Source organism: Silene latifolia, chromosome 10, assembly GCF_048544455.1.
Source record: "Silene latifolia isolate original U9 population chromosome 10, ASM4854445v1, whole genome shotgun sequence".
Lineage (NCBI taxonomy): Eukaryota > Viridiplantae > Streptophyta > Magnoliopsida > Caryophyllales > Caryophyllaceae > Silene > Silene latifolia.
In genome coordinates this window covers 107,646,758-107,718,846 of record NC_133535.1, presented here as the reverse complement: position 1 = coordinate 107,718,846, position 72,089 = coordinate 107,646,758, and the positions used below count along the sequence as shown (strand labels likewise).

The 72,089-nt window shown below is 37.8% G+C and overlaps 2 protein-coding genes across 2 annotated transcripts; one reads left to right on the top strand and one right to left on the bottom strand.

Annotated features, from left to right (window-relative positions):
* The first annotated feature begins 21,376 nt into the window (after nt 1–21,376).
* Nucleotides 21,377–24,154, top strand: LOC141608034 (uncharacterized). Its single transcript, XM_074427384.1, has 7 exons — nt 21,377–21,825; nt 21,932–22,004; nt 22,089–22,149; nt 22,330–22,671; nt 22,906–23,165; nt 23,335–23,393; nt 23,932–24,154. The coding sequence occupies exons 1-7, from the start codon at nt 21,377–21,379 to the stop codon at nt 24,152–24,154; spliced, it is 1,467 nt and encodes a 488-aa protein (XP_074283485.1).
* A 42,025-nt stretch (nt 24,155–66,179) lies between these two features.
* LOC141609116 (ethylene-responsive transcription factor ERF017-like) lies at nt 66,180–67,396 on the bottom strand. The gene has a single exon (XM_074428319.1). It carries the CDS (start codon nt 67,328–67,330, stop codon nt 66,671–66,673), a length of 660 nt encoding a protein of 219 aa, XP_074284420.1. The 5' UTR covers nt 67,331–67,396; the 3' UTR covers nt 66,180–66,670.
* Between the last annotated feature and the right edge of the window lie 4,693 nt (nt 67,397–72,089).

The window sequence follows — 72,089 nt, the reverse complement described above, 5'->3', positions numbered from 1 at the left end:
GATATGGTGGACCTTCTTCAAAAGGCCAAAGCATCATACAAAAGCTACTTGGTGGAAAAGCTCAAAAAGAAACTTGCACGTGAGGCTACTTGTGGGAATTTGGCGCCCACAATGCCAACTTCCAAGGAATTCCATCATCAAAGTTATGACAATTCTCCTTCCACCTTGGAAGAATTGAATAATCAAGGTGCTATCATCATCACCAAAATTGAAGAAGAAGTTGGTGAGTGGAAGTCTACGGATGAAAATGAACCATACTTCATGCCTAGTGTTGACAAGAATCGTGGGCTTATTGGTTTGAAGCATTGGGAAAGTTCTAGTGTCAAGGACAAGGCAAAAGAAAGAACCTATGACAAGCTTCCTTGGCCAAATTTCATGTTCAATTGGAGCAACCAATACATATGCTTATTTGGAGCTTGTTCACGAGCTTTTGATCTTTTATTAAGAGCCTTGAGCTCTATGGACAAGAATTTCTACAATTTGAATTAGTTTGGTGGAGTCCTATCTCAAACCACCATTTGTAAGATATTTCTTGAAACCTTACTTTGTATAATATTGTATATACTTGCATTTTAAATTCCTTGCATGAGAGTAGTGAGAGAGAGTTTTCTTACATTTTTATTGAGCGAAATTTCAGAAAAAGATAAGGAGGAATAACAAATCGGTGAAAGGGTATGATTGTGCAAGGAAAAGAAAGAAAAGGAAGAAAATAGCAAAAGACGCTCGTCCCGAGGGCTGGACGCTCGTCCAGAACCCTCATCGCGTTACTGTTCAGCAATGTCTCAGAATCCAAGCTGATTCACCACAAGACGCTCGTCTTCATTAAAGACGCTCGTGTTCTCCACGGGACGCCCGTCCTGAATGACACCTGAAGCAAAGTTTTGAAACTGCCAGGAAATCCGAGCGGATTTTCGAGAAACCGCTCGTCTTAAGTAAGACGCCAGTCCCGCAACAAAGACGCTCGTCTTTTGCCTACTCCAGAATTTGCTAAGGCCCTGTCATGAAATCCGAGCGGATTTTAAGGAAGACACTCGGATTGCCCTGAGCAAAGACGCCCGGGCCGCATGAAAGACGCTCGGATTGAGGTCTTTTTCTCGAATCATCCGCCCAGGCCCCGCCCTTATCCACTCGGATTCCCCTTTCTTCTATAAAATCACCCCCTTTCTCCCTCATTTCTTCACCTTATCTAACCCTAAAACACTCATCTTCATCCCCAAAAACACTCCCCTCACATCAAAAGCTAACAAAAACCCCCATTTCCTCAACTTCAAGATGATGAACCTCAAAGGCAAGGCTATGAAATTTGTTGAATCCGCCGGAAGGAAACGCAAGGGATCATCCTCTTCAACCCCGCGAGAGGTAGTGCCACCAAGGAACTTCCGTCCCATCATAAGAGGAGGAATAGAGCAACTTGAGTACTACCAAGAGGTAATCTTCGCCTCCGATGCACAACGCAAGAAGTTTGTCGAACTGCTAGGTAAGAACTATGAACCCACTCAATTCATAGAAACTAAGGTGTTGGAAGTCCTTGGGATTCGGTACCACACCGAGATGTTCTTTGATGGCTTAGGGATTGGAAAACTTTTCCATGCCCATGAGGAGACGTACCTTAGTCTCACCCTGGAATTTTTGAGTAGCCTTCGTAATGTCACGAATACTCGAACCAATGTGAGCATGGAGTTTAGGTTGTGCAACCTAGACCATAGCCTTACACTTGATCAATTTGCTCACATTTTTGTCTTATTGTGCCCACCGACTATACCGATAAACCCGGTGATTTCGAGGTGGACCTACTTTGGAAGGCTATTTCCGGGAGGGATTTTACCCATCTAAAGCAATGCTATACCTTTGCCATCCAACATCCGGTGATTGGAATCACCGAACGCTTTGTGGCCGGTACCATCAATGGGAGGTATGAGCAAGATAGGTTTACTCTCATTGATTTAAAATTTCTTGAGTCCTATTTAAATGTCCGGGGGACGAGGCGTTATAACTTCAACATCCCCCTTGAGATACATACAAGGTTTTATGATTTTGCTCAAGGGACCACCCAACTCAAGACCTTCGTAATGGGAGGTCTAGTTACTATTTTGGCCAATTTCCTTTGTCCCGGGTTCAACTCCCGTGGGATTTATGCTCCTCTTGAGGGGAGTGTTAGAAATCTATATCTCATTACTTAACATATTCATATATGTTCTAATTAATTTAGTCATAAAATTAATTACAAATCTTATGCATGCAAACAATAATTAAATTAAAGAAGAAATCATCATCTTACATTGAATGTTTCGGATTTTATGGGCACAAGTAAGATCTCCTTCTTACTTGTTCTTGAGCACTCTAAAATGGAAGAACAAGGATTCAAGTGTAGAATCCCTCCCAAGGATTTATACCCAAGGTAACAACTTAATAAAATTAATATTATTATTACTAGAACAATATTAATTTTAAATAAAATTGACTTAAAAATCTTTATTTTAGTCTCTTAATTTTCGGTTAAGAGAGGAAGAAGTTTGGAGTTTTATTTCTCTAGTTTTCTTAGAGAGCTTTCTTATTTCTTACACTAGAAATATTGTGTAAATTATGAATGAAAAATTTTGATAGAGAAAACTCTCTATTTTGTCCTTCAAAAACCGGTGGGAAGGAGAGAGAGGGAGCCAATGCATGGTCAAGTTTTTCTATCCAAGAAAACATAGGCTTGCATGGCTATGGCTAGATGTAATTATATTGTTTTCCACTCAAAAATATAACATAATTTAAACACCATATTCCCTCTTAATTTCGGTCCACTTAAGATAAAATGGACTTCATTTTATCTTTGTCAATTTGTCAATTTGTCACATGTCACATGTCATGTAAAATTGTTATGCATTTTTAATATATTAAAAATCAACGCATTAATAAAAAATACGTCATACACAAAATCGACTTAGTAATTCATAATTACTTGAACCAAAATAATTTACCAATTATAAATCACAACATCTTGTATTTATAATAAATTATTCATCCAAATGCAATTGTTTCCTTAAACAATAATTTCATCTAAGTAATAAAACAATTCAATCACTTAGACCGTATCAAATTGTAATGAGATACGTAAATATTACTTCCAAAATCGTCCGTCAATTTTAAGTAATTTAATTAACCCGTATCGTCATACGATCAATTAAATATTCAATTAAGAGTGTTACCCTTTAGGTATGACCTAAGGGGATCAACTGATCACCACCGTCGCACGACAGTAATGTCAAACTCTAGTCAGCCAATCATTACCGATATGTGTGGACCAGTTGACAGTAAAATATTACTTCCCAATTGTATTCTTTAAAACGAGATTTTAAACATGTGATCATCATGATCGACAGTTGTGATCGCATTATTGTCGGAGGACACATATTCCAACAATCTCCCACTTGTCCTCGACAAGTGTGCGTCACCAATTCTCTTGTCCTATTACTATCTCCCACTCAATGCAAGGTGTCTTTCAGGTCGTACTTGCAAGTGATCATATCGAGAGTGGTTTCCTCGATCTAGAGATTAACTGATTCACCGGATTTATCTACCATAGATATCTTCCGAGCGTGGCCACGCATTTCCAGTTCATTACTCCTCGAGTGGCCCTGAGATATTGTTATAACCCTGACTAGGGGTGGACAATTCCTATCGCACTCATTCCCTTCGACTAACCACAACCATCATAACCCAAAATATGCCCATTTGACCCCATTTATGAAGGTCGTAGTAACACAAATCAAAGTTAATCTGAAACTGTGCCATCTTAGGCGAATAGTCTTTAGTCAAAAGAATCGACTCATTAGAATACTATAGTAGCTCTCGCCACGACCAGGCTATATAAATTTTCCAGAACTCTATAAGCGGTCATAAGGCCCGACAAAGTGTTCTTAACAGTCTGCCTATGTGATCGACTAGTCATCTCACATGACTCTATGGCACTTGAACTTGCCATCAATCGCATCACACTCTAGTCACTTCGAGACGTCACCTCATACAAGTGACTATGGGCAAATACTATGTTAATCCGTGTTCACTTTAACGGGGTTCAATTGTCTCTACAACCCGTTTGGATGTAACAAAGTATAATAAAAGAGTTTTAAAGTAAAACTCGAACGACAAATGCGATTATCACATATGAATAGTCAATGCCTGATTACTACTTCATATTCCATAATCCAGTTTGATCTTGAATGTAGTTGTTCATCTCAATTTAATTGAAATGACATGACTCATCATGTTAAGCCTATGAGAAGGCTTTGGTTAGTAGGTTTTATCAACTTCTTGTACCTTACTCCACCTTACTACATACTTGTTTTCCTTTCGTAATGTATACATTTGCATTACAAAAGTTTCTGAGTACGTGTCTAGATCCAACCTAGACATAGGCCCTCTAGCCTTAGAATAGCTCCCACTGTTTTCACAGTGTGCGGGACTCATCCTTCTTGCACATCTCATGATTGCAACTGTACTCAATTTCCGTTGTAAAATATTTCTCATTTGTTCTTTCTTGCCTAGAACGATTCTAGAAAATCTATTTCTTAAATAACATAGCCACAATGGTATCTTAACCATCCTAATGTGTTTTGATTATGGTTTTGTCGGAAACCATGCGCAATCTCAATTGTCAATTGTCACTTGTGTAACACCCTTACACAAAATTGCATTAAAAACACTTTGTATTACATCCTTAATGCTTCTGCAAACACTTAAGGGTAATCTTTATGGCTTACTTGGTAACTATTACTTAAATTCGATTTGAAACAATTCATCATACTCAAAGTATATGAAGTGTCATACATCATTTCCTATTTAATTGATTCGGCAGCGGAAGCAAATGGAATTAATCAAATATGTTCAATTCAATTGAACTAGTCATGAATCTTATCAACATAAGACTTCTTATTTGACGCTAATATCATGTGGATTTATCTACATAAATATGGATATTAAAGATGTATTATATTACTCCAATAGTCTTATATCATTCTCAATGATCAATATGTCATCCACATATTAGACTAATTAAAATTTCCGTAACTCCCACTAAACCTCATGTATAAACACAACTTCTCGACTTATCAAGAAAGGTTTTATAACATGATTAAAACATTGATTCCAACTCATTGATGTCCTACTTAAGACCCTCTCTTAAGTTTCACATTATCTTAGGATTGTAAGAATCTACAAAACTCATAACATGTATCGAATACATTCCTTCTATGAAGAAGTGGGTTTTAGATTCACTCGCTATATATATCTCATAATGAAACACAATTCCTAAGAAAATCCAAATAGACTTAAGCATTTCAACTAGTGCAAAACCCTTTGCAACCAATCAAGCTTTGAAATCTCTCTTTATTAGTGCAAAACCCTTTGTCACTAAACAAGCCTTTTTTTTCGGATTTTCATGGCTCTAAGCCTTGTATTGAGTTGTGACTTAAACACTCTCATGTAAGTCATATGTTCATTACTTTCAAGAAGTAATCAACTTGAATCAAACAATTTCATTGTAAGTTGTAATCTCTTTACTTTCTTAAAAGTAACATGAATTCATCATCTTCAACAAGTGACGACTTTAACCTCCTAGGTTTTGAAGAAACAACGTTTTACACAAAACGTCTCATGTAGCCAAGAAAGACCAGTTTCTTGCGACATAACATCCTTTGACACAATACAATTTGTGGCTCTTGAATATTTTCTCCCACTCTGTCTTCTAGAAATAAACTTATATTTTTAGAAAGACAGCTTCACGAGCCACAATCCCGTTGTACTCGTGATTATAGTAAGAAAAATGAGCATTTGTTTCTTTTGAAAAACTTACAAACATGGTACCCTACCATTTCATATCTCATATGATTCGTTTTAGATTTAGTGGAAAAGTAATTTAGACAAAATGATAAAATCCCCAAAAGGATCATGTAACTCAAAGTAACTTGATCGAAGTCCAAACTATATCAAATAGCGTTTGATTTCTTTATCCAACCACACATTATCCCATAATACGTGCTAAGAGAGATTAATTTGTGATACTATATCACATTTCATTTGGCTTATATCAAAGTCATCACTTTGATAATTCTATCACGACTAAATCGTGATTTCTTGAACTCTTTGAACTTCTTCAAAGATTTCTCTATTTACCTTATTAAGTGAACACATTGGTGTTAACTTAAATCGTTGGTAAAAGAAAATGATCAAACTATTCTGGATCAATGATTTACAACCTCGATTTCCTTTTCAACCAAAAAGCACGAGACATCTTGCTTTGAATACAAGATACGCATATACCATAAGATCTAATGGTTTCAAGAGTACTCGATAACTCTCTGCGTTCATCATTCCAGAATCTAAGGTTCAATCTTGGGTTACCAATTTGAGTCTTCCATCATCTACATGATATATCATTCTAGTTTGGTTTAGAACATAATCACCTTGATAATGGGCTAGCCATACATCAAATCATGGTGTATAGGGTCACAAAAGTGAAACCTTTTTTGTATCTTAACAAATTTATATTCTTATTTAGCGTTTATGCACTTAATAGTCACAATTAAGTACAAATTTAAACCCAAAAACTCGATTGATTACACAATGACTCTATCTCTCGACATTATTTGATGCTAGTCGTCATATTCTAATCATCCTATGTATCGCATACAATGATGAAAACCTTCATTGATTTCTAATATTGATGAAGTAGTACTAGCAAAATTTATGTCAATCAAATAAACATTTAAAGAAGAAGGTCCCATTAGATGTCCCACAACTAACTTGTTGATTCTTCAATAATTTGGGGTAGTTTCTTTTCTAGCGTCCAACAATTAAGACAATGGAAACTTTATCGGTCGGGATTGATAGGTTTAGTATTGTTATTCTCAATAACGTTACTTTTAACATTACCTTGTATCAATTTCATTCTAATTTTACTTCTTTGAACCTCGTCCTTTTCTTAACGGTTTAAGAGAATGCTCCCACTCATTTCAATGAATCTTTGCTTAGAGAAGCAAAATTGAATTTCATTAAGACTACTCTTCATTCGTTTGTTTAGTCTTAAAACTTTCATTGAAGTGGTTGCGGTATTTTGGTCTATTACGATTTCCGACAAATCTAATTACCAAAACAATTTATCACTTCAAGGTACTTAATTCAATTAAGTATATGAAAAACAATTCATTGTAAGTAGATGTGTTAGTCAAGAATCAAAAACCTGTTTGATAATGAATAACTTTTATCTATACTTTTCACAAGAGATCCTTCCAATGGATAATTCGAGGTTTTTAGAAGAAAATTCAAATTTTGTCTTTAGTTACGATGTTTTAATGAAGTTTTGAACTAAAATCGAAATGATATCGTATATGAATTGTGGTAAAGAAATAGAACAATATGATAACGGAATAGTGGAAAACTTAACATTCATCGTTTTATTAATACTTGTAAATAACAAGTAAAGCATTTACATAGTGACCTCTACCCAACTATGATAAATGATTCCAAGATCCAAATTCATATTAACTTGGGGCACGGTGTGCCGAAATACCCCTCATCAATATAACTCGGTGGATTAACTCTTTAATCGATTCTACTTTTAGAACTCTTGGTCGATAAAATTACATTAATATTTATCTTTAGCCCGAAACACATCCGGAAATCGTCGTGAATACTTTCGTTGAGTTCAATCCAAATTTCGAATAAATGTGTCCATGATCCAAACTCATATCAACTCAGGGCACGGTGTGCCGAAATACCCTTCATTAACATAAATTCGGTGGATAGACATTTATCACCCACTTCCCCTACGTAACAAGGTTTGTACCCCGGTGTGGCCGAGTGCACTCCCTCACGAAATAGGTTTTCATGGTTTCTACTTTTTGGTAAGGCTAAGTCTCAATTGTTTATTTTTAGCGAGAGGTCATGTCAATGTATTATCTATCACGTTTTAAGTGAACTAAAGCGGTGAACTACGATAATTGTAATTGACATGGTCGATAAACTCAATTAAAAAGATAATGCATGTTTTAGTTATGGCGATTTAGCGATGCATGCAACATATAAATAAAATGCAAAGCGTAAATTAAATCCTAGTATGACCTTCCTAAAATAGTAAATCTAATAAACTATTACAAATTCGGAAACCAACTCCATTGGTCCCTTGAACTTCGGTTTTGGCACGCATTTCGAGGTAACACCGTCTTTAATGGATCGCCTTCTTAAGTGGCACCGTCTTCAAGGATCTCCGGAATAAATTAAATTACATAACAAATTACATAATTTCCTATTATACATTTGTAATTAAAATAAAATAAATCTATTAAATTACAAAACGGTGATACGAGATCACAATAACTTACAACCGAATCGATATTCCCATACATTTCGGGTAATACCAATTAAAAACTAAGGCCATACTAAGTAAAAATTACATAATTCAAAAATTACATAAAATAAAATTATGACAATCATAAATAAAATTCATCATTATAATATGTATGAACATGCCCAATTTTATGCTAAATCGCCTTTAAGGAGCAAATATCGTATATTAAGCGGTTTTTACGGATTTGCGTGATTCAACCTTTTAAAATCACAATAAATTACATAAAATCATATTTATGCATAAGTTAATTACCCTAACCATATTAGGACTCAAAATTAGTTTCCACTAACAAATTGACAATAATTAACTTATATTTCTTAAAATTGTTCATAAATGGACTCAAAATTACAATAAAATGCTATAAACTTCAAATAAATCACAAAAATTTCAAATAAACTCAAAATTTGAAATTTAAACTTATGAACATTCTGGAAAAGTACCATGACACTCATAATGTTCAAAAACTTAGGTTAAAAATTTCGAAATTTATCGGGAAAAACAATGTTGCGGTTTATCGGATTTATTAAATATTATCATAAAAATATGAGAAAAATTATATTTATCAACTTTTCAATTTTAGATCTGAAATGGGTAATATAATGCAACATGTGACGTTTTTGCTTAGTCATGAAGTATGTTTTAGCAATTATTCACTAATTAAAGTCACTATTTATGCTATTTTTCATCAAAAAATCATAAATCATGCATAAAGACTTCATTATAGCCTATTATTTTACACAAATCTTGTAATATTTCATGTGACAACATACTAAATTTATATGACCAGATTCAAAATATTTCTCATATTAACCTATTTTTCAATTAAATTCGATTTTTATCATGAAAAATCCATATTTCGAGCATAAAAACTCCGAAAATTATGAAAATTTTCAGGTCATCTAAAAATAATATATGTGAAAACATATCCAAAACCACTAGAAAATTCGAAGTTTAGCTAATTTTAGTCCGAAAATGACATTTTAATCATAAAATCACATTTTTAATGCCATTATTATATAAGATGAACAATAAAATCCATAAATTAAACCAAAATATCCTAAAACATTTTAGGACCAGAAACTTTAACATGTATAATAAATTTCGTGATATGTCATAATAAACACAAATTTATAAGTTTTATATGTTAATCATATAACTCGAAAAAACAATAACCGATTTGCATGCAAACAACCTAAGGCTCTTGATACCGCTTATTAGAAATCTATATCTCATTACTTAACATATTCATATATGTTCTAATAAATTTAGTCATAAAATTAATTACAAATCTTATGCATGCAAACAATAATGAAATTAAAGAAGAAATCATCATCTTACATTGAATGTTTCGGATTTTATGGGCACAAGTAAGATCTCCTTCTTACTTGTTCTTGAGCACTCCAAAATGGAAGAACAAGGATTCAAGTGTAGAATCCCTCCCAAGGATTTATACCCAAGGTAACAACTTAATAAAATTAATATTATTATTACTAGAACAATATTAATTTTAAATAAAATTGACTTAAAAATCTTTATTTTAGTCTCTTAATTTTCGGTTAAGAGAGGAAGAAGTTTGGAGTTTTATTTCTCTAGTTTTCTTAGAGAGCTTTCTTATTTCTTACACTAGAAATATTGTGTAAATTATGAATGAAAAATTTTGATAGAGAAAACTCTCTATTTTGTCCTTCAAAAACCGGTGGGAAGGAGAGAGAGGGAGCCAATGCATGGTCAAGTTTTTCTATCCAAGAAAACATAGGCTTGCATGGCTATGGCTAGGTGTAATTATATTGTTTTCCACTCAAAAATATAACATAATTTAAACACCATATTCCCTCTTAATTTCGGTCCACTTAAGGTAAAATGGACTTCATTTTATCTTTGTCAATTTGTCAATTTATCACATGTCACATGTCATGTAAAATTGTTATGCATTTTTAATATATTAAAAATCAACGCATTAATAAAAAATACGTCATACACAAAATCGACTTAGTAATTCATAATTACTTGAACCAAAATAATTTACCAATTATAAATCACAACATCTTGTATTTATAATAAATTATTCATCCAAATGCAATTGTTTCCTTAAACAATAATTTCATCTAAGTAATAAAACAATTCAATCACTTAGACCGTATCAAATTGTAATGAGATACGTAAATATTACTTCCAAAATCGTCCGTCAATTTTAAGTAATTTAATTAACCCGTATCGTCATACGATCAATTAAATATTCAATTAAGAGTGTTACCCTTTAGGTATGACCTAAGGGGATCAACTGATCACCACCGTCGCACGACAGTAATGTCAAACCCTAGTCAGCCAATCATTACCGATATGTGTGGACCAGTTGACAGTAAAATATTACTTCCCAATTGTATTCTTTAAAACGAGATATTAAACATGTGATCATCATGATCGACAGTTGTGATCGCATTATTGTCGGAGGACACATATTACAACAGGGAGTACTTTGATTGATGAACACTGCGTCTTCACCCACCACCGGTGGTGTAACTACACTCAAGAAGGGAGTGTAGAATGGCTCACAAAAGGGTGCACCTCCATCATCCTTTCGGGTTGGAATATATCGGGCACCGACCCAAGATTGAGCCCATATTCGCCTACACCAAGCTACCTCCTTGATATCCAAATCATCGGCAATCCCCCTCAAAGGGAAGAGGCATCCCGCCAACAACAAGTACCTCGTGGGATACCGGCAAGGCCTACTCAGCCACCTTCCTATGTGCCTATCCCACCATACCCTCCTCCTTATACGCAATTTGAGCCGGAAATCCCCAACACCCCGGGCATTAATGACTTGATGAGCCTCATGAATAGAGTGGACCTCGGGGTACATGAAGGGAGGGTCGATAACTACTTGGCTCTTTATCCCCAATACTATCAATCGGCTCAACAAGGGTATGTTGACCCTAATGGCCCTTTGCCCTCTTGGGCCCAACCACAACATTTGTTCCCTAATCAAGGGGACCAAGCTTGGAATCTTGGTGGTGGAGGATACTCAGGACAAGGAGGAGGGTATGACCAAGGAGGGAGCTCTCACCGGTATGGCTACTACCAAAATGAGGATGATGATGAGTAAAAGAGGCCTACCTCATCACCTCCATTTTTATGATACTCCTCTCTCCCTCTCTCTTTTGTACATACATTGCATTTAGTGTAGCTTTCGCATGCATTTGTATTATATTTCATATTGCATTTACATTAGTTAGTTCATTTAGTGTAGTTTGCATTGTATTATATCTCACATGATTCATGTAGATAGTTGCATATAGACTAGAATTCATGCATAGTCACTAATGACCAATCCTATTCTTTTCTACACTAGAAATAGTGTTTAAATCGGTTTGGGGAGGTTTGATCATAGGTGACCATAGTTTACTAGAAATCATGCATCATATAGGGTAGTTTAGATTGCATTCATTTATTATATATATCATATAGAATTGCATTTAGTTAGAGCATGCATTCATTCATATCATATCATTGCATTTGTACTTTATTTCAAAAAAATCAAAAATCCAAAAAACATGTATTTTCTTTCTCATTCCTACTCCTACATGTACATTGAGGACAATGTCCAAAATAAAGTGGGGGATGGGAATTTATATTCCAAAAATGCATAAAAATTGAAAATTTTCGAAAAATCACAAAAATATGTCTTTTAATTTCATTAAAACAAAAACCATAAAAATTTGAAAAATTCAAAAATTCAAAAACATGTTCATTTCCTTTGTAGTGTAGTCTTATATATATTGCTTGTATATATTGTGTTTGTTCATCCTTTTTCACATTGATTGACTACACCACATCCGAGACATGAGGATATTGAAGACCGCATGGTATGATCTTTCTAATCTCCTTTTTCCTCTTTATGATTAATGACTATGTGGCTTTATTTTGATTGATGCGGTATAAACAATGTGAATTTAGGATTGCATTTAGATTATTTGGCATACTAGTTGGTAGAAGCATATGCATTAGGATGTATAAATGTTAGTTGCATCATGGCATATAGTTGCATGTTAGAAAAATTTTGTGAAACCGTCTATTTGGGAAGCTTGACAAGTGTATATAGGCCCTAGTAGATGCTTTTTCTTCTTAAGACTTTGCTTGTTAGAATACTTGTAAAACACCCTAGGATGTGTCATGCTAGTATCCTTTGACCCATGGATTAAGGCCTAGTCAAGAGTACCTTGTGGTGTGATAACTCCTTGGCTACCGTTTATTCCAAGGTGACCCTTAAAACCATGCAACCATCATTCATCCATGTTCTACCACGTTTTTGTCATCAAAGGGAATGGGCACAAAAAGAAATCGATTTGAGTTCAAGAAATGAAAAGAAAAGTGAAAAAAAGTTTGCAAAATGCATCAAAAGAAAAGGAGTAACAAAAATGAAAACTCCTATGCTTCAAATATAAGGCACCCTCACTACATATAGGGTGACTTTGAAAATGTTCAAAAGAAATGCAAAGAAAAGTTGAAAGTTATCAAGTGTTGAATTGCCAAAAATCAAAAAAAAAATGGCAAGAAATTGTTCTCAAATGTTATATGCCACAAGAAATTGGGGGGAAAAACAAACAACAAAAGCAAACTCCCAAATGAAACTCAAATTCTATCGATCCCTTTATCCATCGTAACCATTTTTGTGCATGGTAGAGAGGGGACGACCCTTCTTCTTGTCTAGGCAAGAGGGGGAATTCCGCGATCCTCCAGTGTTTCTAACACCATAGGGAGTCTACTCTTGGCAAAAGCATTTAACGATTGAGGACAAAGGTACCCTAGCTTGACACAATTTGGAGGTGATTTATTGGTATCCTTCTAGGCTTAGTAGTTTGAAGAAATTGCATCTATGAAGGAGTGTGTACCCTTGAATTGCTTCCCTTGTAGATAATTTCCGCCACTTAGATGAGGAAAGTGGCTTTCTTTTGTAGATGCATCCATTACTTGATTTTGTGTGCTTTAATGATTGGATGTGTCGCCATTTTGGCAAGACCCACCTTGCCTTGCAAGAAGGCATCCTACCTCATGGTTGTCTTGTTATGAGTTGAAGGGGCGGAGTGAGACCCGCTAATTGTCTCATATCGGCTATGTTATTAGGTTAGTTTAAATAACGGTCCTAGTCTTTGTCACCTCTTTACTCGGGACGAGTAAAGGTTCGCTTTGGGGATATTTGATGTGAACATTATTTGTGCACATTTAGTCCCCTAATTGAGCCTATTTTGCATACTATTATAACATTCCATGACCATTTTATCCGTCAAATGCTTTCTATTTTGCTTTCCTAGTGCATTTCATATGTTTTGTAGGAAAGAAGATAATTAGGCGGAATTTCCCGTCTTTCGTGCATATTTGGAAGCTTATTGACGATATTTGATGGGCTAGTATGAAGAGGAAGCGAGAACTAAAGACCAATCCTACGAGAATAAGAAGAAAATGAAGAAAAGGATTCTGAAGCAAAACCCGAGCGTCCAAAACGTCAAGACGGCCGTCCAAGGTGACAATCCGAGCGTCCGAGCCTTGAAGACGCTCGGATTCCTCTACTACAATCCGAACGGATTTGCAGAAAGACGCCCGTGCACCCCCTCAAGAATCCGAGCGTCTTCCCCTCCTGGACGGACGGACCGCAACGTCTTCAGCCGAGATGCTCATCTCTCCGAAAAGACTAGCATTTCCCTGCTTAAAACTCAAAAATGTAATTACTAAATTAGCCTTAGTTAACCTAATGAAGCTCTACTATATATACCCCACTTGTAAATAATCAAGGGAGAGAAGTTTGAGAGTAGAGAGCCTCCACATTAGAAATTCCTCTTAGATTAGATTAGGAAAAGATTAGGATAGATTACTCTTTAATCTTTCCACAAATCTCACATTAATCTCTCCTTAATTATTGTTCAAGTTTGTTACTTTTGGGTAATTGAAGATTATTGGGTTATTATTGGAGAATTGACAACTCTTCATCAATTAATCAAGTTCTCTTCTTTTATTCTTTGCTTTATTATTTGGAATCATCTCAAGTTTGGTATAATTCTTTTACCCTTTTACTATTTATTGTTTATTTCCTCATTTCCTTATCATGTTTACATTTGTTGTGATGATTGACACTATTAATGACATATTTACCATGATAATAAGTGAGTAGTCTCTTAACTAGGATTAGTGGGTAATTAGGGGAAACCAAACATGGGATTAATCATGCTTAATCTAATATGTTCACATAATTAAATTGCTTGCTTGTTGTGATGTCAACCTATGCACATGTTATGTTTGATGAAATGCCAAGCCTATGAATCCTTGCATTTTACCCATCTCTTACCTTTTCAACAAGACTTGTAAGACATAAACCAACTCGAGTCTTGTTAGACCATGCATAGAAGTTGAATAGGAGGAAAGTAAGTCGACTTGTAGGTGTTGTACAATCTAATCGATTCGGCTCCGGGACCAAACTCTTCCTATGAACCGTAAGACATAAACCAACTCGGATCCATCACAACATTAATTGCTTGCAACTTTGTAAACATGTTTGTATGATCAACTCCCATGAATCCCCTATGACCCCATGACATCCTACCACTTTTAATCATTTGTTTACATCCTTCCTTTCATTACTTTTTTTACTTTATTGCTTTTATTAGTCTAGAACACAACTACAAACCCAAATCAATTGTGACACTAGCATAAATTGAGATAGATAGACTTAGAACCCAAAGCACACCGTCCCATGGATCGACCTCGACTTACCGCTAACTAGTTGTATGTTGAGTATTATAAATGTGTTTGATTGGGAGACCCGACGACATCACCCACGTCAGTTGGGTTGGGCCTAGGAAGGCCGAATAAAACGATCTAAGAAGATTGAGCAATGAAAACCGACAACTGTCTCATATAAACTATTCCCTAACCTTGTTCAAGTTTCACCCTTGGCAACACGTAAGTGTATTACTCCCCAGCGGAGTCGCCAAACTGTGGACACGGGGGCCTACGAGGGCGCTTGGGAAAATAAGCGTTTGCATTTGTGGAGTCGCCACCAATTTATTGTGGAAAATTGGAAACCGTTCGAATACTTCGCGTCATGTCAAGACACTAAGTAATGACATAGACACTAAGAACTCGTTACCCTTAGCATTCTATGTCTAGAATGACTCTCGTGGATGCCAATGAACACGGATGTTCACAGAGATCTAGAGTAAGGGGTGAGGGTACGTATTAGGAAGATCTTTTGATCGAACACCTAATCCCGCCCGCCTCAATAGCGGCCTCTACTAATGATTAGGGAAATTATCTATACTCAATATGTTGTCGATTATATGCATGCAATACAACATCCAATAAATTAGTCCTAGCATGTGAAAATTAACTAAGTCGGTGAACATGTAATTTAGCAAACAATAGGTCGAAGTAGGGATTTAAGGTTGATTACATGTGAAAGCAAACAAACGATAATAAAGATACAATAAACAAAATACGATAAATAAAATTACAAAGGTTCAATGATTTACGTCGAAAATATATTTAGAACAGATAATTTGAGAAAAGAAAGGGAAAATAATTAGGGTTAGAAGACGGACAGATTAGTGGTGATATTACGATTAATAGTCGATTAATACGTAAACTAAAAAACTAGGTCAAAGCAAGAACGGAAATTCAGAGACAAAAATCACCCCGGAACAGGCGCAGCAATGCTGCGTCCCTTGAAAGAGGCGCAGTGGTCACTGCGTCTGTTCCTGAGGTGAGTTCTGGCTGTGAAGCCGGAACTGCATATTGTTAATGTTCGTTGGTGATTTAATGATCGATTATTGGTATTCGACTCAAGTAGAAGTGATTTAACAGATTATTTACATGTGCATTGGTCATAAAAGCGATAAAGAATGGACTGAAACTAATTGTGTTGATTATAAGTCATTAATACTAATTAATACAAATTAAAACAAACTTATTGGGTTTATTCATGTTAGACTATTAAGAAAAATTGCGATAAACAGATGAAAATATTCAAAAGACGAATTCCAGAGACTTGATATGAACAAATCGAATCTCTAAAATCCGAGTTTGATTTTAATGACGAAAACCCGCAAATATTGATTATAAGGGATTTAAGTCGGATTTAAATACGATAAATTATTATGAATTATGTGTTATAATTATTAAGTGAATGGAACATGAAGAAAATAAGAGAAGACGGAATAAAAGAGGCGAATCAACAAAGAACAAAGGAAGAAGAAGAAAGGCAGAAACTGCGGCCGCCTCAGGAAGAGGCGCAGCAGATGCTGCGACTCTTCGAAGGGGCGCAGCAGTTGCTGCGTTTCTTCTCGGCGTCTGTCTTCTGTTAATCCATGAAAATAGGTTTGATAAAGGGTTTTATAAATCGGTTTCAAACATATTTTCGACGTAAACCTTACATTAATTTATACAATAATAAAATATGGGATTTACACCATCAGACTTACATGTTTGACGAAACGAGATTAACTAAGTTAACGATTAGTGATTGCTCGACTCGAATGTATGATGAAAGTGCCCTCGTAAGAGGATTTAAATTAAATTGATTGATTAAATGAGGTGGAGTTGGTCAAATTGGTCGGTCATGCAACGAGACTGGTACTCAGAAGGATCCGAGCTTACGGGGTCGATTGATCAAGAACGTAGACGTCAATAAGCTTAGAGCGCAGTCTTAGAATACAAAGGGAGAAGAGAAGGGCGGACACTCGCGTGAGAAATATGAGGAACGAAGGTCCCTATTTATACTAATCACACGGAGGAATTATGGTATGACTGAAACTTTGGAAACAAATCTCGAAAAGATTTGAAAATATACAGAAAAGGGCTGGGGAAGAGGCGCAGCAGCCACTGCGATCCTTTGAAGGGGCGCAGCAGGTGCTGCGTCCTTTCCCCAGAAGTTTCCTCCTGCGGAAGAAAGATTTTCCGCCTTTCTGTTATGGAATTGCGGTAGATCTCAACTTCCTTATTGTTCAAAATAAGATTTTGGGATATATTTTACCAAAAAATTAAAAGATTAAAATTATGGAATAGAAATATCCGGAATATTCCAGAACATTCCGACTCGGCATTTTAAACGGCTTATTAGAAAATGAAGACGGTTTTTGACCCGGACTCCAAATGAACTCTAATTACTGTCAAAACGACCGTAATGGCGCGTAGATGACGACCAAGGGGTAGACACAAGTATTTGAGCTATCACTTGACGATAAACTTACGAATTATCATAAATCATTATGTGTACCAAACATGTGGCCCAATCATCACCAGGTGGCTTGCGGGAGGTGCAGAAATGAGGTATCTACACATGGTTGTGATTTTTGTTAGGTGAAGGATTCGTAGAGGAACAATTCTAGTTTCCGCTGTTTGCTTGTGATTCGGATTCATAATAAGGTAAGGTTTCCCTACTCAGTTGACTGTATATTTAAGTATAAGATGGTGATTGTTTTACTGGCATGATTACTTTCATTGTTTAGATTGTACCTTGGATTTGGCATGACGATATTGGTATTGTGAGTTTGGTTGTTTGATTGTCTGTGATTCTCGAGGTGCGTCCTCGGCTCAGTGGAGGCATCATCGGGAATGACTTCACGCCCTTGATTCGCCCCTTGTAGTTCCCGTCACAAAGGGGATGTGCACATTAATGGACATGGGTTATTGCTCGTTGCGATGAGCGGGGCTTAGGTGGGCAAAGTTGCGGTCCTCTACTGGCGGTGAGGGTCTCCTCTTGCGATGGGAACCTGGCAGGGTCATACACTTCGGTGTGTAGTCGGTTATTGGTTATAGATGGAGTTTGGAGGAATGTGTGAGGATTGACTTGGATGTTGTTTGCTATCTTTCTTATCTTGTTTATGCAGTGAACTGACCCCATATATGTTTTATAAAACTGTGGTGATCCATTCGGGAATGGTGAGCAGATATTGAAAGGTGATGATTTCACGATAGCTGCGGGACCGAAGATGGGAGTGTCATCACCTTGAGTCTTAGCTTCCGCTGTCACGAGTCTTTTTATACTTTGAGCTGTAGTTGGACCACATTTCTTAATACGTTGGATTTTGGTTTGGAATTATGTAATAAGTTTAACTCTACATTTTATTAATTGTTCTTTGATGGTCCATATTGATCTACTTACCTCGGGTAACCGAGATGGTAACGCCTTTATATGCTAGGGTGGTCCTTGGTAAGGCACCTCGCTATATGGGGGTGTTACACTGCGACCTATTGTCTAGAAAACCTCCGTCTTAACTATGAAACTAAGAATCTAAGACGGTTTTGATTGATTATGTAAAGTGGACATATTCAAGCTGCAAGAAATATCTAGCTCACCATTGTAAGAGTATATAGCTTAAAAGTAAGGATGATAGCAATACCTACGTGGTAAATCAAGCTACGATAAATGTGGTTCACCATTGAATATTTTGTTTTTTTTTTACAGTTACCATTGAAGATGTTATAAGCATGTAATGGGCTAAAATAGTTGGATGAGTGCCAAATCTGTTTTGTTACAATAAAAGAAGTGGAAAATGAACACGGAGTACTTGAGGTTTGCCATTTTGCACGAAATACCCAAAATTTTGCTCCGAAAAAACATTAAGAGGCCATAACTCGTGTTTACGAGATCGGAATGTGACGGTTTTTTTTTCAAATTCATCTTCTTTTCGAGAATTACGATTTGGAAAAAAAAAATTGTTGTATTTGGATCTCATGACTAGAGTTTTTGTATGTCAAATTTTTTTGACCGAACAAACTTTGAGTGACCATATCTCTTGGTCACGAATTCCAAATTCGGATTTTTTTTCTAATCGTAGTTCTCGAAAAGACGATTTATTTGGAAAAAATGGTCACATTCCAATCTCATAAACACGAGTTATGACCTCTTAAAGTTTTCCGGTTCAAAATTTGAAGTATTTCGTACAAAATGGCAAACCTCAAAGGCACTATGTACAATTTCCCTAAGGTAGTGTTTGAATACCCGGAATTGATTTCATTTTCATGATTTCAATTGTAGAAATCAAAATGTTTGAATTCAATTCCAAATCCAATTCCAAAAATTCGTTTGGAGATCACATGGAATTCGATTCCGGATTTCAATTTCTCATTGCCGTTTGGGAACTCGTGGAATTGGAATTGGAATTAGGCGGGTCACGTATGGTCGAAGTCACCAAAAAAAATTTTTTGAGTTTTTTATAAGGAAAAAATAAATCTTGTGACGGAAAATATTTGTGTGAACATGGGTCACACGGGCGCTTGGGACAAGCGTTGCATTTCTGGAGTCGCCACCAATTTTTATGGGAAATTGGAACCGTTCGAATACCTCGTGTCATGTCAAGACACAAAGTAGTGACATGAACACTAAGAACTCGTTACCCTTAGCATTCTATGTCTAGAATGACTCTCGTGTATGCCAATGAACACGGATGTTCACCGAGATCTGGAGTAAGGGGTGAGGGTACGTATAAGGAAGTCCTTTTACTGAACACCTAATCCCGCCCGCCTCGATAGCGGCCTCTACTAATGATTGGAGAAATCGTTCATATTTGATATGCTGTCGATTATATGCATGCAATGCAACATCCAACGTTTTAATCCTAACATGTGAATTTAGACTAAGTCGGTGAACAAGTAATTAGCACTCAGTTATGTCGAAGTGGGAATTAGAATTAATTACATGTGAGAACAAGCAAATAAATCATACAATAAACGATAAATAAATAGCAATGAATAAAATAGTAACAATTAAAATTACAATGGATTACAATGATTTAACTTATTTACGTCAAAAATATGCTCAAGACGGAATTTTGAAGAAAAGAAAAGAAAAGGGTTAAAATTTAAAGTAAGAAAATAAGACAGGTTAAGAGTGATATTAAGGTTAAAAGTCAATTAATTACGTAATTAAAGGCTACGTCAAAGCGAGAACGGAAATCCAGGGACAGAACTCACCTCAGAACAGGCGTAGCACTGCTGCGTCCCTTTGAAGAGGCGCAGCTATTACTGCGTCTGTTCTTGAGTTGAGCTATGGCTGTGAAGTCAGAACCGCGGGCTCGTTAATGTTTGTTGGTTAATTTTATGGTTGATTATCGATATTTGACTCAAGTGAAAGTGATTTAACATATTAACTACATAAAAAACGTCATAAAAGCGATAAACACGAATTAAAACGAGTTAAGAATGAATTATACACGAATTAAAACGAATTAGGTTTATTTACGAAGACGGAAACGAAATTGAAAGAACTAAACAAACTAAAAATAAGCGATGGAGTTGAGGCAGTTACTGAAAGCTCAAAGGGTAAAGAAAAAGTGAATGGGGGATTGGAGGAACCACCTGGATTAGTTAATAATGGATAAAATCGGATGTTGGAATGTTAGAGGAATAAATGGGATCAATAAGCAGTTAGATGTTAGAAAATTTTTAGCTCAGAATAATATTGGTCTCTATGGTCTAGTTGAAACAAAAGTTAAAGTTCAAGATTTTAATGCTATTTTGAATAACCTTGGCTCCCATTGGCAAGGGATACATAATAACCATTATCATAATGCGGGGAGAGTTTGGCTTATATGGAATCCTCAAGTATTTAAGGTTGATGTTCTACATATTGATGATCAAGTTATTTCTTCTCAAGTTTCTGAAATTGCTATTGGGGACAAATTCTATTTTCTGTGGTTTATGGTCACAATGATGATGATCAGAGGTTAGCTCTTTGGTCACACTTAAAAGACTTTCATGATAATTTCCATGGTCCCTGGGGTATATGTGGTGATTTCAATAATGTTTTGCATTATAATGAAAAAATTGGTAGAGATGTTACATGGAATGACATTGCAGAGTTTAGAGAATGTGTCCAATATTGTGGGCTTCAGGATATCAAAGGGAAAGGGGCTTTCTTTACCTGCAATAACAAACAAGTGCCTAGCTCTAGGGGATTTCTAGGATTGACCGTCCTTAGTCAACGAGGATTGGATGGATCAATATCCTGAGGCTTATGCTCATTTTCTGCCAGAATGCCTTTTTGATCATAATCCTTCTCTGTGTTATAGAAGGCATGATAGGGAGCATAGAAAACCACCTTTTAGATATTATAATATGTGGAGCCTGGATCCTGGGTTTAAGGAGGTTGTTCAGTCTGTTTGGAACAACTCAGTTGCAGGCACTCTCATGTATCAACTTGTTTCTAAGTTGAAGCTTCTGAAGAACCCTTTGAAGGTTTTGAATAGGAACAGGTTTTCTGATGTGGAAAAAGTTATAGGAATTGCTCATTTACTTTTAGAGGAGTTGCAGATCAAGATGCATGATAACCCTACTGATCTTGAAATCCTTGTAGCTGAGAGGGAGGCAGCTGATAATTATAGGCATTTGTGCAAGGTGCAACATAGCTTTCTCAGCCAAAAAGCCAAAGTTGAGTGGATAAAGTATGGGGATGAGAATACAAAATTTTTTTCACACTCACATTAGAGATAGACAGGTGCATAATAGGGTTATGTGTATTAAAGGTTTGGATGGGATTGTTTACAATAGTATTGAGGGTATTGAAGATGCTTTCCTGGAGAATTATAAAGATCTTTTGGGTTCAAGCCATGATACTATTGATGTACATTAGCTTACTATAAGGAGAGGGTCACTGGTTAGGGGAGCTCATGTGGATATCCTGTTATCTCTTGTCACTACAAAATAGATAAATGATTGTATTTTTTCTATTCCTTCTGCTAAATCACCAGGACCTGATGGATACTCAAGTCAGTTCTATAAGGACTCATGCGATATAATAGGGGAGGATGTTACAACTGCTATCTAAAATTTATTTCACACTGGTGAGTTACTCAAGCAAGTCAACACTACTACTTTAACACTTATTCCAAAGACCGCAAATCCCTCAAGTGTATTGGAGTATAGACCCCTAGCTTGCTGTAATACAGTATATAAGGGTATTGCTAAGGTTTTATGCAATATATTAAGAAAGGTTTTACTAGATATAATCAGTTTTAGTCAAGGTGCCTTTGTGAAAGGCAGGAACATTGTGGAAAATGTCTTAATATGCCAAGACTTGGTTAGGTTGTACAATAGGAAGTCTCCTTCCCCAAAGTGCTTGATCAAAATTGATCTAAGGAAAGCATATGACTCAGTGGAATGGAAGTTTCTTGAGCAAATGCTTCATGCTTTAAAATTCCCAAAGAAGTTCATCAGATTGATCATGGCTTGTGTGACTTCCCCTGCTTATTCATTGGTTGTGAATGGGATTTTATTTGGGTTCTTTCAGGGTAAAATAGGGCTAAGGCAAGGAGACCCACTATCCCCCCTCTTGTTTACAATATGTATGGAGTACTTGTCAAGAATTTTGGAGGTAGTGGCTTAGCAAGATGGGTTCAGGTTTCATCCTCTCTGTGGGCATCTCAAACTTAATCATCTCTTGTTTGCAGATGACCTACTATTATTCTACAAAGGAAATGAATCCTCTATCATGTGGTTGCTTAGAAGTTTCTCTACTTTTTCAGTTGCTTCTGGTTTGACTTTGAATAAGGAGAAATCAAAAATATACTTCAATGGGATGACTGCCTCTGCCATGGCTAACATTATGCAAGTTTCTGGTTTTCATAGAGGTGCCCTCCCTTTTAAATACTTTGGTGTGCCTATCTCCTCCAAAAAGCTGACCAAGAATGAGGAACTGAAACTCACTGATAGAATAGTAGCAAGAATAAGAGGTTTGGGAGCTAGACATCTCTCCTATGCAGGGAGACTCACACTGGTTCAATCTGTACTCACAACCTTGCATTCATATTGGGCTACTATTTTCTTGATCCCCAATGGAATTTTGAACAAGATAAATGCCATTTGTAGGAATTTCTTGTGGGGGGGGGGGGGGGGGTAAAGCTGAATACATGAAATCTCCTAATATGAGTTGGAGTATTTGTTGCTCTCCTAAGGAAGAAGGTGGTTTCGGAATTAAGGATCTCAAGAATTGGAATGTTGCTTTTCTAGGGAAGTATGTATGGTGGCTTGCTAAAAAAAAAAAAAAAAAAGATCATCTATGGGTAAAGTGGGTAAGTCATGTCTATATGAAAGATAAGGATTGGACAGATTATGTCGCTCCTCCTGACTGTAGTTGGTCTTGGAGGAAGATTACACATATTATGGAAAAATTTAAGCAAGCCTATACCAACAACAAGTGGCTCAATACAACTCTGGTTTATAGTGTAAAGTCTGGGTATGACTGGTTGAGAGCTAGTCATCCAAAGGTGGAATGGAGACATCTGTGCTGGAATTCTTTAAATGTACCAAAGACCTCTTTCATTTCCTGGGCTATTTTTCACAAGAGACTTTTGACTAAAGATAGGTTGAATAGAATGGGTATGAATGTGGATGTGAGTTGTGAGTTGTGATTTATGTGGTAGTTTCCCTGACGACCATCAGCACCTCTTCAGTGACTGTGTGTTCATGAGTAGTTGTTCTCGGCTATTGCCGGAAAAACTGAGGATCGGATTTAGAGCACCTGATATAGTGTAGTGGTTTTCAAATAGCAGGACAGTCACAAAGATGCAAAAGAAATATATGGGTGCCTGCTATCTGGCACTGTATTATTATGTATGGAGAACAAGGAATGAAGCAAGGTTGAAGGGTATGGTTAGAAGGCCTGAAGGAGTGGTAAAGCATATTTTGAATGATATCAGCCATAGGTTTCACAGGATTAATGCTAGAAAATTTAAGGCTCGTGACTTAGAATGGATACATAAGATCAGTGCTTGAGTTTATGTTGCCGTTTTGAGTCCTTTTTTATGTACATGATCGCGTATAGGACACTTTGTAAACAGGAACAATTTTGATTGATTCAATATATACTTAACTTTCCCAAAAAAAAAAAAAATAAGCGATGGAAAAATGTACAAAGAACGAATTCCAGAAACTTGATATGAACAAAGCGAATTTCTAAAATCCAGGTTTGATCTGATGATGAAAAACCCGCAGGGATTTAAGACGTGAATAAAACGTGATATTTAAAAGGAAAACATTAAAATTTATTTTATGTACAAGAAAAAGAAAGAAAATAAGAAGACGAAACAAAAGGAACGAAACAACAGAAAAAATCGAGGAAGAAGAAGAAGAGCAGAAGTAGCGGCAACCTCTGGAAGAGGCGCAGCAGATGCTGCGACCCTTCAAAGAGGTGCAGCAGCTGCTGCGTTTCTTCTCGACATCAGGTTACTGCTGATCCGTAAAAAACAGTTTGATAAAAGGCTTTTAGAATTCGGTTTTGAATGTATTTTTGATGTGAATCTTACATTAATGAGTACAAAAATAAAATACAATAAAAAAAGATGGGATTTACACCCTCAGACTTACATGTTCGACGAAATGAGATTAACTAAGTTAAAGTTTAGTGATTGCTCGACTCGAATGTATGTAGAAAGTGCCCTCGTAAGAGGATTTAGATTAAGTTGATTGATGTGTAGTGATCAAATTAGTCGGTCATGCAACGTGACTGGAACTCAGAATGATCTGAGCTTACGTGGTAAATTGATTAGTCACATAGGCGTCAAAAGCTTAGATCACGGTCTTAGTATGCAAAGGGAGAAGAGAAGGGCGGACACTCGCGTGAAAAATATGTGAGGCAAAGTCCCTATTTATACTAAAAAATGTAAAGAGTTATGGAATCACTCAAACTTTGGAAACAAATCACGGAAAAAATCTGAAAACAGGCATAAACGAGCTGCGGAAGAGGCGCAGCAGCTGCTGCGATCCTTCCAAGAGGTGCAGCATCTGCTGCGTCATTTCCCCAGAGGTTTCCTCCTGCGGAAGAAAGATTTCCGCGTTTCTTTTATGGAATTGCGGTAGATCTATACTTCCTTATTCCTTAAAATATGATATACGAGATATATTTTACCAAAATATATGAAATTAAATTATGGAACAAAAATCCGGAATATTCTACAGCATTCCGACTCGGCATTTTAAACGGTTTCTTAGAAAATGAAGCGGTTTTGAACCGGACTCCAAATGAACTCTAATTACTGTCAAAACGACCGTATAGGCGCGTAGATGACAACCAAGGGGTAGACACAAGTATTTGAGCTATCACTTGATGATAAACTTATGAATTGTCATAAATCGTTCTGCGTACCAAACATGCGGCCCAATCATCACTGGGTGGTTGGCGGGAGATGCAGAAATAAGGTATCTACAGAGCCCTCACTTTGACTGAGGCTTGGACAAGGCGAAAGTCAAAGTATAGCCATCAGGTCAATCGAAGATGATAACTTGACGACTATGGCGACGCGAGGCGGTTCAAGGGGTCTGAACCAAGGACCTGTCATCGGGAACATTTTAGAGTCTGTCAACTATCGGGGAGGGTCGTTTAAAGTCCATTAAACTACGTAAGGAAGCTTGCCAGCCATAAGAAGAAATCATACCTGAGACTTCTTTCCCGAGATGCTTCCGGAGGTGCGTAGGAGCTAAGGTTAAGCGTAGGAGTTAAAGTTAAGCGTAGGAGCTAAGGTTAAGACCTAAAAGATATGTAGGGATTGTGCTAGGGTGTGGGACCCTAAAGGAAAACATCAACGAGAAGGCGGCCTAAGGGTAACCATGGTTTGGGTGTATGAACCCTGAGAAAAGGCGATCCTAAAGGAGTATGATCCTATAGGTAGAGGCTAGGTGTATCCTATAGGTAGAGGCTAGGTGTATGAACCTGGGGAGTTTGGGAACCTAAAGAGTTGGGCGTATGAAGATGGGTATATGAACCTAAAAGGACAGGCTTATAAACCTAAAAGGAGATGGGATCCTAAGGGTTAGCTTAGGAGCTATTGAGATATTAATTTTGGTTTCAGATACATGCATCCAAGCTTTCTATGGTATGGGAACTTCAAAAGGATTTATGGGTTTATGAACCTAAGGACATTTGGTATGACAGCTTTCAGGTTTACGAACCTAAGGGAAGCTATTTTGGGATCTAAGAATCTAGGGGTAAGAATCCTAACTTTGGGTTTACGAACCTAAGGAAGGAGGCTCTGGTTTGGGAACTTCTGGAGAACGACACCTTTGCCAAACTCCGTGAGGAAACAATAATATTGAGGGTAGCAGGACGTTGGTAGAAACTGCTGGGGAATCTGCTTGCGTCGGTCTCAAGCGAACTCTGGCAAAAACTTGAGGTTGAATCTGCTTTCATCGGTCTCAAGTGAATCATGCTTCCGAGAAATACGTGGGCTGTAAGCGGCAATGAAATCTCGCTGGGGAACACATCGACGATTAGAAACATCTTGATCATCATGGAAGAAACCTTGAGCATCACTACTGCAAAATACCGCTGCGGAGAACATATATATTGACGACTAGGAACATCTTGATCGTCAAGGGAGTAATCTTGAGTGAGCAATACTGCAAAATACCGCTGCGCTGGATATAACAATTTGAGCAATACTGCAAAATACTGCTGCGCTGGGGAGAATGAAGACTTGAGCGAAGCCCCCACTTGGAGCGAGCATTGCTTCTGATACTTACCTGCATGGTTAGTAGCCACACAAGAATGCGATCTAATAGAAAACAATAGCACATAAACATATATGCACGTAAGCAATTATCACATGGACCTCGAAGGAGGAAACACATAGGTTTTGCAAAAGTTGTTTCTTTATAAAAGTTGTTTAAAACTTGCTCAAAGAAATTTGTCGTTTGTAATGCGTTATGCATATTCAAATGGGCTTTAGACGCATGACTTGACGCGATGTAGACCCACTAGGATGCGACACGGGGATGACTCTGACAGACGCAGGGATAACTTTGCCTAAGTATGCGCAACCCCTAGCCAAGTCTGGGCGACAACGCGTATCAGTTACCAAGGTAGAAGAATTGCAAGAATGATGGGGACATATAAAGGCAAGGCATGAGCCGTGAATCAGATGTTCACTTGGACACCCTTTTGCCGCCGCTTGCTGTAAAAGAGACCCCTCTTGAGGCACGATAACTTGGAGAATCGATCTAAGACCTTTGTCATTGTCCAGACCGAGCACTAGCTCGACTTAAAATAAGAGAGGAATAAAGGAAGGGTGGCATCTCAGAAGAGAAGCCCCCAGGATGAGAAGATGACCCTGGAATTTGGTAAAAAAGAGACTGTGCGACAAGAAGGAGCCCCAAGTAAAGAGGTAAAAATGGAAATTGTGGTTGGAAGGTTGAAATTGAGGTTGAAAGTTGATGTTTGAGGTGGTTGATAATTGAGGTTAAAAGTTAAAAGTTGGGACGGTTGTGTCCTTGAGGACTGCCTACGTATTCACCTGGAGTGAAATCAAACCAGATCGTAGTTCTGAGGTTTGGTTAATTTTGTTTGGGTGTTGTAGTTGTATCCTTCTTGTGTAAGAAAGGACTGCCTACGTATTCATGTGGAGTGAAATCAAACCAGATCGTAGTTCTGATGTGTGCCTAAGCTATGCTGTCAGGACCTTAAAGTGCAGGGGTCACGAGGGTAATTCCTTTGGTGACTCGAAGAACTGAATTGAGATAACTCCCTCTGATCATCGACCAAAGAGGTATAATTAAGTTTGTAAAAATTTCCTTGTCATGTGAGCACACCTAAAAGTGGACCCTAAGGATGATATGGGTATGTCCCGTCCCGGGTAGCAAAGTATTGAAGACTCCGTGTCTGGGTCAAGGTGAAATTGGATTGGATATTCGGAATGTGGAGCTCGGAAATAAGAGGCTTTGATGAACAAATCTCTGGAGCTTGATTTTATGGAGTTGAGGCTTTATGGGGCTATGGCTTGTAATGTGGCTTGGAAATGGAGTCTCCTGGCTTGATGTAGCCTGAGCACATGAAGGTAGGTTAATTGATGCGGGATCAAGTTTCCATGTCTTGGCCCTAAAGAATGGGTATACTTGACGAGCTTGAGAGGATTCTCAAAATTCCTAACTATCTCCCTGTGACGGTCTCGAGAAGGACTTAGAGTGTGAAAGGCTAAGTGAGGGTGCTAGATGACCATTTTCATTGATGTCTTGATTCTATATATACTTCAGCATTATTCTACTCAGTATTTGATGCTTGTTCTTGATTCAGACTCAGATTCTTGATTTAGGTTTTTGAAGATAACTTTAACTTTGGATATTGACATTGACTTGTTTGATTGATTGAGCCTTGTCCTTTTGACTCTTTTGTCTTGGATTACGGGCATAACCGCGGCCTTGGATATTGATCTCGGTTATTTCTCTTGATTGAGCCTTTGTCTTTTGACCATGGTTCGTATCGTCTTGGATTTGTTTGCTACCATGGATTTAGGTCAGACTAGCACCTTTGGTGTGAAATGGGTTGGTCTTTAGTAACACGGGTTGTTTGTTGTGGGGAATGGGCTTGCCTTCCGTCATGTATTGTTAACAAGGAGATGGTCTGGATTCGTCCTAGAATCTCTTGAGATAGGCTCGTCCTAAACTGGGGTATAGTGAGGTTTCTATTGTCAGACATGGAATAGGTAAGGAAAAAAACACGGAGTTTCATGTCCTCTACAACTTGGAATGGAACATCATTTAAGTGCACTCACATCGACTTGGGATGTTGTTTGTTTTAAAATGTCTCAAACCAATTCTTGTTGTCACAGGAAAAGGATAAGATAAAATATGTGGATTGAAAATTGTACTTTTATTGAAAAGAAGAATGAATGTATTTAACATAGACTCGAGAAGACATGACTCGTGGGACAGCCCCCAGATTGTCACTAGGAATGGAAATAGACACAAAGAAAAAAAAAATACTAGAAAATAATTATGGGATAGAAAGCCTAGGACTCGGACCCGGACTCGGACTTTGACTCGATCTCAGATCCAGACTCGTAATCATCGGCCCACGCTTGAACATTTTCTTTTCCAGCAACTGGCTTCGGCATCTGACTTTGATCATTCACCCATTTGAGCACCTTGTCCTCATCATTGGGAACACTGGAAGGATAACTGTCAAGGAGAGTTTCCTGATAAGTGGTACATCCATGAGGATTGCCTAACTTGCCGTGTGGGTTAAAGGTTGAGAGGGACAATTTTCCACTTTCAATCATATCTTGGATCATATGCTTCAAACAAAAGCATGCTTTTGTATCATGTCCCCTACCACGATGATATTGGCAATATGCATTACTGTTCCATCTAGGCAGTATGTTTTCAGGGTCTGGAGTTGGACCGAGTAGGTGTAATTTGCCTTGTGATACTAGCATTTGTAGCGTTGCTGCATAAGTGATGTCAAGGTTATCGAATGCTCTAGGAGCCCGTCCCGGTCTTCTGGGTGGAGCTTCCATGAGTTTAGCCCTATCGCACTTAATGTCAGTTTGAGCAAAGGTCGATACATGATAGTCGCCGCTCTCGATATTATCCTGGATGATATTTTTTAGTTTGTAGCAACTCTCGGTGTCATGCCCCCTTCCTCTATGGTATTGACAATACGAATTGCCATCCCAAAACTTAGACTTCTTTTCCGGATCTGGGATAGGCCCTATTGGTTGAAGAAGACCTAGAGAGGATAATTTGTTTAAGGCTAGGGCACAAGGTATGCCTAGGCTTGTGAATGACCTGGGAGAGTTGTTAGGTTTCTTTGACGAAGGCTCCATGAGGTTGCCTTTATTGATTTTGATTCCTGGATGAGAAGAACTAGGAATAGATCGCTCACTTTTTGCTTTCTCCTCGAGACCATGAGGTTGCGGGTTTGTCTGGACGCTTTTCATCTTGAGAGGTTGGGTCTCAAGATTCTTACCCATTTTAGCAAACTGATTTTCTATGTTGGAAAGCCGAGAGTTTAAGTTATCCATGGCTTTTTCTAACTTGGAAAATTTATTGTTGAAGGCAATGGAAAGCATAAGCATTCCACTTTGGATATCGTCCTCCTTGAGCGCTTTGATCTCTTTGTCATCACGAGGATCAAGGAGATGAGAAAACTCTAGGAATGATTCTTCATCGTGTTTAGTGCTGTTAGACCCAAGAGGGTCGATCCTATCGAATTGCTCGACAAATGGTGGCACTGGAAGCTTGCCCTATTCGATCATATCCTGTATGGTGTGTTTCAAGAGAAAACACTCTTCAATATCATGGCCTCTACCCTGGTGATATAGGCAGTACTTTTTGCCCTTCCAGAGGTTCACCTGCTTCTCTAAGGGTGGATCCGGAGTCAGCCCTATTGGATGTAGCTTACCTTGGGCAGAGAGTCTCTTCAAAGCATCGGCATAAGACATGCCTAAATCAGAAAGCACCCTTTGATGCCTCCCAGGTTTCCTTTCGGTTGTCTTCGGCTTTTTAGAATGACAGTTATTGCAAGAGATAAGCTTTGGACGACCTAGACTAGAGGTTTCTCTAGGTGGCGTGTTCTTTTCCACCATCCCATTTTCAAGGGTGAGGACGCGAATGCTCAAATTTTCCACTGTAGCTTGAACTCATAGGACCATGGCATAAACGTCTTGGAGAGACACGGTGATTGTGGCTTGAGCTGCTTCGTGACTTTGCTGACTGGCGAAACTTGCTGGATTCCTACTCGACAGAAATGACGCGCATTACAACCCGATTCGACATAGGATCACGCATACTAAAGCAATAAGCAACGAACACAGGAAGGGACAAGTAACTACAAGGATAAGATGACAAATCTAGACGTCGACTTGTGAATTCATGAAATATCGTGAGCGACTTCTCGTGTTTGAATTCACGGTGCTTGACTTTAATTTAGACTCGAGTGTTGACTTTGGCGGAGTGACCCTTATATGGCTGACCTTATTGACGGGATTGATGACACGTGTTGATTCTAGGCTCGGGTATAAGTGTAGATACCCAAGGTGTGCTTATAGGTGTTAATAAGTCTTTTATGTATGACTCGGGCACGTGCGACTCGAGGTGTCGGAAATGCTTAGATCCTAACTGAATTGGGGTAGGGGGTCCAAAATGACGGCGTGACGCCTTAGGACTTGACTTGAGTTTGAAAAGACCAAAAATGTAAAGGTAGACGGGTTTATAAGAGTTCTGACTAGGACATGGTCGGTTTGAATTTTGACTCTAACTTAGCCCAATTGAATTTACATATTTTAGATTTACATGGTTTGAAAGTATTTTTTATTTAAAACGTTTTTTTTTGGATTTTTTTTTTTAGAATGTTGAAATTTGAGGATCGGAAAATTTGGCATTATTTGAAAGGTTTGAAATTGAATCTTATTTACACAATAATTTTGACATTATTTTGTTTATAAATGAGGAATTTAGACACGTGATTGATTTGGAAAACACACACAAAAGGTACACATATAAACAGGCATTATAACAGTATGCTGAGTGCATTTAAAAGGGTTTTGGCTTAAAAGGTGGGTTGCCATACCAATCAATCAAACCCTGGTCTGTGGAGAGGTCCGTGCCAAACATTAGTAAGGTCGGTTCCTAGTCCATTCCCTCGAGTAGTGAAAGCCCTTGATACAAACATGAGTATATACCACGGTATGGTTGACGTCAATCGCTATCCATCTTTAGGCCCAGATAGGAATTTGGACCGTCTAGACGACACGATTGGTCGAATGGGTTGGGTTAGGCCTAGGAAGGCCGAATAAAACGACCTAAGAAGGTCGAGTAATGAAAACCGACAACTGTCTCGTATAAACTATTCTCTAACCTTGTTCAAGTTTCACCCTGGGTAACACATAAGTGTATCATCCCTAGCGGAGTCGCCAAACTGTGGACATGGGCCACGGGGGCGCTTGGGACAAGTGTTGCATTTGTGGAGTCGCCACCAATTTTTATGGAAAATTGGAACCGTTTGAATACCTCGTGTCATGTCAACACACAAAGTAGTGACATGAACACTAAGAACTCGTTACCCTTAGCATTCTATGTCTAGAATGACTCTCGTGGATGCCAATGAACACGGATGTTCACAGAGATCTGGAGTAAGGGGTGAGGGTACGTATTAGGAAGTCGTTTTACTGAGCACCTAATCCCGCCCGCCTCGATAGCGGCCTCTACTAATGATTGGGGAAATCGTTCATATTTGATATGTTGTCGATTATATGCATGCAATGCAACATCCAACGTTTTAATCCTAACATGTGAATTTAGACTAAGTCGGTGAACAAGTAATTAGCACTCAGTTATGTCGAAGTGGGAATTAGAATTAATTACATGTGAGAACAAGCAAATAAATCATACAATAAACGATAAATAAATAGCAATGAACAAAATAGCAACAATTAAAATTACAATGGATTACAATGAGTTAACTTATTTACGTCAAAAATATACTCAAGACGGAAATTTGAAGAAAAGAAAAGGGTTAAAAATTAAAGTAAGAAAATAAGACTGATTAAGAGTGATATTAAGGTTAATAGTCAATTAATTACGTAATTAAAGGCTACGTCAAAGCGAGAACGGAAATTCGGGGACAAAACTCACCTCAGAACAGGCGCAGCACTGCTGTGTCCCTTTGAAGAGGCGCAGCTATTACTGCGTATGTTCTTGAGTTGAGCTCTGGCTGTGAAGTCAGAACCGCGGGTTCGTTGATGTTTGTTGGTAGATTTTATGGTTGATTATTGATATTTGACTCAAGTGAAAGTGATTTAACATATTAATTACATAAAAAACGTCATAAAAGCGATAAACACGAATTAAAACTATTGAAAACGAGTTAAGAACGAATTATACACGAATTAAAACGAATTAGGTTTATTTACGAAGACGGATACGAAATTGAAAGAACTAAACAAACTGAAAATAAGCGATGGAAATATGTACAAAGGACGAATTCCAGAAACTTGATATGAACAAATCGAATTTCTAAAATCCGGGTTTGATCTAATGACGAAAAACCCGCAAATATTGATTATAAGGGATTTAAGCCGTGAATAAAACGTGATATTTAAAAGGAAAACATTAAAATTTATTTTATGTACAAGGAAAAGAAAAAAAAATAAGAAGACGAAACAAAAGGAACGAAACAACAGAAAAAACCGAGGAAGAAGAAGAAGAGCAGAAGTAGCGGCAGCCTCTGGAAGAGGCGCAGCAGATGCTGCGACCCTTCGAAGAGGCGCAGCAGCTGCTGCGTTTCTTCTCGACATCCGGTTACTGTTGATCCGTAAAAAACAGTTTGATAAAAGGGTTTTAGAAGTCGGTTTTGAATGTATTTTTGACGTGAATCTTACATTAATGAGTACAAAAATAAAATACAATAAAAAAAGATGGGATTTGCACCCTCACACTTACATGTTCGACGAAACGAGATTAACTAAGTTAACGTTTAGTGCTTGCTCGACTCGAATGTATGTAGAAAGTGCCCTCGTAAGAGGAAGTTGATTGATGTGTAGTGGTCAAATTGGTCGGTCATGCAACGTGACTGGAACTCAGAATGATCTGAGCTTACGTGGTCGATTGATCAAGCACGTAGGCGTCGAAAGTTTAGAGCACGGTCTTAGAATGCAAAGGGAGAAGAGAAAGGCGGACACTCGCGTGAAAAATATGTGAGGCAAAGGTCCCTATTTATACTAAAAAATGTAAAGAGTTATGGAATGACTCAAACTTTGGAAACAAATCACGGAAAAAAATATGAAAACAGGCAGAAACGAGCTGGGGAAGAGGCGCAACAGCTGCTGCGATCCTTCCAAGAGGCGCAGGATCTGCTGCGGCATTTCCCCAGAGGTTTCCTCCTGCGGAAGAAAGATTTCCGCGTTTCTTTTATGGAATTGCAGTAGATCTATACTTCCTTATTCCTTAAAATATGATATACGAGATATATTTTACCAAAAGATATGAAATTAAATTATGGAACAAATATCCGGAATATTCTAGAGCATTCTGACTCGGCATTTTAAACGGTTTCTTAGAAAATGAAGCGGTTTATGACCCGGGCTCCAAATGAACTCTAATTACTGTCAAAACGGCCGTATAGGCGCGTAGATGACAACCAAGGGGTAGACACAAGTATTTGAGCTATCACTTGACGATAAACTTACGGATTGTCATAAATCGTTCCGCGTACCAAACATGCGGCCCAATCATCACTGGGTGGTTGGCGGGAGATGCAGAAATGAGGTATCTACAATTTGCGATTAAAAAAAATCATAAATAAAAAAATTTGCGATGAAACTTGCATCACAAAAAAACCGTAATCAAATAGTGATGTAATTGAAATGACTACTATATGGTAGGAATTTGAGAGTGCCAAATTTTAACTAAGATGGAATTAATAGGTAATTGAGTCCAATTCCAATTTCAAATTCTAGGAGCTCGCAAACACTCAAGTTCCCAAACAAACCAAGAAATGAAATTTAGCTTCTCTCCTTTTCACTTCTTTTGTTTTCTTTTTAATTATGGTGGCCCTATAGCTACCCCTTGAAGCATACCACTGTCGTCTGGTTTATATCCAAAATGGGTATTTAGGCTGCTTCATGTGAGATCAGCCCACCATTTCTGTATATTTGACCCCGCACGCGGGGGGTCCTTTTCCATCACATGTCTAAATTATATCTATTTCAATACACGTGTTACTATCACCTTACGTAAACACAGATGCACTATGTATTGTACGCTACGTACCTGCTGTGATTTAAGATTCTAAAACCAACTTCAATGGTACAAATCATCCCGTCTTTTACACAAGTAGATATTATCATTTGTAGCATCAAAATTCAAAATTGGTATATTTGAAAACTTGATCCTCCGCCAAAGCCAAGGTTTGCCTTCAAATTTTCAAATAACTTGGAAAATTAAGTCTTTGCGACATGCAATTATACGTAATTTTATGACTAATTGTTTCAACCAAAATCATGAGTTCACTAATTTTATTTCTCCACCGAATTTTAATTTTACGTGAGTTTTACTTTTTATCTCAATTCTGATAAATCAATAAAATTGGTAAATAATTAACTGGGACACCCTAAGTATAATATAACAAAGAAAACGATGACAAAAATAGTGCAATTAATTCGAAGAAAATAACTAGTAAATTTAAAAGGAAAATGAGATGGCGTCACCGGGTGGTTCTCAAATTGGGTGCCACCGGGGTTAGTGTAGTAAATTACTTAGCTACTTTAAATTCCCTCTCATAAAATTTGAATTTCAAACTAATTAGTAAAAAGGGTAGTTTAGGAATTTAAAGTTGGAGATTAATTCAGACTTATAGTTGTTCAATAATGAATATTATAATGAATATTAAATTAAAAAAATCAGTGGAATTTGCCTCATCTTTCGCCTATTTTTGAGGTGGAACGTAAATGTTACAATAACAGTCATGTTCATACCGGTTTGCGTATACCGTTCTAGCTTAATGATGCATTTTAAACAAATTAATCAATCAATCAACAATATATATATATATATATATATATATATATATATATATATATATATATATATATATCTATATTAATAAAGGAAGCTTTTTTCGAGCGATTACAGAGAATCCAACTTTTATAAACTTCTTATATTTAAAATAATTATAAAAATTTAACAAACGATATAGTTTTAAAAGCTGTTATGGTGTTAGACGTATAATTTAATTGAAACTCCAACTTCTAATCTAATGCTATTATAATCATCTCATTATATATACCTTGTGTTGTTGCATATATCGTTGTTATTAATAATTAATTAGTTAGGCAGTATCGTATATCGATATTATTATTATTGATTAATTAGTTAGGCAGTATCACATATGTTCATTATAGTTTTATTATTATAATAGCTACTGTATGACTGTATCATATAGAATAATACTGTAGTATTTGTTATTTGTTATTAATCTCATAGTTTTTTGTTTGATTACAGGTTTTTATGGGGTACATATATTGACGATGCTAAAAAAAAGTTACTTCATTAAGGTTTGATTTTTTTATTATGAATCCCTTAATTGTTTATTTTGGGCTTAGAAATAGTGCTCTGTCATATATCGATTTTTGATGCAGTTATTCCTGATTTCTAGCGCATGTAGAGGGGGGAGCTAGGGGAGGGTTAATAGGGGCACGCTAATTATTTATTCATCTATCATGCTATGTGCTATTATTGTTTTTATTCACATTATTGTCTTTGTTTCTTTACTTACGATATATGTGCACACTATTTCGATTCCGTTGTCAACCCCTTCAATTTAATAGGATTCTTTTATCTTACAGGTGTCTAGAATATCACAAAATCTCCCTTATGACGGAGGGTATCCGTCGCAAACTTGCGACGGATACCATATCGTCTCACAAAAAACCCATAAGGGTGAGAGACAAAGCACATGGGGTGGGTACCCATCTTGTCCCCTCTACCCATTTTCACTCACATATTACCCGTCGCAATATCCGACCCGTCGCAAGGGAGACCTACTGCTAGAATATAGTTCAGGTTGCACTAATATCATTCGAGATTAGTCGACGAGCTTATAATGATCGTGATTAGTCAATACTCAATAAATAATTAATTGTTTTTAATACTCTTATTTTGAATTTACAGGCGCATGAAAGCGATCGTACAAATCTCGCCTTTTTTCATATGCTACCTCTTGAAATCGACCTAGCCGTTGGACTCCCGACGACAGTCCACGAGACTCGCCCTCCTACATTACACTTATATACTGCAAATATTAAACGTTTTGTAGAAGTTGTGCTGGAGTCGGCCTTTAGGGCATTAGTAATAGAGGTTCATCAAGAGGTTTGTAGGATGACATGACCATAATTTTACAGGTTTGTCAACAAACCTTCTATTGTTGGTGATGAGTGTTGAGGTTCATGGATGAGAGGAGTTACAAATTAGTAACCAGGTTTGTGGAGAGAGAATGTGAGAGAAGAAAAAATATAGTGGGCCATGATATAAACCTTGAAGAGGTTTATTTGTTGTTGGTAGGAGGTTTGTAGCTAAATGAGTTTGTATATTAGCTTATGTGGCATGAGAACAAACCTCTTAGAGGTTTGTCTATTGCTAATGCCCTTACATAACTTACACTTCCAACATAATTAAATGATACCGTCCCAATTCGTTGTTGTATGGAATTGTGAATTTGATCTGTACTCCTTTAGGCTCCCTTTTTGTTAAGATAATAGAATCAATATTCCGCCTCTTCCATTCATTACGTAATATATTTATAGTACATCGGTAGTTAAGGGTTTAGTCGAATACATATCTATGGGCCTAGGCCTATTACCCCCCCTCAAGTTGGAGCATACGGGTTTAGAATGCCCAACTTGCTGACTAGAGATATAAACTGTGATACTCCAAGCGATTTTGTAAAAATATCCGCAAGTTGAACTGTTGTGCGAACATGAGACAAATCAACAAGACCAGCTTGCACGGCATCACGAACAAAGTGACAGTCGATTTCAATGTGTTTGGTACGCTCGTGGAATACCGAATTTTGGGCGATGTGCAAAGCAGACTTATTGTCACAGGAAATCGAGATAGGGGATGAGTGTGATACACCCAAATTTTCCAACAAGCCTTTGAGCCATTTAATCTCGCAAGTGATAGCAGCTAAAGAACGGTATTCCGCTTCAGAAGACGAAAGAGAGACAGTGGGCTGTTTTTTAGTCTTCCAGGAGATAGGTGACGAACCCAAAAACACGATCCATCCAGTCAAGGAACGACGGGTCAGAGGACATGCACCCCAATCTGAGTCACACCATCCGGTAAGCTTCAAATCGGACCCAGCACGAAGGAGTATACCTTGACCCGGCGTGCCTTTCAAATACCTCACGGTACGCAAAGCCGCTTTCCAATGATCTTGCCGTGGGGAACTCATAAATTGAGACAAAATATGTACGGAATAAGCAATATCCGGGCGAGTAACGGCAAGATAAACCAATCGTCCCACTAAACGACGATACGATTCAGGGGTGTCAAGTAACTTACTTTTGGAGCTTCCAAGCTGATGGTGCTGCTCGAGTGGAGTAGGAGCCGGTTTACAGCCAAGGAGACCGACTTCCAAGAGAACATCAAGTGTATATTTCCGTTGACATAGAAAAATGCCAGTAGAGCTCCGCGCCACTTCAAGGCCCAGAAAATATTTCAACTCGCCCAAGTCTTTCATATGAAAGCAAGAACTTAGATAATTCTTGAAGACAGAAAGTGCTTGCAAATCATTACTGGAAATAATTAAGTCATCGACGTAAACAAGGACATGGATGCTCACTGTATCTCGAACAAAAGTGAACAACGAGTAATCATAATAACTTTGGGAAAAACCATACTCTTTTAAGGCAACACCGAGTTTAGCAAACCAACACCGAGGCGCCTGCTTCAAGCCATACAACGACTTACGGAGCCGACAAACAAGACCAGGTACGGGAGATTTAAAACCCGGAGGTAGACGCATATAGACTTCCTCATTAAGATCGCCATGAAGAAAGGCGTTATGGACATCCATTTGATGTAAATACCATTTTTTCGAGGCAGCCACGGCCAAGAATGCGCGAACTGTGGTCATTTTAGCGACAGGGGCGAATGTCTCATCATAATCCACGCCCTCCGTCTGATGATTACCGAAGACAACCAATCGAGCTTTTAGGCGTTCAATAGAGGAATCGGACTTGTATTTGATTTTATAAAGCCACTTACTTCCGAGAGCTTTCTTTCCCGGAGGCAAGGGTTCCATGGTCCATGTACCATTATCAACAAGAGCCTTAATTTCTGCTTCCATGGCGGTACGCCAACCCGCATCTTTTACGGCCTCAGTGAAGTTACGAGGCTCCGTGTGAGATTGAAGAGCTGCCAAATAAGTCTTATAATCGGAAGAGAATTTATTACAAGTAAAATAATTAGTTAAGGGTTTAGTCGAATACATATCTATGGGCCTAGGCCTATTACTTTTTCATTGTTACATTCTTAGTAATCACCATTAGTTAATGCTTTAATTTCTACTGACTTTGTTTTCTTTTCTATTGTTAACGTGGATTTTTGGATGTATTTCCTTCTTAGGAAGGAATATTTTATGTCGCAAGACATGTGACCGTAGCTCTGTACTAGCGGGTTTGTGAATTGAAGTTGAGCAAAACACGTCTATTTATTAACTTTGTCTCGCCATAACACTGAAATTACATATATAGATACGTAATTTGTGTGTTCGAGAGTAGTTAATGGTCTTCATTGATTTGTTAATACACGCACACTATTTTTTACTATGGTTAAAGAGAGTATTACTTCAATTCATGAGTAGTTTAGATCAGCTCCAATCAGTTAAGTTCATAAAAGTTAAGCACAATTCATACACATTTGTCTTAAGTTAAGGTCCTATAAATCCAGTTTTAGCTTCTATAAGTTCAATTCATAAAAGTTAAGTTCCTTTAAATTTGATCAGTTTAGCTTCTATATGTTCAGTTCAGAAAAGTTAAACTCCTATAAATTCAGTTCAGCAAAATTAAGTCCAAGGGAACAGGGACTTTCAATATTATTACATCATAAGCATCGGAAATTACAAATAGGCCCGGGCATCGCCCGGGCATTAAATCTAGTATATATATATTTCAGGCTTTTTTTATGTTTTCCTATTAGAATTAAAAAATTATACACTTGTTATTAAGTAAAGGCCTTTTTTGATGTTTTCCTATTAGAATTAGAAAATTATACACTTATTATTAAGTAAACTAGTAGTGGTGTCCGGCTTCGTCCGGGCTACCTCTACTTACCATTAATTTTTTTTCATTAAATAAAGTTACTTAAAGTTGTATAACCCTTAAATTTATCAATAATATATTTTTCTATGACATATCCTAAAACTACGATAATATAAATTTTGAGACAAATCCACTACTCCCGCTATTAATATTTTACTCTTATTAATGAAACAATAGTACGTAATAGCATTTCACTACTTTCCCGTAATCATTGTTACTTTCACTACTCCCGCCGTAATTATTGTTACTGTCACTACTGCCGCATTAATATTGATAATTTCACTACTCACGTTGTTGTTTCTACCACTCTCACTAATCTCGCTGATAATATTGTTATTTTTATTATTCAAATGAGTGATTACTATCATGTAACTATATCCAATGTTACTACAATTCTTTTCTTTACTGACGAAAATACTTTTACTACTTAGGCATGCAATTTTAAGAGGATTATATATTTATATAAATATATTACATATATGCGTTAAATCAAATCGAAAGAATTATGCAATATTATATATTATGGAATCTAACTTGAATTATTTATAACCTACTTATATTGTATTTTTTGTATGTTAAATAATTAATATCTCTATACATCTAATAAACTATAAAGTTTAATAAAATTGCATAGATTTTAAATTTAATGTATAATTTTATGATGATAATAATTAATATCATAAGTGTGCATGTTTATACTAATTAATTATTTTATTTTAAGGAAATTGATCATCTTCTAGTCTTCTATAAATATTTAAAATTACCAAGCATCTTTTTTTCTTTTAGTCTAATTGAAATTGACCATCTTAGTTAATTATTTTATTTTAAAGAAATTGATCATCTTAATTAATTATTTTATTTTAAGGAAATTGACCATGTTTTAGTCTCTTACAAATGTTTAGGAAAATTACCAAATTTCTATCTAATTTAATTTTAACCCAAACTATCTAATATTTGCATTGAGATCCCTTAATCGGGTCCATCACACGGTGCTAGTGATTTAAAACTATATAGTATAATTAATTTGTATAACTTTCTTTAATTACATTGACGTCCCTTGGTTTCTGGATTTAATATATTAAATCAAATCGAAAGAATTATGCAATATTATATATTATGGAATCTAACTTGAATTATTTATAACCTACTTATATTGTATTTTTTGTATGTTAAATAATTAATATCTCTATACATCTAAGAAACTATAAAGTTTAAAAAAATTGCATAGATTTTAAATTTAATGTATAATTTTATGATGATAATAATTAATATCATAAGTGTACATGTTTATACTAATTAATTATTTTATTTTAAAGAGATTGACCATCTGCTAGTCTTCTATAAATATTTAAAATTACCAAGCATCTTTTTTTCTTGTAGTCTCATTGAAATTGACCATCTTAGTGAATTATTTTATTTTAAGGAAATTGACCATCTTAATTAATTATTTTATTTTAAGGAAATTGACCATGTTTTAGTCTCTTGCAAATGTTTAGGAAAATTACCAAGTTTCTATCTAATTTAATTTTAACCCAAACTATATAATATTTGCATTGAGATCCCTTAATCAGGTGCATCACACGGCGCTAGTGATTTAAAACTATATAGTATAATTAAGTTGTATAACTTTCTTTAATTACATTGAAGTCCCTTGGTTTTTGGATTTAATATATAATATTGGTTAATTATTTACAATTTTCCTATTAAAATTAGGAAATATTTAAATATTTAGAAAATTTCCTATTAAAATTAGAAAATTATACACTTATTATTATTTATATATATCTATTTCAGGCTTTTTTTAATGTTTTCCTATTAGAATTAGAAAATTATACACTTATTATTAAGTAAATTAATTATTTATAATTTTCCTATTAAAATTAGGAAATAATTAAATATTTAAAAAATTTCCTATTAAGATTAGAAAATTATACACTTATTATTATTATTATTATTATTATTATTATTATTATTATTATTATTATTATTATTATTATTATTATTATTATTATTATTATTTTTATTATTATTATTAAAATAAAGGCCTTTTTTGATGCTTTCCTATTAGAATTAGAAAATTATACACTTATTATTAAGTAAATTAATTATTTACAATTTTTCTATTAAAATTAGGAAATAATTAAATATTTAAATATTTTCCTATTAAAATTAGAAAATTATACACTTATTATTATTATTATTATTATTATTATTATTATTATTATTATTATTATTATTATTATTATTATCATTATTATTATTATTATTATTAAAATAAAGGCCTTTTTTGATGTTTTCCTATTAGAATTAGAAAATTATACACTTATTATTAAGTAAATTAATTATTTATAATTTTCATATTAAAATTAGGAAATAATTAAATATTTAAAAACTTTCCTATTAAAATTAGAAAACTGTATACTTATTATTATTATTATTATTATTATTATTATTATTATTATTATTATTATTATTATTATTATTATTATTATTATTATTATTATTATTATTATTATTATTATTATTATTATTATTATTATTATTATTATTATTGATGGGCATATTCTGCACCCGCTGACCAAGTCAACACATTGAGCAAGGTCAAAGATATCCACAAGCAAGTCAACGACTCGCACAGCCTTAACCGACTCGACTGCTTCGGCTGCCTCTTGTGCCTCGGCTAGGACAACTAGCCAGCCGGGGCATACATCCGCGAACTCATATCCAAGACCCTCGGCGGTGAGTCAACAGGGCCCGCCGGCCTGCCATGGGTCCCTCGGCCGAGGGTAGATCAGTCTTTCCACCTGTTAGCCACTTGGCCACTTGGCCACTACGTGACAAAAGGTGAAAGTCTATAAATACTCCTCAACTATCATTGAGGAAGGGATCCACAATTTAACCTAAGAATCACTATTCATCTGGTAATATCTTCCTTATCTCTCTACAATATATACTTCACCAAGTAACAACAACTTATCTTTCTAAGTTTACTGACTTGAGCGTCGGAGTAAGTTCGCTCGGCCCAAAGCCGAGCCCTCAGTTTGCTCATTGTTTCAGGAGACCGCAAGGAGGAGTCAACCAAAGACGTCATTCTACAAGCACGGGTGGTAACGTATAACTGCTCTGGAATTACACCCGGAACAATTGGCGCCGTCTGTGGGAAAAGATAGTAGAAGCTAGTCACATTCATTCCCAAACAAAAAAAAAAAAAAAAAAAAAAAAAAAACAACACAAAACAAAAACCCACCCACAAAGCTAAGAAGATGTCGAAACAACCAGAGAAGGTGTTGGTGGAAAACAAATTCTACCAAGACGACACACTCCACAACTCGAAATCGGGCGGTCCCCCCGGCCATATCACTGATACGACGAACGGGACGCCAAAGGAACAAGATATACCGCTGCCCGCCGACCAGGTCACCGTCATGGGACATGTGGTTGATGCAGCAAAGCTGAAGCTACTCCTGGACCTCATTAGTAGTACGTCGGCTCACACTGTCACACCGACAAGAGCTGCGGAACCCGTCCAGGAGACCAGGGCCCAGAATGTGACTCCAAGAAATTTAAATGGAGCACTGGAAGAGGCTGGCCCTGTCAAGACGCCGGAGGAGCCCAGAATGCTAGTGGTAGACCTGAGTCCTTCCCGCACTCGCGGGAGGACGGCGTCGCCGCAGCATCGACGAGGCACCCCCGCAGGAGTGAAAGAAGTCCGACTCGCCGCAGTCGAAGAAGAAGCCCGACTCACCGAGTCGGAGAAGAAGCCCGACTCACCGAGTCGGAGAAGAAGCCCCTCCCGCCACGGGGAGAGGAGCCGGACTAGGAATGCGAGGAGCCGATCGCCGCGTGCCGTTCGACACGTGGTCAGACAGCCCCTCAATACCTACGTCCTTGAAACCGCCGTGCCAACCAAGCTAAAGTTGCCGGCGTTCACATACAAAGGGGATAGCGACCCCACCGACCATGCCGAGGCCTTTGAGTCGTACATGTCGGTGTGGGAGCAACCCGACGAAGTCCAGTGCCGAGTCTTCCCAACAACCTTGCATGGGATGGCTCGAGTTGGTACAAGGGGCTGCCCGACGACTCGGTATCGTTACGTTGAGACCTAAGGGACGCCTTCTTAGCTCAGTACTCTTGCAATAAAAGGAGGGCCGTGGAGACATCGGACCTCCTGACTATCAAGCAGGAGGGAGGCGAGTCTCTCCGAAGCTATGTAAAGAGATTCGACGCCAAGGTTCAGCAGATTCGTGAGCGAACAATGAGTGGGACCTTCGTGATCGATGAAAGGCCTCCCAAGGGGAGACTTAAAAAACGAGCTCATCAAGTGCGGCGGCTTGGGCTTAGACGCCGCTAGGAAGATGGCCGACCAGGCCATCAAGGTGGAAGACTATCACAAGACCTGGGTAGGCCACAGCGAGGCTGGGCACTCAGAGAAGAAGAGCCACCGGGAGGACAACCCGGATGAAAGACGCCGTGACAATAATAGGTCACGGTCTGACAGGTCCACCAGGAAACAGAACTCGGCGGACGCCGGGGGGAGTTCGGGAACGAACCGCCAGAGGCGGTACAATGATCACACCCCCCGGCCGTGTCGCCGCCGAGGTTTTCGCCCGAGCAAGAGCGAGGGTCAGAAGTGGGAGAGGCCTCCCAGGCCGAGGAGTGACGGTGACACGAGCCAGTACTGTGAGTACCACGGCCACACCGGTCACCTTACTGACAACTGCCGGCATATGAAGAATGCCATTGAAGAACTTATCCGGAAGGGGAGCCTCGGCAAGTATGTTGCCAAAGGCCAAAAGACTGATGCCGACGGTTCAGATAAGAAATCCGTCTTCGAACGGATGGGAGTAATCCATGTTGTCATCGGGGGCAACGAGAACGGTGGGTCCGCTCATGGGCACAAACGGCACTCGAACGAGCCATGTATCGGGCCATCAACTTTGTGCCCAACACAGCGACTCCCGCTTCCAACATCCCCGATATAACTATTGGGAAGAAGGATTACGAGGGAATCATCGCCCCTCACAGTGACCCACTCGTAGTCCACTTGGACATAGCCAACCACCTGGTGAAGAGGTGCCTGATTGACACAGGCGCCTACACAAACATTATGTACAGCGAATGCTTTCTCAACCTCGGTCTGAAAGTTGAAGACTTGAGCCCCTGCACCAACCCGTTGTACAGCTTTTTTTCGGAGCGGCCTGGTACCCTTGGGTCAATCAGGCTGTCGGTGAGGTTCGGCGAGGGAAGTGCGGCCAAAAGCGTTATGTCTGAGTTCGTGGTCATTGACGGCTCGTCCGCCTACAACGTTCTCATAGGCCGAGTCACCCTGAGCGAGGCCGACGCAGTAATGTCCATCCGGGCTCTGACATTGATGTATGTCTCGGACCGGGGGGAAGCGCATAAGCTCGTTTCAAAGAACGAAAAGGACGAGGTGGTCAATGTCCAAGTGTCCGCCAGAGGGTGCAACATGCAATCCTTCAAAGTGGCGAAGAAGTCAGAGAAGGGGAAGAGCCCATCCTTGCAACAGGAGGGCGAGCGCATGGGTACCACCGTCGGCATGGTTGAAGGAGTGGAGACCGAAGAGGTAGAGATTGACCCAGGCCCCACCGTAACTATCGGTGTTAACCTGGAGCCAAAATTCAGAGCCGCACTCCTAGATCTGCTGAGAAAGAACAAAGACGTCTTCGCCTACTCGGCGGCCGAGATGCCGGGCGTGAGCCGGAAGTAATTGTTCACAAACTAAATGTACTCCCCACCGCTCGCCCTGTCAAGCAAAGGATGAGGAACTCCTCAACCGAGAAGGATGAGGCCATCAAAGCCGAGGTAGATAAATTACTATCGGCGGGCTTTATCATGCCTTGTACTTATCCCGAGTGGTTAGCTAATGTTGTAATGGTGAGGAAATCATCGGGGGCATGGAGGATGTGCGTGGATTTTACCAATCTTAATAAAGCATGCCCTAAATATTGCTATCCCTTGCCTCGAATAGATAGTTTAATCGACGCGACGGCAGACTACACTATGCTGAGCCTGTTGGACGCCTTCTCAGGGTATCATCAGGTGTTCATGGCCGAGGAAGACATGCCTAAATGCGCATTCATCACTGCTAACGGCACATACATGTACAAAATGATGCCGTTTGGTTTAAAGAACGCCGGTGCAACTTACACAAGACTGGTGGACAAAGTGTTCCAAAATCAAAAGGGGCGAAACATTGAGGCTTACGTCGACGATGCTATTGTAAAAAGCAAGTCCGACAGCGAGCACTTAGCCGATTTACATGAGACATTTTGTTCACTAAGGAAGTACAAGATGAAGCTCAACCCAATGAAATGCATCTTCGGTGTCCGGGCAGGTAAGTTCCTCGGCGTACTTGTCAGTGCCGGGGAATTGACGCCAATCCGGACAAAGTCCAGCGATCCTAGACCTGCCGGAGCCGAGGAATCGAAAGGAGGTCATGATGTTGACCGGGAGGATGGCGGCTCTAGCCCGTTTCATCTCTCGGTCAGCCGACAAGAGCACCCCATTCTTCAAGGTGTTGAAGGGGAATAAAGACTTACTGGGGGAGGAGCAGAGCACGCCTTTCAAACAACCGAAAGCTCATCTTCGACTCTCCCAACCCCGTCTGTGCCGATCTTTGGGGAAACACTATATCCGTACATAGCAAGATTACCTCGGCCACGGTCAAGGCCGTGATCGTCGAGAAAAGGACAAGCAACAAACCCAATCTACTTTGTCACCATACGCTGTTGCCCGCCGAGAGAAATTACCCGCCGATTGAAAAAGCGCCTTTGCCGTCGTCGTCATCGCCGCAAGGAAATCGAAACCCTACTTCGACGCACATCCCGTGACGGTCCTAACCGACCAGCCGTTAGAGAAAGCGTTGGAAAAATTTGAGCAATCCGGCAGGCTCATCAAATGGGCAAGAGCTATCTATCCCGGCTTCGGCATTCAAGACAAGCCGAGGCCCTCGATAAAGGGACAGCACTGGCAGATTTCTGGCCGAATGCACATACCAAGAAGAGCAAAAACCCGGAGTATGGGAGGTATACACCGACGGGTCCTCCACGACGAAACGACTCAGAGCCGGCATACTTATCATCAGCCCAAACGGGGACGTGTTCGAGTACGCCTTGAAATTTACCTTCTCGGCCTCAAACAACGAATCCGAATACGAGGCGGTGATAACCGGAGTCGAGCTAGCTAGGGGCGGAGCACATCATTTTGAAAACAGATTCACTTTTGGTGGCTAATCAAATCAGAGGAGAGTACAAGACTCGAGACGACGGAATGGTAAGATACCTGGAAAGGGTAAAAGCTGACACCTCAAAGTTAAAATCTTTTCAGATACAATACATTCCCAGGTCTGAGAACAACCGAGCCGACGCTCTCTCAAAACTCGCCAGTTCAACCATCAAGAATGTCACCGAACCGTCTTTGGTGGACATCGGGAATGCCAAGAGCATTTGCGGGCCGTCGGCATGGTGGGTAACATAGAGACCGAGACAACGTGGATGACTCCGATAATGAAGTACAAATTGACAAGTGAACTACCGGAGGACCGCAGTCTCGCGCAGAAAATAAAGAGGATCGCAGCAAGGTACTTGGTGTTTGAAGGGGAATTGTACAGGAGGTCCGTGACGAGGCCACTCTTAAAGTGCGTCGGACCAGCCGACGCGGAGCTAATACTGACAGAGATTCACGAAGGCATCTGCGGCCATCACATGGGGGCAAGAACACTAGCCCACAAAGCTCTCCGAGCCGGCTACTTCTGGCCCACCATGCTTGCGGATTCAGTCAAGACCAAAAAAATGCAACAATCTGTCAAATGCATGCTCCGGTGATACGCGCGTCTCGAGACTGCAATAGGTACTTAATCCCCTTCCTTTCGCACAATGGGGGATGGATCTACTAGGGCCATTTCCAACGGCATCCGGCGGAAGAAAGTTCTTGATCGTCGCCGTTGATTACTTCACCAAATGGGTTGAAGCTGTAGCAGTGCCTGCAAAGACGACGGCAGCCGTAAGAAAGGTAATCTGGGAAAATGTCATAACTCGTTTTGGGTTACCCCAAGTCATGGTATTCGACCACGGCCGAGAGTTTTGGAGTGACACAATAATGAGTCATTTGGAAGAACTCGGTATCAAATTTGCATACTCCTCCTTTGTCACCCCCACAGAGCAACGGACAGGCGGAGGCAGCCAATAAAACAATCCTCAATGGTTTGAAGAAGACAGTTGAAGACCTAAAGGGAAGATGGGCCGATGAACTACCCGGCGTCCTATGGTCCCTGCGAACCACGGAGAAAGAAGCAACGGGGTACAGTCCGTTCCACTTAGTCTACGGGTCCGAAGCAGTCCTGCCAATTGAAGCAACGGTGCGACATTGAACGACCACCTTTAACCGGTTGAAAATGAGGAAGGCTTAAGAACCTCCCTAGACCTAGTTGAAGAAAGCCGAGATACAGCACGCCTCAACTTGGCGGTATACCCAAACCGAATGAGAAGAGCTTACAACCGAAGAGTCCACAAAAGGGACTTGAAAGTAGGGGATCTAGTCCTAAGAAAGTCGGCCGCCACCAACAAGGGAAACATTCATGGTAAACTAACGGCCAACTGGGAGGGTCCCTACAAGGTGGTTGAAGAAATGAGGTCGGGTACATACCGGCTGACCGACATGGAGGGTGTGCCTCTGATGAGCCATTGGAACACTGACAATCTCAGGAAATACTTTGTGTAGCGGCGGAGGTGTCCAAAACAATTGTTGGCACCCCAGCGCATGTTTACATCTAATGAAGACTCACCCAATTTTTCCATCAAAGTGTTTATCCCCTCCGCGGTCATATCGAGGTAGACGCCCCGACCCAAGCCGGGCAGTCACCCCAAGAATCCTGTCGCGCCGTAACCTCTAGTCGCCTCGGCCCGCCGAAGGCCTGGCAGGGGACACAACGATCGATACGCTAACATACGCTGTCGCGTCGTAACCCCTAGTCGCCTCGGCCAACCGAAGGCCTGGCAGGGGACACAACGATCGATACGCTAACATACGCCGTCGCGTCGTAACCCCTAGTCGCCTCGGCCAACCGAAGGCCTGGCAGGGGACACAACGATCGATACGCTAACATACGCCGTCGCGTCGTAACCCCTAGTCGCCTCGGCCAACCGAAGGCCTGGCAGGGGACACAACGATCGATGCGCTAACATGTTCAAGAAAAAGACGTTAAACGCAGTTGAGATACGCATTCTAGCTGCCTTGGCTAAGCCGAAGGTAAAAACGAAAAAGCGCTCAATTAATAACGCAAGAAGACAAGAAAAGACCTCGGCCAAGCCAGAGGCAAAACAAGCAAACTTTCATTAATGACAACAGATTACAAACGAGAAGAATGCAGACGACGGCCGTCCCCATAGGGATAAGCCAAAACGCAACCTACCAAAGTTTTACATAAACAAGGAAAAGAAAAGCAAAAGATTACAGACATGATATTTGAAGCGCCAAAAGACGGCAGGGAGGAAAGGCTCAGTAGTTGGCCCCCGAACAGCTCAAGCTATCCGAGACGCCGGGTGAGTCTGGTGACGACCGCCCGTCTCCCTACGCTTGATGCTGCCCACCATCGGCAGTAGCAGCGCCAACTTCGGTGGCCGGCCCAGAGGAAAGCTTGTCATCTCCACATGCTTTCAGCCTTTCAGCCTCCTCTTCGGCCTCCTTCACCTTTGCATCATAGGCCGCCTTGGCCTCGGCTATCTGAGCCGCCTTCGCCGCCTCCTCTTTTTCCGCAACCGCTTTTTCCGCGGCATCTGCCATCTCGTCCAGAAGCTGTTCAAATTTCTCCCACGGGAAGGAGTCTTCAGGAATGAGCCTCTTGATTGCCTCCTGGTCGCTTCCTCGGCCTGATCCCGGAATTGAGCGCACAGGTCAGGGAGGATCTTATCTTGAAGCACCTCAATATCTTTCTCCCTTTGGGCAAGAACAGCTCTAGTGTCCGCGAGTGCCTCCGAATGAGCCTCATACATCCCCCTCCATTCTTCCCTTTTGGCAACAACGGCGTCGTAGCCACCCTTGTACCGGTCCCGCTCCTCCAGCAACTGGGCAGAGGTGGCATCAGCAGCCTCAACTTTGGCCTTCTCGGCCAGTAGCTGCTTCTCAGCTTCCTCCGCACGCTTCCGAGCAGCTAGGAGGTCAAGCTTAGCCTTCCCGGCTTCTCCCTTTGCAGCGGAGAGATCAAGCTTAAGCCGTTGGATCGGTGGCCCGGCACGGGCCATGGCCTTCTTGCTCCATAAGGTAGGAGCCGGCCGATTGAGTCCACTTCGCCGACCTCTTGGATATTCTTGTACCCTCCGCCACAAGCTCGGCGGGGGAACCTTCGGAGTGCGGAGTCAACGGTGACATTTCTATCACCCGCCTTCTCGTGTCGCTTCTCCAATTGCCGCTCAAGAAGAACGGCGGCTGCCGACGGCGGATCTACAAAAAATTTACACAGCGCATCCATGTCAACATTCATTGACACATCAGAGAGTCTGTCATCGGGAATGCACAACGAACAGCTAAGTCTCGAACCACGAGTTAGGTCCGTACCGTCCGGGCCCTCTTAGACGGAGAACCGGGTGAATCTTTCTTTTCCCCGGCGACGGTAGAAGCCGGCAGTGGCTCTCTTCTCTTCTTCGGAGGAGGAGGGCCCTTCGCAACGGTCACCACTTCCTCGGAGACATCGATGACCTCCACGTGTTCCTTCTGGGCCGTTGGGGTCGAAGAAGGAGTTGGGATTGACGCCGTGGCCAACCTGGACGCTGCCTTTGGTCTCCTCTTCGGCACGCCTCCGAGAACCCGTGCTTGAGCCGCCGCCGGATCCAGTGCCTTCAGCTGCTTATCCATAAGTTCGTTGGGAGCCAGCCTACGATCACGCGCGTCAGCCTGAGGGTGCCGCTCAACGACGTTCCCGTCCTTATCAAGCCCTAACCTCTCCAAGGTCCTCTCAGACAGATCCTGGCCAAACCGGACTGCAAGAAACCAGACAAAAGTCACATAAAAGAAGTAAAACGAAGCTCTAAAAACAGGAAGCATAACAGGCAAAGATGGGCCTCACACCGACCCTACTCACCCTGGTTAAGGGCCGGTATGAAGCCGACGCGGCAAAGCAGCTCATCCTGAAGAATAATCTGAGTCGGGGGCACCCATCCCTTCTCAAAGATCAAACACCAGATCGCCGCTCCTCGTCCGCATCAAGAGGAACCCTACTGGCATCCATCTTGAGCTTACTCTGGGAGACCCATTTTTCACGCTCCCTCTTACTCTCGCACCGTAAGTTGACTTGGTGCTGGAAGGACCGGGGCAGCGGATAGTCATCCGGCACTTCGACATACACCCACCGCCCCTTCCAGTCCTTGCAGGAAGAGAGCTTATCAACAGAGAGGACGCCCGGCTCCATCTGCACGCTGTACCACCCCACCTTACCGGGGGTCGATGCCCGAAGATGATGGAGCCGTCGGAATAAGTTAACTGTAGGTACCTCCCCCTTGAAAAGACAGAGCCATACGAAGCCAACTATCGTCCTAATGGCCAACGGATGCAGTTGAGCCACGGCGACGTTCATAGGTTTGAGGATGGTCGTGACGTACTTATTCAAAGGAAACCGGAGCCCGTACTCCAGATGCCTGATATATATGCCGATATGACCCGGAGGAGGGCAACAGACCGCCTGACCCTTCCCAGGGATAACAATTTTGTACCCCTCACCGAAGTAGAAATGACCCTCGAAAAGAGTTCCACCGGAACAACTGGCGAATTTATTGGTCCAGGCACGGTCAGGACCAGTCATGCACGCCTCGCCGTGATCCAGGATATGCGGCCTCTCTTCACCAGAAGGAATCCTTTCCTCACAGTCATCATCAACATCATCATCCTCCCAACCCTCCAAAGCTTTTGGATCGACCTCAGGAGACGGAGACCTAGGGCCCCCAAACCTTATCGGGATGGCGTTTAGTATCTCCTCTTCATCAAGACGCGACGGGGAACCCCCCGACGCAGGCTTACTAGGTCCGGCACCAGCAGAAGACATGTTTACAACAAAACTTACGAGTTAAAAAGAGAGAATTTATTTGTTTACCTTGAAGAAAAATGCCACGCCGGAGTAATGATTCTGAAAGCTAGAGAGAAGTTTGGTCAAAGAGGGCTAGAAAGAAGAAAATTTTTGAGGAAATGAAATTGGTGCCCAATTTCAGGGATTGACTGCCCTATTTATAGAAGAAAGCCCATGAAGAAGGACCAATCAGGGCACAGCCCATAAAACGCCAGCCAATCAGCAAACAGACACGTGTCAGACATGCAGCCACGGAATGTCAATCGTTGCAACAGTTGAACGTCAATCAATGCAACAGTGGCCAAGCGTCTTCAACACGCCCCTTCAAATCTCTCTGCCTATTCATCTTCCTCAACAAATTCCTAGGTATCCGTTTCTCCGCCGGCCACATGATCAACCAAGCCAGAAAGCACCGGCCAGGGGGCAATCGAAACAACCTAAGACTCTCCACCCCTGGTCTCGGCCAGCGTCATTGCCTTTTCCACATCGGATGTCCATTACACAACCATGTGGAGGGGGGATATGGTACGGCCTAAGCAGAGCCATGCCGAGGTAGAAGAAGCCGGGGCAGAAAATTTGTCTTACGCAGAATATACGCTCAACATACATCGGAGCCCATACCATGGCATAGACTACGCTGGGGGCAAATTGATGGGGCATATTCTGCACCCGCTGACCAAGTCAACACATTGAGCAAGGTCAAAGATATCCACAGCAAGTCAACGACTCAGACAGCCTAACCGACTCAGCCTGTCGGCCGCCTCTTGTGCCTCGGCTAGGACAACTAGCCGGTAGGGGCACACATCCGCGAACTCATATCCAAGACCCCTCGGCGGTGAGTCAACGGGGCCCGCCGGCCTGCCATAGGTCCCTCGGCCGAGGGTAGATCAGTCTTTCCACCTGTTAGCCACTTGGCCACTTGGCCACTACGTGACAAAAGGTGAAAGTCTATAAATACTCCTCAACTATCATTGAGGAAGGGATCCACAATTTAACCTAAGAATCACTATTCATCTGGTAATATCTTCCTTATCTCTCTACAATATATACTTCACCAAGTAACAACAACTTATCTTTCTAAGTTTACTGACTTGAGCGTCGGAGTGAGTTCGCTCGGCCCAAAGCCGAGCCCTCAGTTTGCTCATTGTTTCAGGAGACCGCAAGGAGGAGTCAACCAAAGACGTCATTCTACAAGCACGGGTGGTAACGTATAACTGCTCTGGAATTACACCCGGAACAATTATTATTATTATTATTATTATTATTATTATTATTATTATTATTATTATTATTATTATTATTATTATTATTATTATTATTATTATTATTATTATTATTATTATTATTATTATTAGTAGTAGTAGTAGTAGTAGTAGTAGTAGTAGTAGTAGTAGTAGTAGTAGTAGTAGTAGTAGTATTAGTATTAGTATTATTATTATTATTATTATTATTATTATTATTATTATTATTATTATTATATAAATTAAATTTTTATAATTTTTTCAATTAAAACCCATTTTATAAAAAAAAATATTACTTTTATGTTAAAAATTAACCACTTTTCATTATTATAAAGTTACCACTTCTAAATTATTATAAATTTACTGTATTTAAACATATAGCTATCACTGTCTATCATAAAATGATCAGTTTTTTTTATCTTTTGCACCATACAGTTGCACACAATAACTACTATTCTCTCTTTCTTTAGGCTTTAACTAAATGAGACAAATAAAAAATGACAAAAGAGAGTTTTAATGATTATATATTCTGAAGTTTAATCTAAGATCAATATCAATCAATTAAATATAAACCTATTTAAAATTGTCTTATTCATTATGGGTAGGATATGAATCTTATAGGGCGAGAGATGACTCTATTGTGCATGCGTATTTTGTGAGAGGTAGGGGTAGGGGTATGGCGGGTTTTTGGGGAGGGGTAGGGTTAATCTCTAACGTTTAAGAGTGTAATTAATACATATATATAAAGCAGGAACTTTTCGAGCGATATTAGAGACTCCAACTTTTTTAGAATTCCTATATATAAAATAATTTTTATATAAAATTATTATTATTATCCTAATAAGTGTAGATCTAACTTTTTCCTCTTAATAAATTATGAGGAAATTATCCTAATCGAAGTATATCTAATAATTTATGAGAAAATAATCCTAATAGGAGTAGATTTAATAATTTATGAGAAAAATAATACTAATAGAAGTGGATCTAAAAATTTATCGATTATTCTTTACTAAAACAATAATAGAAAAATAACTTTATAATGAATATTTATCTTAGAAATATCTATAACTAAAAAAAAGTCATATAATAAACGTATAAAAGTGTTAAAGTTGTATATTTTATAAACATGCAATTACTCTTTGTGACAAAAAAAAAAAGAGATTCTAATTTTTTACAAATATAAAATAATATTGTCAAAAATCTAAGTTGTTCGATTTTAAATTCTTAGTGAAACTCATGTAGTAACAAAGATAGTTTTATTTGAAAATCTTTTTAAATATTTAGATGATTTAAAAACAAAAGATTCGAGTTGTTACTTATAACCAAACCCGTAATTATCTTACAAAATATTAGGAAAAAGTTGATTTATTATTTTAAAAAAAATACTTCAAGAAAAAGTAACATGTCATAATAGGAAAAAGAAGTAAACAATGACATTTACTTAGCATTTAACTTTTACAATGGCAGTCGAAGGTGGAAATTTTCTACAATGACAATAATAGAAATAAACAACTTCAACGATGACATGAAATAGTTTTAAGTCTTAATTTCTATAACGTATCAAATGTGTATGATCAGATTACCAATAAAAAAATAAAAATAAAAAAATAAATAAAAAGTCTAACTATGTTGAAAATTGGAACAAACAAAACTTTGGAGTTGATTTAGTTGATTATTGATGGATCATTAGCCCCTTTAACATAAAAGGTACTTACTTCTTTTGGTATTAATTATATCAGTTGTATGACATCCAAAGACACGGTTGTATGTAATTACCTATTTTTATTGTTGTACACACCACCGGTTTTTAGTTTATATAAACCTTTATTGCCCAAAATGTGGTTTAATTCCCCAAAATAAACACGTGATAACTGAGGCTGATCTTGCAAATTAGATTAACCTACAACATCTACCAATATATTTCAGCCTGTAAGCATACGACGGTGTAAATGCTGAATTATAGTACACAAAACAACATGTATCAATTATATGTGTACATTGTTTGGAGAATTTTTTAGATCTAATCTTAGCATTTGCCTTTTTACAATGGTGGTGGAATGAGAATTTTTTCTTTAGTGACAATATTAGAAATAAACAACTTCAATGATGAAATGGAATAGTTTTGACTCCGAGTTTCTATAACGTATCAAATGTGTGTGTGTGCTTAGATTACCAATAATATTCATAACAGATTAAAAAGTTCGAGCTACCACTTAAAAATATTAAATAATAAGTCTCACATCAAAATTTTGTCAAATGAGTCAAAAAATTGAATACAAATGAACAAAGTTCGAGCTACCATTTACGATTTTCTGCGAGACCAATAATCCAAGAACAATCTAACTATGACATTTTGATATAAAGATGTTCGGCTATATAAAAATACATTAAAATAAATTTATATTATACTTAGTGTAGAATAAATTTGAACAAGCTGAATGTATGTAGTGTACGATAAATATATAGAGAAATAGTGTAAAATATAGAACCGCCATTATATCACTGAAGTTTATCATCAATCAGGGACTTACGTTTCAAATTCATCTCAAATTCGTAGTAGATGCTAAAAACATATGGAATGCCAAATAGGCAAATATACTAAAATATATGGTTACATTCATTTCTACTTTTCTAAATTCCGATTCATCTATGTTTTTTTTGTTGAACATTGTTGTTTGTGTATGGCTAATAAATGTAAGATGTAAGATGAGGCTTGTATTTTTTAATAGATAATACTTCATGTCAACAAAATGAGTTATAATTTATTAATAAAATTAAGGTATTTTTTACGTGATACACTCGTGTTTTTTTGGATTTTTATGCAGTACCTCTCGTCTTTTGAAAACATTATTGGTACCCTTAAATTTAATGAAAATTTATTAAAATACCTAAAAAGATCTAATCCGCCATTTTTAAATGTTTAGTTTATGCATTTTTATTGGTTTTTTGGCGATATATATTTTGTCAAACTTTTGTCACAAATTCCATTTACTTACTCTTGAGTATATTTTCTTTGCTAAATTTAACCGTTTGAAAACTCAAATTTTATTAATTAGTTTGGGTATTTTGTGGACAATTTATAAAAGTTAACGGTACCGGTGATGTTTTTTAAAAACCGAGGGGTACCACGTAAAATCGGAAAAACACGAGGGTACCATGTAGAAAATCTCTAAAATTAATCTCAAACTAATCAGATTTAAGAGTAGTAGCCTACTATCCTATCTCTTAGAAATAAAATATTTTTTTAGTTATATTTCAAGAATAAACATACATCTATTTATATACTTTAAATAAAGCTTTAATGAGTCATATCGTTATATATATATATATATATATATATATATATATATATATATATATATATATATATATATATATATATATATATATATATATATATATATAGGGTTGGGGTCAGGTGCGAACTAAAGTACGGTGCGAACTGTACGAACTACTCACATACACAGTATAATACTTCCGGATACACAAGTTAGTACTTCCAGATACACATAATATAACTACCAGATACACATATGTATCCCGTAGTAATACCATGTGTATCCGGGCCGATATTATGTGTATCTAGGTGGTATTTTGCGTATCCACCTCCGCCACCACCACCACTGCCCCAATCCACCGCCACCACCGCCGTCACTGCCACCACCGCCACCATCACGAGTGCCACCATGCCACTACCCACCATTTTTTATCGTCTCACTACCACCACACACCTCCCATAACCATGCCGGCACCACCACACCCCTCGCACCACCACCGAGCCCAACATCTGGATGTCGCCGACCACCACAACTCTCCCAAACGCGACCATCAGCGCTTAGCAGTGCCTCGCCAACCAAATAACACCACAAAACCGCTACATAAAACACCACCCTACATTTGCAATCCGTTTCTTCACCGTCTCTCTCCGACAGCTGTGGATATCACCGACGCTATCATCTACCATCGTCAGCCACATGTCATAAACAATGCCCCTCTCTCCACGATCTACATAACTTGAGACTCAAAAAAAGAAGAGAAGGGAGTCGGACCTCTGAATCTATACTCGGCCGATGATGACGAGCCACAGTAGCAGGTATGAAAATGGAAGGAAACGCTAATGGTGGTGGTCGGAGGCTATGGGTTGTGATGACATTAGCCGGCGTCGCCGGAGATTTCCGGGAAGCCTGCCGGTGCTGGAGTGAAACAGCGTCAGAGACAGCGGAAAGAAATGAAATTAGTAGCATCGAGAGTGGCGACATACACTTGCTGGCGCATTGTCGGAGTCGGGGTGGTTGTTGACGGTGTCGGTGGCTGTTGGTGGTGGTGGCGGCTAGCAGTGGATGGGCGATTTAGGGTTTATTCAAAATTATGGTTGGTTATGAGAATGTTGGGCCTTGGGTTGATTATGAGATGAGTGGGCTTTGTCATAATGTATAAAAGTCAGTCTTTAATAGTTGGTTCGTACAGTTCGCACCAAACTTTAGGTTCGCACAGGATCCTATTTCTATATATATATATATATGTATATATATATATATATATATATATATATATATGTATGTATATATATATATATATATATGTATGTATATATATATATATATGTATGTATGTATATATATATATACATATGTATGTATATATATATATATATATATTCTATCAGATATCTTTGTATTACCTATGTTAAAAGAAGTCTCTTATTAGTTTTATATAGATGCGTAAATATTACTCCGTATTAGTTTAAGAAGTTTTCACATATCTACCAAATTAGGTGTCGTATTATATATTTTGCATGAAGTTCACCGGGAACAACCAGTCTAAATTGTAGATAATCTTAAACAAATTCTATTGTTTAGAGATCTAATAAATTCTCCAAACAGGCTACATATAGAATTGAGATACATGTTGTTTTGTGTACCACCATTCAACTTTTACACCAACGTATTCTTACGGATTGGAATGTATTGGTAGATATTGTAGGTTAATCTAATTTGCGAATCTCATAAAGGTCACCCTAAGTTATCCCGTTTTATATTAACTAAAAATCGGTGGCGCGTACAACAATAAAAATAGGTAACTACATAATATAACTGTGGTTTTGAATGTTATACAACTGATATAATACAAAAGGGAGTACCTTTTATGTTAAAGGGACTGGTGATCCATTAATAATCAACTAAATCACCCTCGTGTGTGTTCAAATTTCAACATAGTTGGACTTTTTTTTATCAACTTAACTGCCTTTACTACCAAACCGTGACATGTATAACAATACGTTATTCAATAAATTTTTAGGACATTCAACATGCATATTGTTAAACATGATCCTAATGAGAGCCCCGTGCAACGCACGGGCATCTCAACTAGTTTAAGGATATAAGCAGATATTGATTGGGGAAATTGTTCGTTGATAGAGATGGGATTGGGTATGAAGGGTTAGATTGGTTAGTTGGGTGAGAAGGGTGAGAAGGGTGAACGCACGTGAAAAATTGATAGGGTGAGGTAATATTAGAACAGGTAAATAGGTATATTTTATTTGAAGGTCGTACTATGAGAAAAAGAGAAAAACACACATATTATATTATTTGAAGCGGTAAGTTTCTCTAAAGTATCATACAGTGGCGATTATGGAGGGGGTGCAGGGGATGCACTCGCACCCCTTTTGTTAAAAAATAAGTATAATTTTGTGTAATTAAGAGACATATTAATTATGTTGGTCTAGTGGTTGTGTGTAGTTTTTCCTTGTTCAAGGTCATGGGTTCAATACTTCTTGTGAACATTCTCTATTCAATGTTTTTTTTACCATTTGTGTTGTGTATATTTTTCCCAATCACACATTAAATTATTATGTTAGAACCAGATTTCTCATTATATAAACATATTTCCGCAACTTCCGTAATTTCGTTAATTTTTCGCACCCCTGTTCACTGAATCCTAGAATCGCCTCTGGTATCATAAATATAAACGAAACCATATATAAGTATATAACATGTATGTTTTATATAACAGAAAAAAATACAATATTATTGGAGAGGGAAAAGGGAGTCAGAAAAAAATAGACAAATAAGGAATGACAAAAGAGAGTTCTGATGATTGTAATTTTAGAACTTTAATATAAGATCAATATAATTTCAATATAAACTACTTAATATTGTCTTATTCATTTTGGACAGGACATGAATCTGATAGGGCAATTTGTGTGTTTTTTAGGGGTAGGAGTAGGGGTATGATGGGCTTCTGGGGAGGGGGTAAATTTCTCGAGGGGTGGGTTAATCTCTGGCGCTTTAAAGTGCAATTTAGAGAATACAAGCAGATGTCGATAGGGGAAATTGTTCACGGATATGGATGGGGTTTTTTACGATGGGTTTAGGTTGTTTAGTTTGGTGAGAACTGGGAATGGTGAATGCACGTGGAAAAATAGTTGATATGGTAAGCAATATTTGAAAAGGTAAATAGATAAATTTTATTTGAAGGAATCACTATAAGGAAATTAAAAACGTAAACATACTATAAATATAGGCTAAATGCCTCTGAAGTATCGTGTATATAAACACATAAATTTTGTACGTTTTATATAACGGGGGAAAAAAAAAATATTGGAAAGGGAAAAGCGAGTAAGGAAGAAAATGAGAGAAATGGGGAATGACAAAAGAGAGTTTTGATGACTATGAGTAGTTTATATTGAATTGATTTATATTGATCTATTTCAAGTCATGTAATTTACTTACACTTTATTTGCAAAACTAAAAATTTAAAGGAAAAGAGAAGGAATAATATGGAGGGAGAAAAAAGGGATGGAAATACGGAAATTGGAATATGATAAGTTTGTTTCATATTTATCCTATGTTTGTGGGATTTTGGTTTGTATTTGAGATGAAAATAGATATCACTATTTATATATTCATTATCTTTCTATTTTACCTTATTTGTTAATAAAACTTGAAATAAGTAATGCAAGAAACTATATTTGCAACTTATCTTAGTATCCGTGCAATGCACGAGCATTAAAACTAGTATATAGATCATGTCAATCAGTAATGGATGAAGAACTTTGAGAGCGTGGGAATATGATGTTTGCTTCGTGCATTTAACAAATTAATTTCCTAACTTCGTTTTATAAACACAGTTTGGAGGCGGTTTTAAATCATTGGATTATGATAGATGAAAAGGAATTGATTTCAATTTAGCATCAAATTCAATGGATTATGCATTTTGTTGACTTGTAGATGAAGAATTCAATAGATGATTACGAGGTAGATGAAGAACAACGATAATGAAGAAATGTAATCACCGATGAAGATAATTCAAAGTAAATTAATTTACTATGAAATGAATTATTTTGGTGTAAAATATTATTGAAGATAAATTTTAGTTTAGTCATAGTTTTATTTTAATGACATGAATAAATGTTAAATTAAAAAGATACTCCCTCCTAATCTACATAAACATCCTCCTTTCCTTATTCATCTATTCACAATAACTTCCCCCTTTCCTTATTTAGTAAACTTTTTTCTTGTAAATGAACATATTGTCCTTGTTACTTTTCTAATATTACAACTCAATCCACCCTTAACCCATCCCATTAAAACACTAACCTATCCCACTAATCACCTAGTCCACTAATCTAACTCAGCCCAATCCTATTAACCCTAATGATTCCCGCCTTATATGTCGCATCTCACCAGAAAAACCCTAACTCCCTCTCTCTCTTCCGCCATTGTTTCCTCTCTTTATCTCTCTTCCGCCGTTCTTCCTTCTCCTAATCTTCATCTAACAACCTTCGTCTTCATCTAAACATCATGAATCTCTCCAGAAATTCAACTTACTTCATCATCCTTTGATCTTATCATCGTCTTTCGCTGCTATTCTAAATAACCTTCATTTAAAATCAAAATCAATGGAAAAAATCGAATTTTTTTCTTCGGATATTGACCTGCGTGAGATGGAGAAGAGGTATGAAGAGGTTGATCTGGGTGAGTTGGAGATGATAGATAACGATGTTGACGTTGGATAGTTTGATGTCGTTGCATGTGCTGTTGATCATGTTCCTGTAACAAAAATGGATGAGGAGAAGGAGAGGAGAATGATGGGTAACTTGATGAAAGAATATGCTGAGAGGAAGGCTAAGAGGTGGATAGCCAGGCGTCATACTCCAGAGAATAGAAGAGTGTTTATGGAGGATCTATGTAAATACTGGACTGAGTTTGAAATTTTATTGGAGTTTGAGGTTGAGGAGAGTGCAAGGGAGAAGAGATCTGATGTTGCATGTTCTTCTGATGTTGCATGTTCTTCTTATGTTGTTTCTAATTCAGATGATGAATTAGATCCGGTTACCATACGAGAGAGCCCAGTGATTGCAAGATGGTTTATGGGGAAGCTTTCTTAGTATTGGCCTGATTTTGGTCTCACGCAGGAAGATGAATCTTAAGGGAGGTTGATTTCTTGTCCTATTACTTTTTTGTTTTAATTTTTTGTCTCTTTGATGGACTAGTGATGATAACCTGTGCTCTTTATTTGAATTTATATTTCATCTAATTGAATTAGCCAAATGATCTGTTATGTTGAGGGCATTTGATAGCCTTCAAAGTTGTTGTTCATGCACTATGCCACCACCATTTGTAGTGAAGAGGCTGTGTATGGACAATAATTTTGTGAGTAATGTTCCCTAAAGCTGATTTCACTGAGTTGCTCATGTTTTATGTTAATATCCTTGATATGCCAAAGACTGAATAGTACAAAAAGTAGTGCAAAGTTCAAAATGGAAAGCTAATACAGACTCTACAATTTCTTTTTCTTGTTTCTTCTGGATTGTTTGCTCTTGTTGCTCCTATCTTTATCTGCAAAAATTTAGAGAGTCATAAGCTATCCAGTCTTTGATATGCTGAAAGTGTCCAAAAATATTCATACTGTGGAATTTATGTCATTGCATCTTCATTCCCGTGCAGATAAATCTAGAAAAAACTCAGTAATGTTACCAATAGGGGCATTATCCCCTGTTGGGTCATTACTTCCATAAACCTGTTCAGTAATGGTACCAACAGGTTCAATGTCCCATGTTGGTTCATTACTGGAGCCACTAGTACTTGCTATATTCTGTGCATCATTCTCTGTTAATCTGCTAAGTGAATTCACCAATTCACTTATAGTTCTTGCATCACCAACTTTCTGTACATATTGTATGCATTCTTTCACTAAATCAATGTTTGCGTCAAGGTAATCAGGTAGTCAACCAGCTGCTGCTAGTTTAGACTTGTGCATATGTGACACAGGATAATCTATGCCACCTTTTTTTTCATTATTTCAAGCATACATGCCTGCAATGTTATCCACACATAGTTGAGTTTAAGAACATCTTGTTCTTCATATGCAGTGATTGTGTTATGGATAAGTTCATCCAACTTGATTGCCTTTTTTTTTGTTGGAGAGATTGAATTGACCTAAAAAACCCCAAATCCAGGACATTCAAGTCTGGTGAATTGGGTGTTTGATAAGCCAATTCAATTTGACATCCATCTACTGTTGCTGCTTTTTTGAATTCAGGATCATCATTTGTAAAATGTGGTCGAGCATTATCTTGTTGGATGATTATATGTTTACTCTCATTAGGAGGCCATTTGGCCTTTATTGCTGGCAACACACAGTTTATACTTTATAACCATCTCCCTAGTTACTTGCTTGTTTATAGACTCTATACATTTGGTTTCTAATGTTCCTGCTACTCTATTTTTTGGGTTTCTTTGTGCTGGTACTTTGCTAACAAACGGCCAAATACCTATTGTTCCATAAAAAATAACATCACCATTTGACTCATACTTTGGTCTTGCTACAACACACATGAACATTACCTTTTCAATGAAACTCTTAGTCTGCACACATCTATGAGGTTCAGTTTCACCCTTACCCAAGTAAAACCTTGTAGAAGCTTTAGTTTTAGAAAACCATTTCTCATCCATGTGAATGATTTGCTTTGATCTTTGAAAACCACTTGTTTAGTTAATTCATGATATTGTAAATGTGCTAGACTGAAAATTAATCTAGCAAGTTTTTTTTCAGTCAAACCTGGTTTGATTGCATTTGTGTGTGATTTGATCTGCTTTGATGTCACCCATCTTGATATTGTTGACTGGCTTACCCCTAAGTTTTCAGCAAGTGAGTGTTGTGTGGTCCTTTTGAGTAGCTCAATAGACTCCAGCTTCTCAGTATCTAACACCACCCTCCCAATTTTTCTGCTTCGTTTCTTTTTGCTATTGACATTCACTGGTATGCATCATTTCCTTTGTGCCTTTGCTACATTCCACAGGTCAGTTATTGTCTTCCTGCAAACTGAATACCTTGATACCAATGACAATATTATAATACCATAGTTTGGTTTTCCATTATTGCTGTTTTCTAAAATTGTTTCAATAATTTTAGATCTTTCTAAGTTGGTGAGATTTTTCATTGAACAATTCTGATTTTTTTGGTTTGAAAGGTGTTTTTGTGAAAGGTGTTTCTTGGACACTTCCTTATAAATGAACCCTAGTAAATACCCCTTCTATTTATAGGATAAAGAACTTTTCACTCTTTTGAACTTTTGGTTTAGGCGCAAAAATGAAACTTGATTGTATTTTGGCTCCATATTTGAATTTTAGTGCCAATTTTCAGACTTGGTGAAGAGGATATCTAACATTTGACTGGCTATTTTGGTTAACTTAGTTTATGAGACAACTCAAATGGGCCAATCAAGATAAGATGAAGGAAATCTATGGTTAATCTGAAGTACATAGCTGTTGTTTTGTTCTTCATTTCAGTATACAGTTTCTGTAATTTTGACTCGAGTTCATGTAATTTTCGAGTTTAATGTAATTTTATTTTAAGTTCGTGTAATTTTATTATATAATTTAATTAGAATTTAGAATGTGTGATATTTTTAACTCAACGTAATTTTAATTTTACACCAAACCATCTCGAAACTATTCTGAGCAGCAGCGGTGTGTTTATGAAAAGGGAGGGAAACGAAAATGGAGTGTAAAAAAAGGAGGGAGTCACTAACCTCTTAATTTTGCAATTAACACTCTAAATCATAACACCCTCTCCTCAATCACATACCCCCACTATAATAATTTTCCTTATTTAAATCCCTTCCTTAATTCTAGTGCCCCCCATGAATAGGGAGGTTTATGTAGAATATGAGGGAGTATATAATTACATACCTACCTTTCAAACTTTGGCGCAAAAACGAAAAAAAAAAAATCTTATTTTTTCATTTTTTATTATTTTTTTAATTATGGTGGCGCCCTATGACCATCCAAATTGAAATGGTAACTCAAATTTTTCTTAATATTGGAATACCCTTAGGCTAGTCTAAACAACATTGATAGATATCTAATAATACAAATTATCATAGGGTTATTTAATAACAATACTCCAGACTATTACAGTGCTTCTTAAAATACTACAACCTTTATTTTAACTACCAATATACCCAACTTTTACACCCTTTCTCTTGTATTAGAATAGGCAGACCGGTTACCTGCTAGGCAGGTAAAAATGTTTTAATCCCTCATTAACACCTGTTTTTTTCTTTTCTACTGCCATCTTTATTCTATCAACTCCATTAATACTCCATCTCTCTTCTTCAACACATCAGCACCATTGTTGCTCCTCACCCACACGCCCAATTAATCTTCTCCTAATCTAATCTTCAGATTAATTCTTCACCTTTTCCTTCAATATTCTCCCCTAAGAAAAATCCAAAAACCTTATCAAAAATTAGCCGACAAAGAAAATCAATATTAGAGGCTACATATCAAAAACTGAAAGTGCGACCAATACTTAATTCATATTGAAATCAATTCCTAGCAATCCGATGAAATTTTGCCATTAAAATCCAAAACCTTATCAAAAACTTGTTGAACAATGAAAACAATAAAGGTTACACATTGAAACTGTGATCAATGCCTAATTCATATTGAAATCAATGAAAAACAATATTAGTATGATGCAGAAAAACACCTGTTTATGAAGAAGAAAGAGGCCAATTTTATTCTGAACATACCAAATTGTTTACATCATAAACAAAGCAGCTTTGAAATGTTTCCGTTATTTCTAACCAATTGAAAAAATTCTTAAACATCAGTTTGGGTACATCGTGTTGACTACATCTGCTGGCATCATGGATCACGAAGAGGCTAGGAGAAAGAGGTTGATGCAAAAAATCTTTTTATTTTGCCGTCACAGGGAGGGATCTTAATCCGGGAACCTAGCATGTGTACCAAATATCCCCCTTTTTGAGTGAGAATGCTGATTCAGAAACTGCTTTAGCACATCTAATCGAGGACCTTTAAGCTACTTTGTCCTCCCTTATTCCCGACATGCTAAGTCAGTCTTTATTGATATTAATGGTGGAACTGAGGCGATGATTGAGCAATATAGGAGCGTTAAAGCGAAGAAGCTTCGTTGCGGCGTCGATATCGCCAACCCCAATGAGTTGTTGGGGATATTTGCAGAAAGATTGAAAACGATAAGCGTGATTTAGGGCTCTTTGTAATTTGTTTTTAAAGTAGTTCCGATTTGATATTTTGAATTAGGTTAATTAGGGTTTTTGTGTATTTTTGATTGATTTGTTGGTAATTAGAAGTGGGTTTTCTGGGTTTTTCTGGATTTTTAAGGGTAAGGAAGAGGAAGGAGATGAAGATCATCAATAAGGAGAAAAGGGTGATCTTGTTACCTACTATTATAGGTTTAATCAAAGCCAATTCTATTAAAAGTGAAGGGGTGCAATAGTTGATAATATTGGTAGTTAAATTATAGTTTGGAGTATTTTGAGAATGACCCCAATAGTTTGGAGTATTCTCATTAAATAATCCATTATCATATGAGATGTAAGTATGATGATAAATTGGATGGGATGACAGTGTCTAGTCCTTCCAAAGTTTATAGTGCTATGTTTAATTACTGTGTTATTGTACACTTTAGGAACAAAAATAAATAAATATTGCAATCTCACTCGATTGTGCTACTATAAAATTTTAGATGGTTCATTGAACCAAATACAAGTATAAAAGATAATAGTTAGTCACTTTTAAAACGAGGTATAATAATATTTTTATTTGAGAATATTTGAGAAAGTATTAAGAACGGGACAAAAAAAGTGAATCATGATTTTGTAATAATGTAGCTATAGCCTAAATTGAAGTAAATCGAGTAACAAGTTAGCTTCTTTTACATTTCAATACATATTATTTTATACCAACTTTTCTCCAAAAATTGCATGTAACTCAATATACTACTAATTTCCCGGGAAGATCTTGGTGAGTAAAAATTGTTCCAAAAATTCTACCCCCGCCTCACATTCTCACTAATAACTAATTTAATTTAATTAATATATGTCCCATAATATATTTTAGAAATTCCAAAGGCACGAGTCGTGATAAAGTGAGGCATCATAAATAGACTCCCCACCATACTCATAATTATCTGGTTGTAACGTTGTGTAATATTCAGATGCCGTATAATCCTCGAATCCGGTTAGGTACCCGAATTCGGAACCGTAATTACCCGAACCAAGTGCCCCACTTAAACTCAATTCCTCGTAAAAATTTTGTTCTACTCCCATTATCTCACTATCCATTTGTACCGTCCCATCCGAAATCGTCGGTGAGTAAGAAATCATGGACTCAGTTCGATTGTCAGACTCAGCTCTCAGCTCTTGTTCTGAACAGTTTGTTTGAGCTACTGCAATTAGGTTTGCAAACCTAGCTGCAGCAGCTTGTATTTCAGAGGGGGTCATAGACTGACCCCCAGCAATTTGAGGCGGGTTATCAGGAAAATTAAGATTGGCCAATTTGCCACGTAAGCAAACCTGGGCAACGTCAAAAGCGCGTGCGGCCTTTTCCGGGGCATCATATGATCCTAACCAAATCCTTTCACGACTATTTGGGAGTCGAATCTCGGACACCCATTTACCCCAATTCCTCTTACGCACTCCCTTATACTTAGACGATGAGGAGGAATCGTCTTTATTTTGTTGTACTTGTTGACTGCTAGACGATTTCTTAGCCATATTGTTGGTGTGGGTGTGTGTATATTGGTACAAATATTTGTTGGTGTGTTGAAGAAGTGTTGAGAAGGTGTTAGTGAAGTGTTTTAAATTTGGGTATATATAGTCATTGAGTAAAGTGACCAAGTGAGGAGGTTCTTGGAGAGTGGGGGTCAACTAATCTAACAAGCGTGTAGTCAGAGGAGATGGGGGGACACGTGGAAGGGGATTATTAGGGAATTTTTGGAAAATATAAACGCGGTTTAATATTTAATTTATGTTGTTTTGGGTAACAAGAACGTGAGAGTAGTGAATAGTTTATAAAATTATAAGTCATTGAATTTAGTACTACTATTGGCTTTCCTCGTGTTCTAATTTTAGCACTATCGGGGAAGGCACTTGAGCCGTAAAGTGAGAGATATGTGTGGGGGCTAATTGGACCAGTTTAGGAAAAGCTAAAAATAGAGTAACAAGAAAGTGTGTGAAATAGGGCGTTTAAAGACGGTTCGTTTTAACCAATCATTGGTTGGCGCAGTGGTAGCATGGGGCTGTGCTTGGTAGGGAGGTCTGCGGATCGATCCCCCACAACTGTGATTGGGAGGGGTTTAAATACCGTAATCCTTGGACACGCCCCGAAATCCGGATTAGTCGGCCCAATGTGGTTCGGATTACCGGACGGTTTAGACAAAAAAAAAAGACGGTTCATTTTATCAATCAGACCGTCTTATTTGTAACCGTCACAAGCTTGTGATCTCTTATAAACTCTCTCTTACTTGGTTGGCCTCTCACTTGCTAGTTGCTCCTTGTAAGAGATCACAAGCTTGTGAGAGTTGTGACGCAATAGTGCCGTCACAAATAAGAATTTGTGTTTATCAATAAGGGTTGGTCCTCCTAATAGTAAATAATCCACCTTCTGAGCATGAAATTAGGGATTTGATTTTCATTGATTTAAAAATATAGGTCTGTTGGTAAACAATATAATCTGTAAGCATCACTTTAAGTCCTCAAAAAAATTGGTGGTCTGCCCTAACCTTCATACTCCCTAGTCTCTCCATCCGTCCTAATTATTTGATTAACAATTTCATTTTAGGGTGTTTTATTTATTAGTTTAGCTTTCTAAATTTGCAATGTTTTTCGTAGGTAATTTTGAAGTAAAACTGAATTTGTGTAACTGTTTAAAACAAATATAAGCGGTTCTATTAGAAATTGATTGTTAATACTTTGTTATACATTCCAATTTATTTATTTCAGTGATCTAACTTAAATTTTATTTGTATAATACTCGTAGTATATTACTCATCCGCACATATATGTGAGGAGTATTTCATTGAAATGGAGCAAATATAAGTGTGTGGAGGGAGTTCTAAACACTTAAGACCTCGTTTGGTTCATCAAGGAATTAGATTAATACCGAAAAATACAATTCATGTGAATTATTCTCCTATATACAAATTCATATGAGTTTGGAAAACTCGTTTGGTTGTGAATGTAGGAGTTCAATTCCACAGGAGTTGTCAACTACCTGGGGGGAGTAGCTAATCCAACTCCCTCATTATGTAGGCATTCAAAACTCCTAGGAATATTGAATAAATGCCTACATTTTGCCAAAAAAATGGCAACCAAATAGAAGAATAACTAAAATCCAATTCATTCCATAATTTCATTCGAACTTCTCCAACCAAACACCCTTTTAATTTTTTCTCGATTCTTACTAACAAAAGGAGTACGGAGTAGAACGTAATAAACAGAGTGCACATATTTATTTTGAACATTCTTTTGTTTTAAAGAAGTCATGTATTAATGAGATAGAGCCGCCATTAAATTATCACAAATTCTTGTTTGTGACGGCACATATCCGTCACTCTTGAGTGACGGATACCATTTTACCTCACAAAGTACCCCACTTTTTCTCTCTCTGCAACACTATTCATGTGGTCCCCTTTCTCCACTAACCCATTTTGTTACCATTTTAACTCACAAAATATCCGCCACAAATGGTAACCCGTCACAAGGGAGACCAATTGTTAAATTATATAGAATCCATGGAGGTACGGATGTTTTGCATGTTGCCAAGCGCGGAAGGAGACCAAACGTCATTGCTTATTCATCAACTCCTTTCACTCAATTTTTACACTATTTATATTTTATTAATCTCCTCTTTCTTTAATTTATGTATATAGATAAAAGTCAAAGAAAAATCCCATAAAAAATTAGAAACTGAAGAAAATAGTCCGTACAGGTACAACATAGACAAAAATGTCAAAAGATCAGTCATGCATGGTTAATTAACGCGTAGTTCGACCAAATGACATGGTATTTGCAACGGTCAATATGGCTAGGTTTTCACGTTGTTATTGTATGTCATATACTCCCTCCTATTCTACATAAAGTTCCCTCTTTCCTTTTTCATATATTCACAATACCTTCCATATTTTCTTATTTAGTAAAATTTTATACTTATTTTAATCACCTTACCCCACAACAATACCCCACCTCACCCACAACAATACTTATTTTAATCAACTCACCCCAAAATAATACTTATTTTAATCATCTTACCCACAATAATACCCCCACAATACCTTCCCTCTCTCTAATTACCAAACCCCATTACAATAATTTACCTTATTTTAATCCCTCTCCTTAATTCTAGTGCCCCCCATGAATAGGGAGGTTTATCTAGAATAGGAGGGAGTATTATATTTGTGGTAAGTTTGGCGATTGCATCCGTACCGATCAATCATCTGTAATGGCCAGTCTGGCCACTTCCTCATCGAGTCATGGTTCTCCAAATTGTAATTTGGAAATATGACTGAGCCGAAGTTAAGAGTCGCAATTACGGGATAGGATGACGATAGGGCGCCACCGGGTGATACTGAATTTCAGCACCACTCTAATATAAATAAAAAAAATAAGAATTCGTTTTTGATTTCCCGCCAAACTCTTAAGGGTAAGACCGTAATACTCATACGTTATTCTTGAGTTAGAAGTAAAATCCCAACTAAAACAAAAATGTATCTAAGAGTTACCTAACCTTTGCCCATTTTCTTAGATCGTTACTCCGTATAATTTTGTGTACAGTTTTTCGTGAATTTAAAAAGCAAAAATCAAAATTGAAAATTCAACACAACTGATCAACAAAAAAACATAAGAAATTTATAAGTATAAGAAAGTATATTGCTGAACAACTTCATTGTGAAATTTTGATACAATGTTTCCAGAATTGTTTAAATATTTTGCTCATTAATCCTACTTTTAGTATTGTTGTAGAATTTGATTGATTTACTTTCGTATATAATACTCCGTAGTTTTCATTAGACAATACTCACATTGGACTATAATCATATTTGTAGTTCATCTGTATGGATTGGGGTAAGTTCATATTAATCATATTTATCAACTATCATTTGTCATCAAATAAATAAATTATAAATGTAGAGTAAAATAATAAAGAAAGAAATAGTTTGTTAGAGAAAATCAAGCAAATGCCAACAAGATTGTAAAAATTGACAGCTAATTTGTTTTTTGAAAGGATTTTTTTATATTCCCAAACTACCCCTTATTAGTAAATGTTCTAAAATTCAAATTTCATTGGAGGAAAGTGAATTTAACGATGTAATTTACAATTATATCCTCGGTGGCGCCGAATTTCAGTATCACCGGGTGGCGCCATCTCATTTTCCTTACGTGATATGAATGATTGTTTTACTAAGCATGAAAATATTTTAATTTTCACTTAAAATTTTACTTTATTATGTTACTAGTTTGGATGCTCGTGCGCTGCAACAGGGTAATTAACTTAGTTACAAAAAAATGGTTATTAGGTCTTACTATTTATATCTTATGTCTAATCATTTATTTAGATATGATCAAAAGTCAAAACATCTTATTTAAGAGACGCAAAAGATGTTGGGTTTATACCTAAGTTCCAAGGATGCCTCATATTTATATTCATAAGACCACCACATCTTATGTTAATCTTTCGATGTGTGATAATTCTATTATTTTTATATAATTCTACATTATTTTTCAATGTGGGACATATAACATACTAAGAAGTACATAATTTTATATATGTACAAATTATATGAAATCTATTCGCTAATGATAGCATTTTCACCACGAATCAAATTATGTTATTTTCATAATTTTTTTAACGATATTTTTTTTGCCAAATAAAATGTAAAAGTTTTTATATAAAAATTAGAAACACCACTTGAATATAATATAGGAAATAAATATTATAATAGTTAAAAGATTTTTCACTTTATTTTTTACATCAGAAAATATTATTTATGATACTTTCCTAAATTAATTTTTAGGATCACCCCACCTTATGATAATTTTCTGATGTGGGACAATTCAACTATTTATATGTAGTATATTTACCACACCTATATTATTTTTCAATGTGGGACAAATAACACACGAAAAAGTACACCATCTTTTTTGCACCTATTTCGATATCCAACCCGATTTAATAATGAGAAAATACTATGCTATCTATTTATATTCGTACGCTTTTTTTTCCATTTTTTGTCATAATTAAAATATGTACAAATGATATGACTTAAATTACATTTTTTTTCCTAACACGACTTTTAAGATGTAATTGAGGGAGCAATAAAATGTATAAACAAATGCAAAATATTTTTTTTTTCTGGTGCGATTTTGATTAATGGTTAAAAATTATGATTTATTTTAGATACTCAAATGTAATGAGGCATAATAATTACCTATATTTAAAAGTTAAAAAGATTTAATTTTACTATTTATCAAAGTG

Bases quoted from the DNA above. Each gene is read 5' to 3' on its own strand.
- LOC141608034 (XM_074427384.1), top strand. From the start codon at position 21,377: ATGGATCAATATCCTGAGGCTTATGCTCATTTTCTGCCAGAATGCCTT. The intron at 21,826-21,931 runs GTATGGGGATGA...TGTTTACAATAG, and splicing joins GCCAAAGTTGAGTGGATAAA to TATTGAGGGTATTGAAGATG. The intron at 22,150-22,329 runs GTCAGTTCTATA...GCTGTAATACAG, and splicing joins AGGACCTGATGGATACTCAA to TATATAAGGGTATTGCTAAG.
- LOC141609116 (XM_074428319.1), bottom strand. From the start codon at position 67,330: ATGGCTAAGAAATCGTCTAGCAGTCAACAAGTACAACAAAATAAAGAC.